General features: G+C 43.2%; 1 protein-coding gene and 1 non-coding gene across 3 annotated transcripts; one reads left to right on the top strand and one right to left on the bottom strand.

The window, feature by feature from the left end:
- The first annotated feature begins 16,219 nt into the window (after positions 1–16,219).
- On the top strand, positions 16,220–16,329 carry LOC132542733 (U6 spliceosomal RNA). Its single transcript, XR_009553707.1, has one exon. It is a non-coding gene; the product is annotated as a U6 spliceosomal RNA (small nuclear RNA).
- Positions 16,330–31,846: 15,517 nt separating this feature from the next.
- Positions 31,847–36,479, bottom strand: LOC103124204 (neuropeptide Y receptor type 4-2-like). Of its 2 annotated transcripts, none has more exons than XM_060191223.1 (2): positions 36,293–36,479; positions 31,847–33,862 (listed from the first exon to the last, which is right to left on the bottom strand). In XM_060191223.1, exon 2 carries the CDS (start codon positions 33,808–33,810, stop codon positions 32,683–32,685), a length of 1,128 nt encoding a protein of 375 aa, XP_060047206.1. In that variant the 5' UTR covers positions 33,811–33,862; positions 36,293–36,479; the 3' UTR covers positions 31,847–32,682. The 2 variants fall into 2 exon arrangements, with proteins under 2 accessions (XP_060047206.1, XP_007534964.1); XM_007534902.2 differs by having other exon boundaries at positions 31,847–33,850.
- Between the last annotated feature and the right edge of the window lie 35,610 nt (positions 36,480–72,089).

The following is a 72,089-nucleotide window of genomic DNA, read 5'->3' as shown; positions in this document are numbered from 1 at the left end:
TCTTATTATTGTTACTGGGGCTTCACCACACCAGCCAACTTTTTCAGATAGGGATGGAGACAGAGGGAAAGATGCCAAGAACCAAAGTTTCTTTCAATGTAGTGGGCTCTAATCTATGCATCACAAAGCAGACAAACTATCCTAGTGAGCTATTTTACCAGCTCAATTCTAGAATTTTAGAGCAAAGTATGAACTCCACAAAAATATACAGAAACTTCTAGACTCTTTGCCTGAACCAAGTCATGTAGCCCTTAGCTAGTAGCCCACTGGTATTTTCTTTTTTTTAATATTCATTTTTAATTTTTTATTATCTTTATTTATTAGATAGAGATAGCAAGAAATCAAGAAGGAAAGAAGAGAGAGATGAAAACAGACAGAGAGACACCTGAAACCCTGCTTTACCACTTGCAAAGATTTCCTCCTGCAGGTGGGGGTCAGGGACTCAAACCTGGGCCATTGAGTATTGTAATATGTGTGCTTAACCAGGTGTGCCACCATCCAGCCCTGCACGTTGGTATTTTCTGAATGAAAACAGCTGATTAAGTCTCTTTGGGAACTGTTACTATGTAATTAAAATTCCCATGTCTGATTTTCTAATAGTTTCTACTTGAACATTTACTGCCAACAAACAATCCATGTAGCCTCAAGTGAATAGTTCTCTGGCAGGAGGAGCTTTGACTCCCAAGAGTTGGTAGAGTGGAGATACTAAAATGTTTCTTTCACTGAAAGCCTGAAATTGCCCTAAGACCCCCCCACACCTCCCCCTCACCCCAATAGGACCGCAGTGGGAGGATCAGAAGTTCACCATGAAAACCTCAGGGAGCCTTCAGCCCAGAAAGATGGATGGCCAGGGACTGAGGAAGGCCAAGTGAGGAATGAGAAATGATGCAGCCCAGGCTCTAATTGGATTCTGGCTTTCCGAGTAGTTTGCTATCACTGCTTACAAATGTGACCCAGCCACAGAATTGAGTTATCAACTAAGCAGATTCCTGAGTCATAGATCATCTTGTCCTCCTCAACGTGATTAAAGACCTAACGCAGTTCAGGAAGATCTCGTGCAGCTGTGGGCTTTAGAGGACTGCTTTTCTCTACTAAAAGCACAAGAAGAAGATTAAAAAGAAGGAAAGAAAGAAAGAAAGAAAGAAAGAAAGAAAGAAAGAAAGAAAGAAAGAAAGAGAGAAAGAAAGAGAGAGAGAAAGAGAGAAAGAAAGAAAGGAAGGAAGGAATAAAGGAAGGAAGGAAGGAAGGAAGGAAGGAAGGAAGGAAGGAAGAAACTGGAAAATATTCTTTCAGACTCAACTGTAGACTTTACCATCACCAAACATTTGAGAAGCAGTTGTGTATGTGTGTGTGAGTGTGTGTGTGTGTGTGTGTGTGTGTGTGTGTGTGTGTGTGTGTGTACCAACATCCAGTATGTGTGTGCTATCTTTACACCTTCTCTCCAGCCAGGTGTTTAAAGAATACATTTTGAGGGTGACAGAGCAGAAAGAAGGACATTCTCAATCAATTAGCAAACTTCATTAGAGTGTCAATCCTATGCATTTCTAGGCTCAGAAGCAGAACTCAGACATCAAGTTTCAAACCAAGAGGTGGAAAGGAAAGGAAAGGAAAGGAAAGGAGAGGAGAGGAGAAGAGAGGAGAGGAGAGGAGAGGAGAGGAGAGGAGAGGAGAGGAGAGGAGAGGAGAGGAGAGGAGAGGAGAGGAGAGGAGAGGAGAGGGGAGGGGAGGGGAGGGGAGGGGAGGGGGAGGGGGGGGCAGGGGAGAAGAAGAGAGAGGAGGGGAGGGGAGGGGAGGGGGGGCAGGGGAGAAGAAGAGAGAGGAGGGGAGGGGAGGGGAGGGAAGGGAAGGGAAGGGAAGGGAAGGGAAGGGAAGGGAAGGGAAGGGAAGGGAAGGGAAGGGAAGGGAAGGGAAGGGAAGGGAAGGGAAGGGAAGGGAAGGGAAGGGAAGGGAAAGGAAAGGAAAGGAAAGGAAAGGAAAGGAAAGGAAAGGAAAGGAAAGGAAAGGAAAGGAAAGGAAAGGAAAGGAAAGGAAAGGAAAGGAAAGGAAAGGAAAGGAAAGGAGCAGTAACCCATAGAGGAACAGAAGTACTATGTGCATATAGCATCTGATAGCTTCAGATTTTGCCATTGGTACACTAGGTCCATGTCAAATACACTCCTTATCCCTGCCTTCCATAAAATTGTACCATCAGTGGGGTGTAAATTCCTTAGGGGGAATAAAACCAGTGTGGACAGACAGACCACCAGGGAACTATTCTAGAGACTACTCCTGATCAGCTGTTTGATGGTAAGCCAACCACTTACCTTCTCTGGATCTGTTTCCCTTTGTATAAAATAAGAGGCTGACATTCTCAATTTCTCCTTTAGAAATCTGGCCTCGATTCAGCCATCATGTTGTAAAGGGTAGGCATCACTGCTGAACTCACAGGAGCCCAGAGCTCTTACCTTCCTAAGGCCCCTGAACTTCCTTATGTCAGGTCACACCATTCACTGTCCTCTTGTCTACACTGGCTCAGACCTGACTCTCAATAACTTGTTATAAAGATCAGGACAAAGCAGAGAGATATAGCTCACTAGCCTTGTCAGGACAGCAGCTCCTGTGTGAGACAGCCCTTCTCTGAGCCTCTCCTTCTTCCTCTTCACTCATATGAGACATATCTCATTCCCCTTTGCTAAAAACTAGCCCACCCCTGTCACCATCACTATCTCTCCCTTCCTTGGGTTTTGTCTTCAGCAGAATCACTGTATTTTGTGCCCATTATCTGTTTATCACAGAGAGGGGATGTCAAGGGGTCAGGCGGTACCACACCTGGTTAAATACATACATTATAGTACCAAGGACACAGGTTCAAGCCCCTGGTCCCCACCAACAGGGAGAAAGTTTCACAAGTGGTAAAGCAAGGTTGCAGGTGTCTCTCTGTCTCTTTCCCTTTCTAACTACCCCTTCCTTCTTAATTTGTCTCTATGCAAGAACAAAAAGACTCTGGTCCATTCTGGCTTTTCGTTGGACTGAGTGCTGGCTGCCTGAGCATCTTCCGAGACTGGTTCCAGTTCTTCTTAGGCTCTCACAACATCCCCCCAGATCTAACTGGGACACCCTGGAACTAATGGGGCAGAAACTTCTGTGCCGACATCTGCTGCCCCAAAGGGGTGCATGAGTAGCTCACTGATACCACCAGCTCACTCCAGGACCCACAGCAGGGTGCCTGGCTTTCTTTTCCATTCACTGGAGGAACAGCTCATTTTCACTCCCTCCCATCAGCATGTGTCCAGCCATCCCAGAGGTTTAAAATATTTAGAGCTGAAATAGGGGCAATACAGGGCCTAGGAATGTCTTCATTCCTAAGAAATGGAATGAGATCATCATTCTTCCTAACCCAGAGCCCTCATGTTCTCTTTCCCTTTGCCAATAAGACCAAGACAATTCCAGTCCTAAGTTCTTCCACCCCCTCTGCACAGTGCATTTGCTCATGGTTTCAGCACAATTGCCCTTACTCAAGAACATGGGGTTTAAAGAAAATGTGCCACAACCAACAAACCAAAGTCTCATGGACAATCTGTTCCAAAGAGAAACAAAACTCCCAGCATTTGAGGATCAGAATAAACAAGCAACTTTACCAAAGTTGCACAGTCAGAAGACAACAAGAGGCAAAACTGCATCCTACTGGGTTCCTGGCCCCTTTCCTGTTGCCTCCCAGGGTCCTGGATCTATGAGATCAGTCATCCCCTGCATCTGCTGGCATGATTGAAATGCTGATCCTTTGGCATGATGCTCCCTCTGCTCCAAGCATGCCAATAGACACCTCCCACTTGAGGACACTGCCCCAAGGATGATTCCGTAAGTATGAATCCAGGATGCAAAGTTTCTGGGCTTTTCCAATGCCTGTAAATATGTTTGAGACAAAAAAAAAAAAAAACCACTGGGAGCCCTAAAACACTCAACTGAAAAAAAAAGAGAGAGAGACATCTCAATGAAATGGCTTACATCATGAAGGCATTTTAATTGCATGCCTCCAGTTAGTTAAATGCCTGTAATATGTAGCATTATGACATCTAGAGAATGCATTTTATAGTAGTTATATGTAACTTATACAGTTATATAGAAACTACATCTAATGACAGTGGGTAGGCTTGTTTTATTGTTTGAAATGTGACAGCCAATATAAGTGGCCATTAGCCTTCTTTTTTATTTATTGTTTTATTTATAAAAAGGAAACATTGACAAAACCATAGGATAAGAGGGGTACAACTCCACACAATTCCCACCACCAGAACTCCATATCCCATCCCATCCCCTGATAGCTTTCCTATTCTTTAACCTTCTGGGAGTATGGACCCAAGGTCATTGTGGAATGCAGAAGGTTGAAGGTCTGGCTTCTGTAATTGCTTCCCTGCTGAACATGGATGTTGACTGGTCGATCCATACTCCCAGCCTGCCTCTCTATTTCCCTAGTAGGGTGGGGCTCTGCCAGTAGCCTTCTTAAAATGACCTTGACCTATACCTATTCCCAGTCCAGCCACCAGGAAGCTGTCTCTTACAAGAAGGACACACCTTTTTTCCTGGGGCATTCCTTGGCACTAGGGGTTAGTCAGAGCTGTTTCCAGAGTCACCAGCAATAGGGGTCATCTGCCCAGTACTCAGTCTTGGACCATGGGGCAAGTGTGAGTTAGCAAGAGTCATTTACAGCGTAAAGGTACAAAACTCAATAATGGAATTAAAATAAATATGAGAAGCTAGAAAGCTTTTGGGAGGAAGAAAGGGACAAATATATGAAGCAATTTCTCATTTTTTTTTAAACTTCTTTGGATACAGACAAAGAGAAATCAAGAGGAGAGTGTGGAGATTGAGAGGAAGAGAGATAGAGAGATACTTGAAGCACAACATCATCATTTATGAAGTTTTACCCCTGCAGGTGAGGACCAGAACTTGAACCCTGGCCCCTGAGCATTGAACATGAGCATTTAACCAGGTGTACCACTACCTGGCCCCTAATAGAGATTTGGTAATGCTACAGTAACATCTCTCTCTCTGTCTCTCTCTCTCTGTCTCTCTCTTTCTCTCTCTCCCTCTCTCTCTCTCTCTCTCTCTCTCTCTCTCTCTCTCTCTCTTTTTCCCAGAGCACTGTTTGGCTCTGGTTTCTGAGTGTGCTGGGGATTGAACCAGGGACTTCTGAGCCTCAGGCATGAGAGTCTTTTTGCATAACCATTATGCTATCTCCTCCACCCCAATTTCTCATTTTCATTATAGTTGACCCCCCCAAAAAAATTCTACAGATGACAAATCAAGAAATAAGAAGGAGCATACAGACCTGGCAAAATAGATCACTATTTTGCCATGCGTACTACCCAGGTTTGAGCCCAGTCCCACCACCACACTGAAGGAAGTTTTGGTACTATGGTCTTTTTCATTCTCTGTGCCTCAACGCTGTCTCTACTTTCAAAAAAATAGTGAGCATACATGGTATTTGGAGTTGTGAAGGAACCCACCAGAAGTGCTAAAAATGAAAATGTTTTTTAAAAGTTGCCCTTGAGAGGGAGATGGTGCCTGGGGAGAGGCAGGGTTTGAAACTTTTCTTTCATCGTGAATGTTTCCCTTCTATTTGATGTTTTCCTTCCTCTCTGTATGCATGACTTTGATAACAAGACATGCTGTGATAGTGAAGGACTTTTAAATATTGGGTGAATGACTGAAGCTTTGAATCAGACCTGTTCATTATCTCATATTGTGACTTATTGAGAATGACATTTTAAGGCCTTGAATGAACGTATATAAGAACAATCTTTTTTTTGTAATTTCTTTATTGGAAGATTAATGTTTTACATTTGACAGTAAATACAATCGTTTGTACATGCATAACATTTCTCAGTTTTCTGCATAACAGTATAATCCCCACTAGGTCCTCTGTCATCATATTTGGACCTATACTCTCCACCACTCACCCACCCCAGAGTCTTTTACTTTGGTGCAATACATCAACTCCAAGAACAATCTTTATTAACATTCAAGTTTTGCTAGATCCTTCTCTCCACCATCACTGGTCACTTCCATCAGCAACATCATCATAAGCCTCCTTGTGGGCCACTCCAGAAAGTTGTCTTCTCTATAAAGTAGCAATCGTAAGGACCACCCCACTCTCCAAAGGATGACTGGGACATCCTACTCTGCCACTCAAGGAAGACTGATCCTGAAATGAGTGCAACCTAGAATGTTTCCATCTATGACTATGAACTTTGAACTCAGATTGACAGGGACTCAGAAGTTACAAAGGCTTCTTTGCTAAATATAAATAAATATATATATATATATATATATATATATATATATATATATATATATATATATATATATATATGAGCCCTGGGTCAGACTGACATGGTGGGAAACAATTTTATTCACAGATTTTCTTCAAGTCTGGGAGTCATTCTCTGCCCTAGTCTTTCAAGCCCTATTCTCAATTCTGACACCATGTTCTCAGACAATATATTTGTCTCACTCCATGTTAGTAAAACTACTGAAGTCATAGGCCCCTAAGAACAAACATAAAATTGACTTCCTCACTTTTTTTTCACCCTAAGATCCCTATTATCTTCTCTAGTCCTACTTTTTACCTCCTGTTCATTAATCATTTTTTAAATTTTTTTATTGAGGGGATTAATGCTTTACAGTCAATAGTAAATACAATAGTTTGTACATGCATAACATTTCTCAGTTTTCCACATAAAAATACAACCCCCACCAGGTCTCTGTCATCCTTTTTAGACCTGTACTCTCCCCCCCCCACACCCACAACAGAGTCTTTTACTTTGGTGCAATATGCCAACTCCAGTTCAGATTCTACTTGTGTTTTCTCTTCTGATCTTGTTTTTCAACTTCTACCTGAGAGTGAGATCATCCCATATTCATCCTTCTGTTTCTGACTTATCTCACTTCACAAGATTTTTTCCAGCTTCCTCCAAGATGGGCTGAAAACAGTAAAGTCACTGTTTAATAACTGAGTAGTATTCCATTGTGTAGATATACCTACCACAGTTTGCTCAGTCACTCATCTGTTGTTGGACACCTGGGTTGCTTCCAGGTTTTGGCTATTACAAACTATGCTGCTATGAACATAGGTATACACAAATCTTTTTGGATGGGTATGTTGGGTTCCTTAGGATATATCCCCAGGAGAGGAATTGCAGGGTCATAGGGTAGATCCATTTCTAGCCTTCTGAGAGTTATCCAGACTGCTTTCCACAGAAGTTAGAACAATTTACACTCCCACCAGCAGTGAGGGAGGGTTCCTTTTACCCCACAACCTCTCCAGCATTTGCTGCTGCTACCTTTTCTGATGTATGACATTCTCACAGGAGTGAAGTGGTATCTCATTGTTGTCTTTATTTGCATTTCTCTGACAATCAGAGACTTGGAGCATTTTTTCATGTATTTCTTGGCCTTTTGGACCCCTTCTGTGGTGAATATTCTGTCCATGTCCTCTCACTATTTTTAGATGGGGTCATTTGTTTTCTTGTTATTGAGTTTGGCAAGCTCTTTATATATTTTGGTTACTAGCCTCTTGTCTGATATATGGCATGTAAAGATCTTCTCCCATTCTGTAGGGGTCTCTTTGTTTGGGTACTGGTTTTTCTTGCTGTGCAGAAGCTTTTTAATTTGATATAGTCCCATAGGTTTATGCTTGCCTTAATCTTCTTGGTAATTGGATTCATTTCATTGAAAATGTCTTTAAAATGTATGTGGAAAAGAGTTCTGCCAAGACTTTCCTCAAAGTATCTGATAGTTTCGGGTATAACATCCAAGTCCTTGATCCACTTGGAATTTACTTTTGTGTTCGGTGAGATATAGTGGTTCAGTTTCATTCTTCGCCATGTTTTAATCTATTTTTTCCAACACCATTTGTTAAAGAAAGTCTACTTTCCCATTTAATAGTCTGGGCATCTTTGTCAAAGATTAGATGTCCATAGGTGTGGGGGCTTACTTCTGGACTCTCAATTCTATTCCACTGGTCAGTGTGTCTATTCATGTCCCAATACCAAGCAGTTTTTATGACAATGGCCCTATAATACAATTTGAGATCTGGGAATGTGATGCCTCCAGTTTTGTTCTTCCTTCTCAAGATTGTTTTGACAATTCTAAGCCTTTTCTAGTTCCAGATAAACATTTGTAGCATTTGTTCTATTCTGAAAAAAAAATGTGGTTTGGATCTTGATGAGTATAGCATTAAATTTGTATATGGCTCTGGGTAGTATACTCATTTTGATGATTTTAATTATTCCAACCTATGAACATGGAATATCTTTCCACTTCTTTGTGCCTTTTCTATTTCCTTGAGTAGTGACTCATAATTTTCAGTATACAAGTCTTTCACTTCTTTGGCTAGGTTTATTCCTAGATATTTTATTGTTTTGTTGCTATAGTAAAAGGAATTGATTTCTGGGTTTCATCTTCTTCTAACTTAGTGTTTACATAGAGGAATGCCACTGACTTTTGCATGTTAATTTTATAGCCTGACACCTTACTGTATTGCCTGATGATTTCCAAAAGCTTCTTGCTGGATTCTTTAGGTTTTTTTTATGTATACTATCATATATACAAATAGGGAGAGTTTGACTTCTCTTCCAATCTGTATGCCTTTAATTCCTTGCTCCAGCCTGATTGCTATGGCAAGAACTTCCAACACTATGTTGAATAGTAATGGTGATAGTGGGCATCCCTGTCTAGTACCTGATCTGATGGGAAATGCTTCCACTTTTTCACCATTGAGTATGATGTTGGCTGTAGGTCTGCTATAAATAGACTCCACTATCTTTTTTTAAATTTATTTATTTATAAAAAAGAAACATTGACTAAACCATAGAATAACAGGGGTACAACTTCATAAAATTCCCACCACTGGAACTCTGTATCCCATCACCTCCCCTGATAGCTTTCCTATTCTTTAACCCTCTGAGAGTATGGACCCAAGTCATTGTGGGATGCAAAGGTGGAACATCTGGCTTCTGTAATTGCTTTCCCGCTGAACATGGGTGTTGATGGCTCGATCCATAGTCCCTGCCTGTCTCTCTCTTTCACTAGTGGGAAAGGACTCTGGGGAAGCAGAGCTCCAGGACACATTGGTGGGGTTGTCTGTACAGGGAAGTCTGGTCGGCATCATGCTAGCATCTGCAACCTGGTGGTTGAAAAGAGAGTTAACAAACAAAGCCAAACAAATTGTTGACCAATCATGGACCTAAAGGCTGGAATAGTGCAGATGAAAAGTTCAGGGGTACTCCATTTTGTAGATAGCTAGTAGGCATATTTTAGTTATATTCCAAAGGGCCTGTGGATATACTAGTTTTTTTTTCTTTTTCTTTTTTTCCCCTGAGCCTGAAATATGATATGCCAGTAGATCCAAGTTATTGTCTGGGGAGATGATGTCATGGTTGGGAAAAGGACCAGAAAGCTGGATCAGGGAAGAGTAGCTCCCTAGTATGGGAAAGGGGTATAAATATTGTTGACTGTAAACCCCATTAATTTGATGTGATCTGGGGTCCATAATCAGCTTAGGAGCCTATGTGACCTCTGCATCCCTCTAGATCTGAGTTCACATTCTGTGGTCATGAGTAGGAACATTCCATGCTGCCCCAATATCGACCCATTTTCTTCAGGTGTAGCATAGAGTATCTTTGTTGTCCATCCTCCCTTTGGAAGTGGCCTGTGGCTATACCAGTTTTTTTTTTCTTTTTCTTTTTTCCCTACCATTTTCCCTACATTCTCTACCATTGTTGATCCAAGTCGAGGGCAAGGTCCTATGGGGGCCCACAAAGGGGTCTATTTTGTTGTTCCTGATAGAAATGACCGGTAACAATAAACAACAAGGGATAAAGATAACCAACAAGGGCAGCAGTCCCAAGGAGCCAGGCTACAGCCCTCGAATGCTAATGCACCACAACTCAGGCCTGTCACTGACCTACTTCTCTAGAGCCCCACTCAACCTGAAAAGCATCTGGACCAGATGTGCAGAGTGGATTCTCCGCCTTCAACTAGGCACAGTCATTTACATGCACTAAAGTGGGACAGTATAAACCAGGGTCAGAATTAACCCTCGCTATCCCTGTACCTGTAACCTTTATGCACCATCCCAAAGACAAGCCCCAGACTCCCCTCCATCCTGCTCTGGGGCTCCTCCTTCAAACTCTTCCCCATAGCTGACCCAAAGTGCTCCTCACAATACTCCTGGGAATGCCAGTCCAGTCCATTGCAAACAATCCCTTCATCATCAGCCTCAATGTAGATCTCACTCACTCTCTCCCTCCCTCTCCAGAATCTCTGAGGACATTGTCCTCTACCCTCAGTTCTGGCTTCTCACTCTCTCACATCGTGCTAGATCAAGACTGAAGTATGGGTGGGAAGCCTATCCCTCTTTCTTTTGCCCTCCTATGGTATGATTGGTTCTCTGTGGGTCAGAAGAGACAACTACAACTATGTAGATCCCACTCACAAGTCCTCTGCAGTCACCTCCTCTTCACCCTGTTGACTGACAGAAAATCCCCTGGGAACAACCCCTCCTATGCCAGACCTCTGTCTCCCAAAGCAAAAGCCCCAAACTTTTTTTTTCCCTCAGCTTCAGTCCCTTTCCTCAAAAATCTTTCATGGGAAATCTCAATTAAAAGATGGATTTAGCATCTGCACCACTTGGGGTCATGGCAGGAAACAGAATCCATCCCAGAAGGCTCTAATGATAAGATTTGAATGAAAACATGCCTTACAGAAGTGTGGACAGAAAACAAAGGATGGGGAGGATCACTAGGGTGCTGCTCTACTCATGGGGCTAAAGAGACAGAGAAGAAATAGTGTTCCCACTGCCAGGAAGAACTGGAAATGAGGGGAAGGAGTTGCTGGCGACAGTGGGGTCTTGAGGGATATGCCATGGGCACATGAGTGAGGATATTGTATGATTTTCCTACCCTTCTCTAGCTGGAGTCTCCCATTGGCTGAATCCAACCTATGACAAGTATGAAAATCCTGGAGAGACAGCTTGAAAGAGGCCAATTTCCCAGGACCAGAAACTATCCAGGGAAAGGGATAGGGGGAGAGGCATAGAAAAGGAATGAAAAGCAGGTATGGACTAAAAGAGCAGCACAGCACAGAAACCAGGGCTAGCGAAACTGCCTCATTTTGCAAATAGGAAAAAATGAGCCTGGGAAAGGTTGTTAATTTTCCTTACCCACACAGAAGAGCTTGTGGCCCAGGCCTCTAGCCACCATGTTCTCTGCTGCTTGTCACCCAGCAGAATCCATGACTCCAACACTTCCTTCTATGTAGTCTCTTGAAGTGTTTATGCACTAAAAATAATTATTTAAACCATTTTAATAGGGTACATTGCTTTGAATTCCTTCCCTGACAGGAAATATGCTGGCTGACTGGTGATGGGAGGCTTGGCAGCTGGCCCTGAACTCTCTTAACCCACCCCTTACACACACACACACACACACACACACACACACACACACACACACACACACACACATACACACACACTTTGAGGTTTTTCGTCCAGTGCTATTGCTAAAGTCCAAACTGAATGGGGAAAGACTAGAATTAAACAATAATTACCCCTTGCATTATTGCTCTATAGCCAGCAACTGGATTAATATTTGGAAAAAGTTGGAGGGACAATTTAATTGAATTCCAAACATAATAAATTGAAGCCAACTCATCCAATTTATGGCAGTGTCTTCTGGCATCTTTTCATTTTGCATCGCATTCATTTGGAGCCAATCAAATTAGGATGCTCATTAGTGGCCAAGGTGGGCCAGGCTAGAGCCAAGCTCCCTGCTGCCAGCAGTACTAATTGGATCTCTGCAGCAGGATCACTTAGGAGTCAACTGAGGGGGGTGGGGAAGTCCTTCAGGTACAGTGGTCACCACCTCATTAGCAAGAAAATTGACTTGGGAGGACAAATGTGGACTCCAGATCCAACTACTAGCTTAAAAAGTGACCTCAGCCTTTACCTATCCACCTCCTCACTGGGATAAGGGCAGCAGCACCTACCTTGAGATCTGTAAATACCAAGTGAGGTCAAGATGTCGTAAAGGTCTCCTCTTCCAGTTCCCCAGAGTCAGGCCTCTGCTGTGTAATCCCACCATGCCCCCATTAAAGGTACTCCTAAGGACCCAATTGTATCTCTTTTTCCTTTCTTTATGGAGGGCAGGGAGGCTAATGATTTACAGTACAGTTGGTGACACATGAGTACAATTTTTCATCCCCATGATAGGTGTCTGAAAAACACCCTCACCTCCAATTTAGGTCCTGATTTTCAACCACCATGCATCAGGACCCTAAAGCCCTTCAGCCCTCTCCTTTCCTTGTTCCTCAGAGTCCTTTGCTTTAATGCAATACACCATACTCACTCCCAAATTTCACTCTGTATACTTTCTTGCTGTCCTGTTTCTTAAGTTCTACCTGTGAGTGTGACCATCTAGTATTTATCTTTCTCATTTTAGCTAATCTCACTTAAAATTTATTATTATTATTTTTACCAGAGCACTGCTTAACTCTGGCTTATGGTGGTGTGAGGGATTGAACCTGAGACCTTGGAGCCTCAGGCAGGAATGTCTCTTTGCATAACCATTATGCTGTCTACCCCACCCAAAACTTTTTTTCAATTTTTATTTTCATTTAGCTAATATCACTTAACATGATTCCTTCAAGCTCCATTCAAGATGAGGCAAAGAAAATAGCTTCATTATTATTAACAGCTGATATATATATATGAACAAAGACCCAGGATCACTATGGGGTGGAGAAGGTGGGAGGTCTGGCTTCTGTAATTGCTTCTCCACTGGATATGGGTATTAGCAAGTCAATCCATACCCCCAGCCTGTTTCTATCTTTCCTTAGTGGGATCATTTGTTAAGTATTTCTAAAATTCCCAGTCTCTCTAAGCCAGATGTCTGCTTATTCCTGAATGTATGAGAAAGTTTATATATTTATACAGAAACATATCATTTGCTAATTGGTGTGTGTGTGTGTGTGTGTGTGCTCTACACACAAGCACATATGCACTGATATATAAGAATGTTATAGATCCCTATGTCAACAACTCTGGCTTGAGGAAAATGGAGGGAAAATGGTCAGGTGATAAAGTACTAAGTCCAAGATAGTGACCTTGCTTGCATCACAGCCATACAATCTTCAGGCAACATTACTGTTTTGTCTTTCTTTTCCTCCCTGCATCCTCTAGACTCCTCCTTTTCTCTCTACTTATCTCCCTATCCTCTCTCTCTCTCTCTCTCTCCCTCCCTTCCTCTCTTAATTTATAATATGTCACTGTCCTACTTTCTTAAATATAATAATGAAGTAAGTAGGTTTCTCTAGGCCCCAAAGCCTAATTTAAATGCTCTGTAGGAGAGCTGTTTTGTGTGCTTGCACCTCAGATTTCTGTAGCCTTTCTGGAGCAGCTACCTTTCATGGAAGGAAGAGGCTGCTGGTCCAGCTCTTTCTGATCTTTTCACTGAAACCCAGCTTACCTCCAAGTTTCAAAGTTCATGTGTCTGTTCTCAGTGGACACCAGCATCAGGTTCTTTCATTGAGCTGTTTACTCTGTTCAGGAGATAAAAACTCAGTGCCTTGGGAGTCGGGCTGTAGTGCAGCGGGTTAAGCGCAGGTGGCGCAAAGCACAAGGACTGGCATAAGGATCCCGGTTCAAACCCCGGCTCCCCACCTGCAGGGGAGTCGCTTCACAGGTGGTGAAGCAGGTCTGCAGGTGTCTGTCTTTCTCTCCCCCTCTGTCTTCCCCTCCTCTCTCCATTTCTCTCTGTCCTATCCAGCAACGACGACAACAACAATAATAACTACAACAATAAAACAAGGGCAACAAAAGGGAATAAATAAATAAAATATTAAAACGCCAGTTCGAGCTCCCGGCTCCCCAGATGCAGGGGAGTCGCTTCACAGGCGGTGAAGCAGGTCTGGAGGTGTCTATCTTTCTCTCCTCCTCTCTGTCTTCCCCTCCTCTCTCCATATCTTTCTGTCCTATCCAACAATGACAACAACAATAATAACTATAACAATAAAACAACAAGGGCAACAAAAGGGAATAAATAAATAAAATAAATATTTTTTAAAAAAATCTTTAAAAAAAAAGTCATAAAAAACTCAGTGTTTTAATTAAAGAGACTATAACCAACTGGAAAGACCAAAAAAAAAAAAAAGGCACCATTTTTTTTGCAGTTCCAAGATGCCCTAGTTGCCCTATAGAGTCAATGCAAAATGCTCAGGACTTGCAATGAGATGAGGGTACTTGGAAAAGTTTCTAGAGAAGATAAAACTTAGAACTTGAAAGTGTGCAAGGATTCATAAAATCAATCTAGGCAAAGTGTGGCATGATTGATAAAAAAAGAAAATGAGTATTTTACAATCTTATAACCCACTGTTAATCACAAGTAAAAAAAAATAGTGATTTAATAATGATTAACATGATTGTAATGTAACAGGGGTACAATTCTACACAGTTCCCACCACCAGAGTTTCATGTCCCATCCCCTCCATTGGAAGCTTCCCTATTCTTTATCCCTCTGGAAGTATGGACCAAAATTCATCAGGTGCAGAAGGTGGAAGGTCTGGCTTCTATAATTGCTTCTCCTTTAGACATGGATGTTGGCAGGTCAATCCATACCCCCAGTGAGTTTCTATCTTTCCCTAGTGGGGTAGAGCTCTGGGGAAGTGAGGTTCCAGGACACTAGTGAAGCCTAGGGAAGTCAGGATGGTGTCATGGTAGTGTCTGCAACCTGGTGGCTTAAAGGTAGTAAGATATAAAGGACAAGTTGTTTAATAAACAGGAACCTTAAGATGAGAATAGAGCAGATGAAACTAGGGATCTTTGTTTGGTAAGTAGCTAAGAAGTCTATTATAGGTGTGTTCCAAGGGGCAAAGTGCTCTGTAATGAGTAACTTTAGTAGTTTTTGCCTGAGTCCAATAACTAACATGCAGGTAGACTAAAGTATTGTCTGGGAAGATGGTATTGGAATAGAAAATAAAACTGAAAAGCTAGATTCAGGCAGAAAGTAGTTCCCAAATATAAGGAAAGCATATAAATACCATTAACTATAAACACCATCAATCTGACTTAGGGCCCATATCTATTCATATGTAGCGCAGAAGCCTGTGTAGCCTCTTAGTCCCTGTTACTCTGAGCTTGCAGTCCACGGTCACAGATCGGAACAATCTAGGCTGCAGTTATTTCAGGACCAGTCTTCCTAGTAGCCTAGAAGGTTGACCCAGCCTCCCTTCAGAGAGTGGGGCAATCCTTACGATTGCTACTTTACAGTGAGGGTATGGTCCTGGAGAGGGTTTATGATGATGTTCCTGATGGAAGTGACCAGTGATGGTGGAGAGAGAGATCTATTAGAGGTCTAGACCTACCATATCTAGGAAATGGATGAAAATGAGGAGCCTAGAACAGTGGTAGGAGAGAAAGTTGAGAACAATAGCTGGGCCACAGATGGTCCAAAGGGCTCTTCTCTGTAGAGTAGAGTGATGTCTAGGTGATGGGAGCCCCAACTGAGGGGGCCAAGGTCAGATTTATGGTTTATCTACAAAATAAACCACTGGGCAATAAGCCTGGAGGTGGAGGAACCAATGAAGGAAGTCCAAGGCAAAGCAACAAGACTGAATCAGGTGTTCCAAATTAGACATTCATGTAGTTGGGGAGAGGAGTAATTGCAATGGAAAATCTCACGGGAGTCCAGGAAAAGTGTCTGCGTTTTGTTTAGACTTGCACGTCAGGTATGTATGAGGCTGGGGAAGGGGGATGTCTGGGTAGTGACACCAACCAGCAAATAAAGGAAGTCAAGAGGAGATACAGGTTAGAATTGTTGATTTATAAGTAGCCAGTGAAGTCATGGAAGCATGTACAGTTACTCATAGGTTATGTGTCTGGTGGTACATAAAAGTCAAGAGGGGACCACAAAAAGGCTGATATCAGAGAAGTATAAAGGATCAGGAGAACAAAGTCAGAGTCGTGTCATGGAAATTAACAGAAGAGGAAATCTGAGTGACACAAGTATGAGAAGGACCCAAACCTTGTGATGATTAGCATATGACTTTATGGACATCAGTTTCAGCAGCTACCTGCCAAAAATGTCTATCAGTTGAGAATCAAAGAGAAGACTAGAACACAGTGGTCATCCTCAGAGAAGCTTCATTTTCAAGGGAAGAAGATCCAAAAAGAAGAGGTTGGGTGCTCGCTTCAGCAACACATATAGTAGAATTGGAACGATACAGAGAAGATTAGCATGGCCCCCACCGCGCAAGAATGACATGCAAATTCATGAAGTGTTCCATATTTTTATTCAGAACTCTGGAGGTGGGAACAGTATGGGATTATACCCCTGTTGACATGTAATTTTGTAAATCAATATGAAATCACTAATAAAAAATTTAAAAAAGAAAGAGGAGGTTGGTGAGTTTTTGGAATGGGTTTCACTCATGTAGATCTTCAACATATTTGTAGGTTGGAATAACAACACAGAGAGAAAAGAGGGTCTGGAGGTGACTTTAAAGGATGCTAAGCTAGGAGACTAGGGAAATGTAATGCCACTCATTAGAGGATAAACTTTGGCATAAGAAGCCTTCGCCATGGGCTTTGGGTTTGTGTCCTTTCCTCAAGTTTGGAGGATGGGGCACTCCCCAGTCCTGCATTCCAGGCTGATTGAGTGGGGCAGGAGCAGAAGCTGCCTGGCAAGCCTCAAGGACTGACATTCTGAATGAGAACAAAATGGAATGTGTTACTGGACACAGGCCGGAGGACTGGCGCCTAGCATGGCAAGTTGGCAACACTGTGACATGAGGCCCTGACACTGCACGTCCCACAATTTTTCTCAACGTTTTAGACATTTATGGCTTGTTATCCAACACCACGTGTCCATCGATTTTCAACAATAATTCACAATAATAAGGCTGCTATCTGGCTTTTAATAGCTAGTCACACAGCCTTGCCATGGCTAATGCTACCTCAAATGACTACACTAGATAGAAGAGACCCTGGCCTGGGTATTCTAGGTCAGAAGAATCAGGACAGTGATGAAAAATGAGCTCAAGATTTTAATAAGAATCAGGCAACCAGGGAAAAGGCAGTGGCACACAAGGTAGAGCACATACATTATCATGCATAAGGACCCAGGTTCAAGACCCTTGTCTCAAGGATGTAGGGAAGTTTCACAAGTGGTAAAGCAGTTCTAGAGATATCTTTTTCTCTCTATCTCCACATTCTCTCTCACTTTCTCTCTGACTCTGTCAACAAAAAGAAAGGGAAAGTGATCATAAGTAGAGTTGGATTAATTATATAGGCATCAAACTCCAGAGATAACCCTGGTGGCAATTAAAGAAAAAGAGTTGGGGGGTGCACAGGCAGTGGTGCACCCAGTTGAGAGTACACATTATCATACTCAAGGACCCAGGTTGGGGTGGGAAGGGGGAGCACTTCATGAATGGTGAGGTGTTGGTATGCTTCTAGTTCTGCTGCTGGGATCCCTTCTGTTACATTGCTTGACGTTGTGGTCTATTTACATGATCATTCTGTTACATTGGTTTGGTCTCAATTCCCCCGCCTCTGGGAGATATGGTTTAACCCTTGCTAGTTTTGCGCTTCTTCCTTCTCCCCGCCCCCTACCCTAGGTACTTCCAGAGTTCCTGATGCTGCCACCAGAGGAGAAAGATGCAGGACAGATTTGTGTGGTGATTAGATTAGATTAGTTTTTTGAACCATTTGCTCATGAATAAAGAAATACTGCTTCTCTGCTCAGCCGTGTGTCCCTAGTCTCTGTCTCCCACCCACGAAGCTAGCCCGGCATACTGGCGCCCCGAACACTGACGACATATGGCACCCAATGTGGAGCATGACCTGCACATCCCCAAGATAAGTGAAGACTTTGGCTACCTATCCACTATGGGCTGCTTTTCTGCTTGTGAAGAGGTTTCCAAAGGCCTCTACCCTTTCTTCATGAGACTGTTTCTCTGTTTCTGGAACATTTCGTTCTGGGCCACACTCTGGTTTCCGCCCGCCACCCGCCTACAGAAGCCTGCTCGCAGTCGCGGGGCAAGGGGTGGGGCTCGGAGATGCACTGCTGCCACTGCCAGCATGGCTGCCACAGCCTCGGGAACCGGGATCAGGGCAGCAGGCATGGTGGACAGGGCTGCAGCACATCCTGGCCGCCACCCCGGGGCACCTCGGCCCACGCCTTCTGCACAGCCGGCCCACCCACCGTCCTGCTATGAAGTCTGGGCAGATCACAGACCACCTGGAGACTGTGGGCTCCCTGCCAGGACTGGACCCCCTGGCTGAGATCCCCAGCTCGGCTCTGATGGCAGAGGAGTTAGAATACACAGAGATCCGTGCAGTGATGGCAACCTACAATTCCTGGAAGTGGAGCCACGCGGGAGGCCACCTCCAGATGGTGCACCTCCCGAACGGCTAAGACAGTATAGATCTAAACTCGTGTTTAAAATGACATGTCTTTGTAACAAAAGTTTTTCTCCTTGTGTATTGAAGACCATGTTTATGTGTGTGTTTAAAGTTTGGTAAACATTAACTTTAAGGTTAGAAATGTAACTTGTGTATTGAAGACCATATTTATGTGTGTGTTTGAAGTTTGGTAAACATTAACTTTAAGGTTAAAAATGTAAATTTAAGGCTATATTCTTACCAGGCAAAGTTAAATAAAAAAGGTTTTCAACATAATTCTTATAAAGGTAAAATTAACTTACATTTAAAGTCTGAGGTAAAAATTAGTTAAAAATCAATATATTTTAACTAACTTGGTCTAAAAAAACCTGCGCACACTTAGGGTGTGTCTCCATCCTGTATGGGTGTAACAAAAGATGAAAAAAAAAGACGTTGTTGATATGTGAAGCTCTCAAATATCTTCTCAATTAGGAAATATAGATTGCACCATGGTTATGCTAATGATTCTCATACCTGAGGCTCTAGCAGTGGTTCTTTGACTTACCACATTTTATTGCGCTTAGATTGGTTAGGAGCCTTAAAATGAAATGAAAAAGACCTTCCAAATTTATAAAGATACTTAAACCAATTATAATCAACGAGTTATCAATTGTGGTAAACTTCTCACCTGCTACAAGTTTTGTTTCATAAGTAAGTGAATTGTAGCTGTCAAGTTCTCTACAGAAAAGCAGAATTTCAGCAGCTGACCTTCCTCATGCAACAATTCACCCCCCGGCAATTCTTCAGTGGACATCTGCTTTGAACTGGCACTTCTATCAGACTTACTGGTACACAACACTACCGTAGCTTCCCTTTATGCTGCTGGGTTTCTCAAAGACTGACTACAGCCAGCTGCCTTGGGACTCTATAGACCATAATCCCCCCCCATGCTAGGTAATGCCCACAGAGGCAGGAAATGCCCGTCGAGGCAAGAAAACCCCACAGAGACAAGAAAATGTCCTTTAGCTTGATAAAGCCTTGCCCACAGAGGCAAGAAATGCCCCCCTCAGGCCTTCCCTTGGCATCACACTGGTTCTTGTTGCTCGCTTACTTGTTCCTCCATGTTTGTGCCAGTTTCTTTTTTGAAAATGCCTGTACGATATAGGCTTCTGTTCACCCCACACTCCTGATACTATGGTCAATTAGTTAAAAAGAAAAGGGGGAATTGTTGGTATGCTTCTAGTTCTGCTGCTGGGATCCCTTCTGTTACATTGCTTGACATTGTGGTCTATTTACATGATCATTCTGTTACATTGGTTTGGTATCACTCCCCCCCCCCACCTCCGGGAGATTTGGTTTAGCCCTTGCTAGTTTTGCGCTTCTTCCTTCTCCCTGCCCCCTACCCTAGGTACTTCCAGGGTTCCTGACACTGCCTCCAGAGGAGAAAGATGCAGGACAGATTTGTGTGGTGATTAGATTAGATTAGTTTTTTGAACCATTTGCTCATGAATAAAAAAATACTGCTTCTCTGCTCAGCCATGTGTCCCTGGTCTCTTGTCTCCTGCCTGCAAAGCTAGCCCGGCATACTGGTGCCCCAAACACTGACGACAGTGAGGCAAGTCTGTAGGTGTCTCTATTTCTCCTCAATCTCCCTCTCCCTCTCCCTCTCCCTCTCCCTCTCCCTCTCTCTCTCTCTCTTTCTCTCTCTCTCTTCCTCCAAGATTATCACTGAGGACAGTGAGGCAAGTCTGTAGGTGTCTCTATTTCTCCTCAATCTCTCTCTCTCTCTCTCTCTCTCTCTCTCCAAGATTATTACTGGGGCTCAGTGCCTGCACTATGAATCCACTGCACCTGGTGGTCATTTTTTTTTTCACTTTTATTGGATAGGACAAAGAGAAATTGAGAAGGGACAGGAGGATAGAAGGATAGAGAGGGAGAGAAAAAGAGAGACACATGCAGACCTGACCCACCACTTGTGAAGTGACCCCCTCTACAGGTGAGGTGTCTATATTTCTCTCTCCTTTTTATCTACTCCCCCCCAATTTCTCTCTTTCCTTCCAAATAAAATATTTTTAAAAGAACAAAATGGCCTGCAAGAACAGGAAGTTCATAGTGTTCGCACCAAGCCCCAGTGACAACCCTAGTACCAACTTAAAAAAAAAAAAAGTCATGCAACCCTTACCACATATTGAGAATTCTACTACTTGGGTTTGATACAGACTCTAACACCAAGGGCCTCTGCTCATTCCATGGAGAAGTCAAGTGGATACAAATTGCTCATTTCTCACAAAAATAGGAAACTTTGGAGCACTTCCAAAAGAGCACAGATTCTTGCAATACTCTTCAAATCTTCCATTTGACTAATATGGAAACTGAGACTTCCAGTTCCTTTTCTAGTTCTAATTATTGACTTCTAGATCTTTCTGTGAGTTGGTGACATGGAATCCATTGACCAAAGAGAAGGCAGCTACCATCATGTGCCAAGGTTTCTATGACAGTCAGTCCTTCTAGACAACAAACTGTACCTCATGTGCGAGGCTCAGAACTAAACATTCAGCCCTCATAATTACCAGGTTTAAGGACAAATATGAGAATGTGCTGTGGAGAGAGGTCTAGGGCAGTAGAGAGGAGGCCTGAAGAGAAGGTGGGTGAGCACAGCAGTCAATGACTCCCTCCTTTATCATGGGCGCTACCATAGACTCACTTTCCAACATTTGACAGAACTCTGCTTGACAGTGAGTTCAGCCTCTCTTTAACAAGAGCCCCAAAGGTTGTGAAAATGACCTTAAGGCCCCAAACTCCTTAAACAAACAAAATAAAATGAGCTGGCATCACACACACTGCCTACTAAAGTGTGTTCAATGGGGGAAGCCCACAGAGATAAGAGCAGGAACAAGCATGTTGACCCATTCCAGGATGGTACTCAGGCTCTAGCTGGACTTGTGTTGGACTCCAGGAGAGAGAGTCTGGGCTTCTATGATTAGCAAATACCAAAAGGGACCAGGTTTCAAGGTCCCATCATAATGTGGTGTAGCAAAGTCTAGCTAATTCTTCTAGCCCTTCACCCAAGACTGAAAAGCAGCAGCCCCAGGAGCTGAGGTTTCAGCCCACGGCATGTTTATATTCCACTAAAATTGTCAAGATTTAAGATTCAGTTGGAACAGCTTTTCTTGGAGCTCTGCCGCTTCTCAGTGAAATCAAGCTACAGAGAATTGCTATTACATTGTTGTCACTATGACCCTAAGCCCACCTCCTAGTCATCACTAAAAGCTGCCCCCAACACTTCATCTGCACTATTCCAGCCTTTAAGTCCATGATTGTTTAACAATTTGTTTGGCTTTGTATGTTAACTCTCTTTTCAGCCACTAGGTTCCAGATGCTAGCAGGATGCCAACCAAACTTCCCCGGACAGACAACCCCACCCACCAATGTGCCTTGGAGCTCTGCTTCCCCAGAGCCCTTCCCCACTAAGGAAAGAGAGAGACAGGCTGGGAGTATGGATTGACCTGCCAATACCCATGTTAAGCAGGGATACAATTACAGAAGCCAGACCTTCCACCTTCGGCATCCCACAATGACCTTGGGTCCATACTCCCAGAGGGATAAAGAATAGGAAAGCTATCAGGTGAGAGGATGGAATACAGAGTTCTGGTGGTGGGAACTGTGTGAAGTTGTACCCCTCTTATGCTATGGTTTTGTCAATGTTTCCTTTTTATAAATAAAAAAATTTTTTAAGCTGCTTTCTTTACATCAGACCTATCCATGGCACCCCATGCAAAGGCTCCGCAGAGCCTTCTCACTAACAAGACAAGGTCAAACTGCCCAGCTGCAATGCAATGCAAAGTCTTCCACACTGGGCACAGCTCTCTATCCGGTGTTTTGATTAATTAGTTAGTTAATTTGGTAAAGACAGAAATCAAGAGGACTGGGGAGATGGAAAGGATTAGAGAGAGACATCTGCAGCACTACTTCTCCACTCGTGAAGCTTCTAGTCCAATGCTAAACTCTGGCACCATCTTCCCCAACAATATTTTTAGTCCACTAGGCTCAGACAAAAATTACTAAAGTCATGGGCCCCTTGGAATATACCTAAAATAGACTTCTTAGCTTCTTGCCACACAAAGACCACTAATTTCATCTGCTCTTCCTAACTTTGGGTTCCTGTTTAGTAAACAATTTGTCCTGCTCTATATCTTACTGCCTTTCAGCCACCAAGTTGTAGATGCTACTATGATGCCATCCTGACTTCCCTGGTTAGACAACCTCACCAATGTCTCCTGCAGTCTTACCTCTTCAGAGCCCTGCCCCACTAGGGAAAGATAGAAATAGGCTAGAGGGGGAGTCGGGCAGTAGCACAGCGTGTTAAGCGCACATGGTGCAAGGACCGGCATAAGGATCCCGGTTCCCAGCTCCCCACCTGCAGGGGAGTCGCTTCACAATCGGCGAAGCAGGTCTGCAGGTGTCTATCTTTCTCTCCCTCTCTCTGTCTTCCCCTCCTCTTTCCATTTCTCTCTGTCCTATCCAACTACGATGACATCAATAACAACAGCAATAATAACTACAACAATAAAACAACAAGGGCAACAAAAGGGAATAAATAAATAAATAAATATTAAAAAAGAAAAAAAAGAAATAGGCTAGAGGTATGGATCAGCCGCCAATGCCCATATCCAGTAGAGTAACTATTACAGAAGCCAGACCTTCCACCTTCTGTACCCCATAAAGAATTTTGGTCCATACTAACAGAGGGATAAAGAATAGGGAAGCTTCCAATGGAGGAGATGGGACATGAAACTCTGGTGGTGGGAACTGTGTGGAATTGTACCCCTTACATTACAATCACTATTTAAATCACTATTATTATATTGATCACTATTAAATAACTAATAAAAAAAGTAAAATATATATACTGATGAGAAACCTCAAGCTACCACACATTGAAATGAGATGGAGGCCCCAACTCCATTTGGCAGGCAGCACACTCTGTGGTACCCAGGAACATGGGGGAAGGCCCATGTTTGCACCATTTCCAGGTTAGAACTAAGTCAGCCCAGCTGCTCCAGATATGTGGGCTGAAGATGTGGTTCTGTACAAACAAAAGATAGAAAGAGAACTCTGTCTTTGAGCAATACTTTATAAATCCACCCCATCATCTTAAAGTCATAAAACCTAGAAGGGACTGCAAATGACATTCACGGGGGGGGGGGGGGGGGCAATTTGCAAAGTAGCAGCTGGCTGTCACAAAGTGCACTATCTGGTGAGAGAGATATGGCTATCACAAGGTTCTCACCATGTTCTTTGTTCTGAATGCATGCCCTATTTTCAGTATGGTTTTCTTGGCAGGCTGAAAAATAACTAATCCACAGCCCTCTTAGTAGCTTTATGAATGAAAAGAAATGTATTTGAAAAGAGCTTTGTGCTGGTACTCAACTGATAAACTGTTTCCAGAGTTGACAGGACTCAGTCAAGTAAATGTGGCATTTAAGTAACTCAAAAGCTCGTGGGCCACGATTACACAGCCACACTCACCAAGTGCCCTCCTGTTCTTTGGTTCATTGGCAAGTTCACCCTGCAGATGCCTGCTTAGCTGCCCAAGGTAGGAAGGACCTGACTGTAGATAAGTAAGAAGACATGTTAATTAGTTGTGCAAATCTTTTTTCATTGTCTTCCTTTGCCCAGCCCCCCATGCTGAGCTATAGCAATGTATTTACAGCAAGTGTGAGTTGTATCAGAACCTCAAAGAAATACTTTAGAGAAAATCCCCAACACTACACTAAACTAGACCAAGTGTCTTGTCACTAAAGAGTATCAGTCCTCATCACTTTATTAAGAGAGAGGGAACAGTTGTGCTCATTCCTCTAACCCAAGTCATCTCTCAGGAGGCTGGCAGAATCAAATATTTCTTCTTTAAGCAACTTTTATGTCTTTTTAACATTTTCTCAACCATTCCATGCTTAGAAAGCAGTGAATTCCAGCAATGACCCCAACTTTGAGTGAAGAAATTTGACCTTGAAGTAGTCCTTGATTCCTTAAAGAAGTTAAGCCACAGAACACATGTGAACAATTTAGTTGGAGTCATCTCAGGAAAAATAGCTGCTGCACCTGGCTTTGTTCTCTTGACCAGGGTCTCTTAATAGCCATTACTCAACCCTGTGTCTCAGGAGGCTAATTTGTTAATTGACTTCAGTGTTCTGTCATCAGATTCATCTTCGTAAAATTAGAATTCTTTTGGTTCATTGCCCTGCTCTAGATCAGCCTTGATCCCACTCCAGTCACATCTTAGTCTTAACAAGACTTAGTTAGACCTTGGCCAAAGGGCCCTCCAGAGCTCCAGACTCAAGTATCTGATCATTCAGCTACATGCCTAAAAATGTCTCAAGCACAGCATATCCAAAAAAGAAAAGAAGGAGAATGAGAAGGAGGAAGAGAAGAAAAAGGAAAAGAAGTAGAAGAAGGAGGAGGAGGAGAAAGAGAATGAGTAAAGCATTATTCTTTCTCACTAAGGCGATCAGACACCACTCATTCATTATCCCACTGAAACCTGGGAATCACCCTTCTCTCTCCCACACCTAAGTCATCCTGCCTATTCAACACCCAAATGTCTTCTCAATCTGTTCTCTCCTTTGTGAGCCTACTTCCTCTGTAGTGTTTCTTTGAAGAACTACCTCTATTCCTTACTATGAAAATTCTACCAAGTTTGTGAAATTTAAGTCAAGCTGGCCCCAATCCAGGGGCTGTCCAGAGATCTGGATCTGGCAAAAAAAAAAAAAAAAAATCCAGAGACTAATAGGTTGATAAAGTGCAGGAGTTGAGGATCAGGTTTGCTATTTGGCACTACATAGGGTGGTTTGGTGTTCTGGGGTTTCCTCTCATTCTACCTCTCTCATAAAAATAAACAAATAAATCATTATTTTATAAACAAGTTACTTCAGAAACTTGGCTGTGGTCATCTGTTTAGGTCTGAGTTATCAGAATCCTCCCTAGCCTCCTGACAGGATAGGATAGGAAGCTGTGCTCCTTCTTTCTGGAGTCAAGGTAAAACAGAAGCTTAGGAGCCTCTTACTGATGTGTATAGAAAGTCTGAAGTCACAGACTGAGTCTTTTTAAAACACTGGCTGAGTCTTTGATATGTTGACCCTCTGAAAAGCCTAGACCAGGGAGAACAGAAGCAACCAGTGGCACAGCTATATACAAATAATGTCAAAAGACATAAATTATGATGATGTTGGATATTATACAGCAAATCCTAACAAAGGGATTTTTCAAAGTTAACCCAATTACCAAATAATGTGATTATAACAATAAGTATCTATTGTCTTCTTGAACCCCAAGACAGCAGGAACCTCACATTTCCACTATAGAGTCTATATTTCCCCCAGTCATAGAACCTTAAGGTGGGGCGCACTTTCCTGCATGCTTCTCTCAACTCACACTAAATAATATTGCATCCGCCAATCCCAACCTAATCAACGCAATGAGTACCACCTCAGCATGCTTCACTTCAGACTGTGTTCAGAGACTTCAGGTGTGGAATGACAACCCTTCAGCTTCATTATTCAGGTGAGACCTTTCCTTTCATAGTATTCTCTAATTCCATTCCAGGTGGTTCATTTCCTAACAAAGTCCCCAAACCTAAATACAGATTAGGTCCCCTGAGATAGAGCATATGTTCACACGTATCCATAAACTAGGGCAAAATATATACCTGAAAGCAAAAGTACGCAATAGTCTTCAGTGAGTACCCCCCAACACTTCATCTGCACTATTCCAGCCTTTAGGTCCATGATTGTTCAACAATTTGTTTGGCTTTGTATGTTAACTCTCTTTTCAGCCACCAGGTTTCAGATGCCATAATGGCGCCGACCAGACTTCCCTGAACAGACAACCCCACCAATGTGCCTCGGAGCTCCACTTCCCCAGAGACCCACCCTGCTAGGGAAAGAGAGAGGCAGGCTGGGAGTATGGATCCACCAGTCTACACCCATGTTCAGCAGGGACGCAATTACAGAAGCCAGACCTTCCACCTTCTGCATCCCACAATGACCTTGAGTCCATACTCCCAAGAGGGATAAAGAATAGGAAAGCTATCAGAGGAGGGTATGGAATATGGAGCTCTGGTGGTGGGAATTGTGTGGAGTTGTACCCCTCTTATCCTATGGTTTTGTTAATGTCTCCTTTTTTAAAATAAATAAAAATTTAAAAAATAATAATAGGACAGCTATCGAGGGAGGGGATGGGATGTAGAGTTCTGGTGGTAGGAATTGTGTGGAGTTATACCCCTCTTATCCTATCGTTTTGTCAGTGTTTCCTTTTTATAAATAAAATAAAATTTAAAAAAAAAAGTCTGAAGTCTTGAGAGAGCAGCTGCCTCAAGGGATTAAAGCGTGAGTGCTAGAGACAAAAAAAAAAAAGTGCATGAAAAGAGAGCCCTGCTGTCCTTGTTTGAATCCCTGAATCTGGCCTAAGGTCAGAGAACTTCCTGTGGATAGCCCTATATGAGTCTGTAAATGTCCTATTTCCACATAATCTGTTTGGGTTTAGGTCTGTCTCCAGGAACTGTGTACCTGACACAGTAAGAGTGTGTGTGTGTGTGTGTGTGTGTGTGTGTGTGTCCAAATTTATTCATTTTATATAAAAATATCAGGTCATATTAGATTTGAGGTCTGCCCTTCTTCAAGATCTTAATTAATTACATCTGCAAATGGCTCTATTTTCTGAAAAGACCTCATCCTGGTGTCTTGGGGACTAAGACGTCTATATATGAATTGAGGGATATAATCTAACCCATAATAATCTCTAACCCTAACTCCAGTTCCAATCCCACATCTGATGTCACTTCCTCCTTTCTTCAAACCTTTCATCCTTGGGTGCCTCTTTCTCTGTCGAGTGGCTGCCATAGTTGTGCAAGGCTCTGACCAACTTTCATTGGATACACATGATGACCCCCTCACAGCACATCTTCTCATCTCTACCTAGAGCTGCTTTTCACATATAGATGTATCCAATGCCCATGAATGCACGATTCAATGGGATTAACCTTCATCAGTGGAAAAAGAAGAAATAATTAATTTTTTTTAATTTTTTCTCCTGTCCTGAGATCATTAAACAAAAGGTCAAATAACTCACTGCATCTTAATAGCAGCTAGCATCATAACACTTCTTTCTATTGGCTTTTTCTTGTCCTCTATCACATTTTTCAGCACCTCACTCTGTGCCCTGGAATTGTATTCTGTAATAAAAGGGAGGACTATATGCTCCAGGCTCAAGTTCTGCATGAAATGGATTCCATCCCAATTCAATCACACTATTCTCTCTGAATGTTGCCTAACTATGCCATTTCTCTGCTTACAATGCTCCAGGGCTTCTCCATTTCCTATAAAGTATAAACTCTCTTACCAAAAGCTGGGAAGAAAATTGTAGGTCACCTGGTAGATTTCTTTCATGTTACAATGGTTCAAGCTACAGGTTTTGGAATTCACATTGAATTTCAAATCCAGATAGTTTTGAAAACGTGAACAGTTTTTCACCCCTCTTAGCCTCAGTTTCTTCATCTACTAACCTCAGAGTAATCAGGAGGTAACATGTAAAATGTATAGCTGAGTGTTTGGGACACTAAATAGATGGTAACCAGTATTATTGCAGGTAAGGAGTCAGAATCCAACATACAAAAACAGATGCCCAGGATCACACAATCAGGTAACAATAGCTGTTAAGCCTGGCCTGAAACAACAATCTCACAAAACCAACGGCCTTCACTGTAATAATGAGAAGTCGATGGTGTCTCACTGATCAAATATCAGTTTTGGCTTTTTTTTTTCCCCTCCAGGGTTATTGCTAGGCTCGGTGCCTGCACCATGAATCCACCGCTCCTGGAGGCCATTTTTCCCCCTTTTGTTGCCCTTGTTGTTGTAGCCTTGTTGTGGTTATTATTATTGCCATTGTTGATGTCGTTCGTTGTTGGACAGGACAGAGAGAAATGGGGAGAGGAGGGGAAGACAGAGGGGGAGAGAAAGATAGACACCTGCAGACCTGCTCCACCGCCTGTGAAGCGACTCCCCTGCAGGTTGGGAGGGGGGTCTCGAACCGGGATCTCTACGCTGGTCCCTGCGCTTTGCGCCACATGCACTTAACCCACTGCGACACCACCGGAACCCCGCAGTTTTGACTTTTAAATGTATTTATTCTACAGGTGTTTCTTCTATACCCTCCTCATATGTAGGTACTCTACTGAGCACTAAACAGTGACTAAAACAAACTAAGCCACCTTCATGGGATTTGTAGTCTAGTAAGGGAGCCAGACACTCAACAGTGAAGCAAATAAACACACAGAGGCTGGGCAAGGTGCTAAATTCACGGGCACAAAGGAGGAATACAGAGTAAGTAAGGGGCAGGAGATATTTTTATAGTGTGGTTGAGGAAGTAATTCTCCAGCTGAGTCTCATTTAAAGTGGGGGGAAAAAAAAAAGCTAGGGAGTGAAAATAGTGCTATCAAGGTTTGCATTCCAAGCAGCAAGAGTAGGAAGTGCAAAGGTCTGAGGGAGGAGCCTTCTCAGAGTGTTCCAGAAACAGCAGACAAGTGGGGGAGGAGATTGTAGCAGAAGGTGATCCAATTCTACTTCTGGGCGGGCTATGAAATATGAGTTCTACTCAGAGTGACAGGAAAGTCAACAGAAGGCTTTGAATAAAAGTGTGGGGAGGTCTGATTTAGGCATCAAAAGATTACTCTGAGACCAGAGAGAAGGTCACTGCAGTCATTTTGGACCAGGTGGCAAAGTCACCTGGGAAGTGACATGTGGCCATTCTGAACACATTTTGAAGAAAAGACTAGCAGAATTTACAGATGAACTGGATGTGGAATGGAAATAGTAGGCTGATGCTAAAGAATATTTTCCAGGTAAGTAAAACAAAGGAGTCAGTCATTTCCTGAAAGAGGAAAAGGGAGGCAAATTAGGAATCTGTTTTTGAACATGCCAGGTTTGAGATGCTGATTGAATGTCCAGAAAACCCAAAACATAGATATACAAATCCAGAATGCAAGGTGAAATGCAGATGAGCGACTCATATTTGTATACTTCAGAGATTTTAACATTGGGAGTGTTTAAAAACATAAGATTAGATAAGTCCCTCAAAGGAATGAGCCTGAGAGTCTCTGTGGCTCCCTGGGGACATATTAATGTCCCATGGTCAGGGAGAGAAAAAGTCACAGAACCAGAGAAAGAGAGCCCATGAGCATTGGACTCTCAAGCATGAGATCCCTAGCTCAAGACCCAGCATCGCACATGCCAGAGTGATGGTCTGATTCTTGACCTCTTCTCTCCTCTTTCTCATTAACAAATAAATAAGTCTTTAAATTTTTAAAATAAAAACTCCACCAGATGTAAATTTACGTTTATTCTGTAAAATGGATACATAATTGTAAATGAAAGTGTAAAACAATGCCCCCAAGTGGGTGATGGAACATGAGTTTTCTTTTTTTTTAGTATTTTTCATCTTCTCAGCAATGAATGTGTTTACTTTTATCATGGAAAAAAATAAAAACGATTCAAAGTCATTTCTTGAAAAAAAAACTTTTTAAAAAGATCTAGAATTGGCAGTTTTTCAGTTATGTTACCACAAAATAAGGTGTGGTACTTACTCAGGGCTCCTTCTGTGTGGGTGAGTTTCCATTCCAGTCATGATGACCTTCTAAGCTGGGTTCTTCCCACTGTATTAGTATCTATTTCCTCTCAGAGATCAAGAGAGATAGTGTTCAGAAGTACCAATTTTCACTACAATATTTCTCAAACTCCTAAAGCCATTGCCAAAAATAGTATTCAGCAAAATGTAAAGTCATTAATGGTACAATTTTAAGTGATACAGGACAGAATGTAACTATGCAGGTTGTGTGTTTGATGGAACAAAAAGATTTCACAAAAAACATGCAACACAGCCAAAGATGAGACAGTCAGAACTGGATCCACCTTTTCAGCAAAGCCAATTTAAGCCCTGTCTCCAGAGCCAGGATTCCTAAGGCTCTCCTCTGAAGTCCACAGTAAGGTCTACAGGTGCCCCTCCACTGGCTCCAAGCTCCAGGATAATCTGTTTCCAAAAGCAGACCTTGTTAAACTTGAATGTATACACCATCAACAGAGATTGGGGGGTCGGGGGGAATGCAAATTCTGATTCAGTAAGTCTTGCTTGAAAAGAGAGATTTTGCATGAATAAGAAGCTCCAGGTAGTTCTGAGGCTGTTTTGAAACCTTGGTGGAGCCAAACTCTGATCATTTCGCTAAACAGTAGGTCTGAACATGCAGAACAAGAGCCAGACACCTCACAAAGGTGACCCAGATCCATCCTGCCATTTCCTTTCTGGTAAGGATAGGCTCTGTGTTTCACATGCAGACAAAACCTTGGATTTTGACCCAGCATCCAGAAGATCAAGCAGTGTGACCTCTCTATGGCAGCTTTTTCTCCATTTTCCCTGGCTGGCTTGAGGAAAATGAACCACTTGGATCCTTTCAACCAGTATCCATTAACCTGACTTTAAGAGCTCCCTGATTCCACCACTGTTAAAGGCCATCAGGATGTGCTGGTCAAATCTGGGTCATTTGGTAGAGCTCATACGTTACCATGTACAAAGACTAAGGTTCAAGCCCCTGGTCTCCACTAGACTCCTTCTCTCTCTCTCTCTCTCTCTCTCTCTCTCTCTCTCTCTCAGGAAAGGAGGGAGGAAGGATGGAGAGAGGTGTGAAGGAAGGAAAAAAGGAAGGAAGGAAGGAAGGAAGGAAGGAAGGAAGGAAGGAAGGAAGAAGGAAGGAAGGAAGGAAGGAAGGAAGGAAGGAAGGAAGGAAGGAAGGAAGGGAGGGAGAAAGGAAGGGAGGAGGATTTAAAAAAGTGGTGGATAGGGAAAAAATGGTTCCTGGAAAGGTGGATTCAGTGTGCAGGCAACAAACCCCAGCAGAAATCCTGGTGGTAATTTAAAATAATAATGATAATAACAATAATAGTCCCCAGGGAATCCAAAGTCCTATGAAGACTTTGGAAGAACTATGACACATCACCTGGGACAAGTCAGTTCTGTGGTCAGAAGGTAGAATGGAGGAGACTGGAGTCACAGCCTTGAGTATTGTAGGCCTCTGCAGAATCTGCACTGGGGAGGTTCACAGGGGGCCTGGTCTGCTGCCTTGCTGAGAAGCAGGAAGAGTGACCAGGGACGTTGCTCAGTGGGAAGAGCACAGGGCTTTTATGTGCAAGGCCCTGGTTCCATCCCTAGCACTGCATATGCCAAATCAGTGTTCTGGCCTCTGTCTGGCTATATCTGTCTATTTCTCTCTGTTGTAAAATAAATATGTACTTTAACAAGAAGAAACAGCAGAAAGGGCTAATAAGACAGCGTGGCCTGACTGAGCCCTTCCTACACTGGACCATCAAACACACACAACACAGCTCTCATCAGGACAACTTTATTTCCCAGCTACCTCAGAAATCTCATCTCTCTGTGTGTCAGGAGGGCCTGTTGTAGACATGAAGGAGTCAGACTCTGTGAAAATACAAATTCACCCTCAAGATGCTCACAATTTCATCAAAGGAAATACATGCAGTCCCATGCAAGGTGGCAGATGCAGTGAAAGAGGAAAAGGACAGAGTAGGATGTGAATCCTGAACTCTTACAGCTTGGGGGTGACTTTTCCACTGCAGGGGAGTGGGCGACGCAAGATCCATTCTTGGCTACTGGGTGTGTTGATGACAGACTAGAAAAAACCCCACTGTCTTGTCTGCACAGAATCTGCTGCCACTTAGAAGGCCCATCCATAAACATCACCTCTCACAGAGGCTCAGGGCTGATCCAAATCCAGAGCTTTAATCGCACACACTCCTACCTTGACCTCACAGAGGTCTCAACAGTTTTGCTGGTAGAGGTAGAACCTCTGGATCCCCAGGCTAGGCATCTATTGTGGAGATTCCAGAAGGAAAAATTAAAAAAAACTTCCCCGCTGTTAACAGACCATCTCCAGCTCTGGTACCTGCTCAAACTGAAAGGTATCCTATAACCCACAGAAGCCAGACTCAGAACTCTCCCGGGAACAAATAGCTGAACCATCTGAATGCCAGGCTTCACAATGCAAATGAAAAAAAAAAAAAAAAAGAGGAGGGTTTCTTGCCAGCCTATCTGGGGTCCAGAAAGCCAATAAACTGGGGTACCATCTTCAGCTAGCAGTGTGCCCACTTAGCTAAGTGAAGGAACCTGGCAATGAAAATGGCAGGGAGAAGCCCTAGACCTGGCTAAATGGGATTAAACCTGCCACTGAGTCTCAGGGACCCTTTGGAGACCTCTGTGTGCACTGTGGACAGGGGCAGATTCTCAGACTCCTCCGCAGGGTGATGCTTCTGACAAGTCAACACCAGGGCTTTGACCTCCCTCTTAAAGTTGGTGTTGAGAAAGCCATAGATGAAAGGGTTGACACAGGTGGAGGCCATGGCAAGCAGATGGCACACCAAGAAGATGAGGTTGCCCTGACAGATGGGAATGGCTTCATGGTACCAGTCCTCCAGGCTATTGAACACATGTAATGGCAGCCAGAGTACCGCAAAGGCAGCCACCATGGCCACAAGGACCCCATTGATGCGCTTCATCTTCCAAGCCCTTGAGCTATACGTGCCCTTGCGGAACACCTGCCTCTGCTTCCGCAGGCGCTGGTAGATGCGCGCGTAGCAGATCAGGATGAAGACCAGCGGGATGCAATACTGGAAGAGCAGCAGGAAGGTGGTATAGATGATGCGGTGGTGGTCTGACGGCCAAGACTCAGTACAGACCACCTTATCTGTCAGAAACTCCAGGGCCTTGGAGTGGTTCTTATGAAAGACATTCTCCAGAACACTGTAGGCCAGGAAGGGCAGAGAGAGGAAGAAGGCAATAATCCAGATGACTGCAATCCCCAGGTAAACCTGAGGAACACTGGGCTTCCAGCCTGTTGGGTTGATGATGAGCTGATGCCTCTCCAGGGCCACAAGGACGAGTGAGAGAATGGAGACCGTCACTGACATACACTGGATGAAAGCTGACATCTTGCAAAGGACCTCGCCAAAGATCCAGTAGTCCATGATGGTGTAGATGGCTGTGAGTGGCTGGCAGATGAGGCACATGACAAAGTCAGAGAAGGCCAGGTTGGAAATAAGTAGGTTGGTAACATTGGTCTTCTCCTTCTGTCTAATGGTCACACACATCAAGCAGAGGTTACCCAGGACCCCCACAATGGTCTCAATGCTGTAAGAGGTGACAATGAAGAACATGAGGTTCATGGAATCCTGGCAGTGGTCAGAGAAGTTGTATGGGAGGGCCTTAATCTTGCTCCTGTTTTCAGCCTGTGGGGATCCTGGGAGCAGCAAAGCCAGGAAGTGTGAGATATTCATGATGGATGTGGGCAGATTCCAGGAGATTCAGGGATGTGGCCTACAAAACAAACTGACAAATGGTACTGGGGATCAGCCTCCTGTGTGGAATCCAGGGAAAAGTGGGGACCTGGTAAGGATATTCACAGCTATTTCCATCCCAAGTCTGGGACCTAGGGAGCCTGAGACTTAAAAGTTGTATATTCTGGAGAACTGTCAGAAGGCTACAAATGGACCTACCCTATGACCCTGCAATTCCTCTCCTGGGGATATATCATACGGAACCCAACACACCCATCCAAAAAGAACTGTGTACACATATTTGCTTAGCAGCACAATTTGTAATAGTCAAAACCTGGAAGCAACCCAGGTGTCCAACAAGAGATGAGTGGCTGATCAAGTTGTGGTATATATACACAAAGGAATACTACTCAGCTATAAAAATTGGTGCCTTCACCGTTTTCAGCTGATCTTGGATGGACCTTGAAAAATTCATGTTAAGTAAAGTAAGCCAGAAACAGAAGGATGAATGTGGGATGATCTCACTCTCAGGCAGAAGTTTAAAAACAAGATTAGAAAAGAAAACACAAGTCGAACCTGAAATGGAATTGGAGTATTACACCAAAGTAAAAGACTCTGGGGTGGGTGGGTGGGTGGGGAGAATACAGGTCCATGAAAAATGATGAATGAAATAGTGGGGATTGTATTGTTAAATGGGAATCTGGGGAATGTTATGCATGTAAAAAAAAAAAAAAAAGAAGTAGAAACGCAAAGCAGAAATTGACTGAGTTTGGAGTATGGCACCAAAGTAAGAAAGCAGAAGTACACTAGAGTTTGCAGTGAGTACCTCCCTAATACTTCCTCTCCACTTTTCCAAGCGTTGGGTCCATGATTGCTCAACAATTTGTTTGGCTTTGTATGTTAACTCTCTTTTCAGTCACCAGGTTCCAGGTGTCATCAGGATGCCGGCCAGACTTCCCTGGATTGAAGACCCCACCAATATGTCCTGGAGCTCAGCTTCCCCAGAGACCCACCCTACTAGGGAAAGAGAGGGGCAGACTGGGAGTATGGACTGACCAGTCAACGCCCATGTTCAGTGGGGAAGCAATTACAGAAGCCAGACCTTCTACCTTCTGCAACCCACAATGACCCTGGGTCCATGCTCCCAGAGGGATAGAGAATGGGAAAGCTATCGGGGATGGGATGGGATATGGAGATTGGGCGGTGGGAATTGTGTGGAGTTGTACCCCTCCTACCCTATGGTTTTGTTAATTAATCCTTTCTTAAATAAAAAAAATAATAATAAAAATAAAAATAAAAAAGAAGTTGAAAAACAAGATCAGAAGAGAAAACACAAGTAGAACCTGAACTGGAATTGGTGTATTGCACCAAAGTTAAAGACTCTGGGGTTTGAGGGAGGGGGGAGAATACAGGTCCAAGAAGGATGACAGAGGACCTAGATGGGGTTGTATTGTTATATGGAAAACTGGGAAATGTTATGCATGTACAAACTATTGTATTTACTGTCAAATGTAAAACATTAATTCCCCAATAAAGAAAAAAATTTTTAAGTTGTATGGTAATGTGCCTACAGTCACACAGCTCATGAGTAATGTGGCCTGGATACAAGTGCAGAACCATCAAATGCCAAAATTTGTTCCATAAATTCCCTCTGATCTCAGAATTTGTTCCAACAAATGCCCTCTGACCTCAAGCTTCAAAGTTTTTGGGGATGATTAGTAAGCTGGATTAGTTGTATATAGAGTTCAGGGACAGAATTGTTTAGGGAATACGGGTAATAAACCCTTTTATTACACTTTATCCAAACAGAGATAGAAAGAAAAAAAAAATCTCAACAAGTACAGTGACTACTAAGTTCCTTCCATGGTACCCCATGTCTTCTAAGAAAGATGTAAAGCCTTTGAGTTAATGTACAATTCACCCTCCTGGTCTACCGATCTTCCTTAGGCAGCACATGACAGAGCTAAAGACTTCTAGGTATAAAAAGATTGGATCATGGGGGAACAAGCTCTCTGTTTCCACCTATCATATGCACAAACACACCTGGCCAAGGTCATGGGATGCCCAGTGTTCTCATTATAGGTCCTTCTATTCATGCCTCTATTCAAGTCAACCGAAGCAGTCTGACGTTTCAAACACAGTAGCCTGCTCCACATCCCCATGTCCTGGTTCATCTTCTCCCTTCCCAATCTGCCTCTGTTTTTTTGTTTTTTTTGTTTTTGTTTTTGTTCCTTTTTGCTTTTTTAATAATCTTTATTTATTTATTGGATAGAAATCAAGAGGGAAGGCGAGTGATAGCGAAGGAGAGAGACAGAGAGCATCTGCAGCCCAGCTTCACCATTCAGAAAGCTTTCTCCCTGCTGGTGGGAAATGGAGGTTTGAACCTGTGTCCTTGTGCCCCCTCCCATGCTCTGCCTCTGTATCACAGGGGAACCTCTACTTTTTCTAAGACTGAGTGCTGGTGACATTTGTTCTAACATACCTTCTCATGAGTTATCTGGTCACCACTAATGCCACAAATAGTTCTCAGCCTTCAGCGTCCAACAGAATTATCCTAGGAGCATGTTAGCCGACAGTCTCCAGTGTAGACTCTAGAGCATTTTGTGAAGAAATGCAATAAGGTGAGTCAGGGATAGTACTCAGTATTTTTAACAAGTATTCAATGTGATTCTGACATATTGACATACATGACCATTGGACCTCATTTTGAAGAACACTTCATAGAGCAATATCCTGTTTGAGATATTCTTTAAATACTGTTTTATTATTTTATTTGATAGGTGAGAGATAAATTGAGAGGGGTGGAAAGACAGAAAAGGAGAGAGATATCTGCAGCACTGCTTCAGCACTCATAAAGATTCCCCCTGTAGGTTGGGACCTGGGGCTTGAACCTGTGGGCTTTTGCATGATAACATGTGTACTCAAACAAGTGCACTACCACCCAACCCCAATATTCCTTAAATTCTACGTAATGGGGGGCTGGGTGGTGGTGTACCTGGTTAAGCGCATGTATTACAATGTGCAAGGACCCAGGTTCGAGCGCTTGGTCCCCACCTGCAGAGGAAAAGCTTTATGAGTGCTGAAGCAGGGCTGCAGATGTCTCTCTGTCTCTCTCCCTCTCTATCACCCCCTACCCTCTTGATTTCTGGCTGTCTCTATCCAATAAATAAAGATAATAATAAAATTTTAAAAAGAAAAGTTTTTTTAAAAAAATATATGTAATGGTTCTGTTTGCAGACATATTTTGTTCTCAATGATCAATATACTAATTGGAGGCAATTCTTTCAAATTATAGCCAAAATTAATCAGAAACCAGGAAAATCTATTTGCCAGCTATCCTAAATGTTACTCACTACGCATTTATCTGGCCTATAAAGATGGGTTGTGTTTAGTTTCATACAGCACAGAGTCATGAATTTGACTGATAGTTTATGGTCTGGTTATTTTGGCTACCAGATCTCAGAGGCAGGAGGCTCTTTCTGGCACCACAAAAGAGATCATGTAGAACTAAATATGACAAAATGAAATACACCAGGGGTAAATGTAAAGTCTAGAATTAAGTCTAAAAACCATCATGATTGCATGGAACTATGGCAAATGCCTGGGCTCAAGAGAAACACTAGATAGAAACACAGGGCTCTGGCTCATCATCAGTCAGGGTCGGGCCAGTGGTGGAGAGCAGCACCAAAAGAATCAACCTCCAACATTCACGCTCAGTGGAGAGGCAATTACAGAAACTAGGCCTTCAAGTAAGGCACCAAAGTAAAAACCCTGTGGTGAGGGGGAGGATGGACATGCAGCTTCCTGGGCAAGCAGGGGTGGAGGGTGGGGGATGGGAGGATGGGATGGGACACAATCTTTTGGTGGTGGGAATGGTGTTTATGTACACATCTATTAAACTGTAGTCATATAAGTCACTATTTAATTAATATGAGAGAGGGGAAATTTGTATGTCTAACAAAGGGACTTTTCAAAGTTAACCCAATTACCAAATAATGTGATATTAACAATAACTATCCATTGTCTTCTTGAACCCTAAGACCGCAGGAACCTCACATTTCCACTATAGAGCCTAAACTTCCCCCAGTCCTGGGACCCTAGGGTAGGACCCGCTTTCCCATATGCTTCTCCCAATTCTTATCAAATAATATTGCATCCGCTAATCGCAACCTAATCAACACAACAAGTGCCACTCCAGCATGCTTCATTTCAGACTGTGTCCAGAGACTTCAGGTATGGAATGACAACCCTTCAGCTTCGTCACTCGGGTGAGACCTTTCCTTTCATAGTATTCTCTAACTCCATTCCAGGTGGTTCACTTCCTAACAAAGTCCCAAAACCTAGATATAGACCAGGTTCCAGGAGATAGAGCATATGTCCACACATATCCATAAACCAGGGCAAATATATACCTGAAAGCAGTAGTACACTAGAGTTTGCAATGAGTACCCCCCAACACTTTATCTCCACTATCCCATCCTTTGGGTCCATGATTCTTCAACAATTTGTTTGGCTTTGTATGTTAACTCTCTTTTCAGCCCCCAGGTTCCAAATGCCATCAGGATGCCGGCCAGACTTCCCTGGATTGAAGACCCCACCAATATGTCCTGGAGCTCAGCTTCCCCAGAGACCCACCCTACTAGGGAAAGAGAGGGGCAGACTGGGAGTATGGACTGACCAGTCAACGCCCATGTTCAGTGGGGAAGCAATTACAGAAGCCAGACCTTCTACCTTCTGCAACCCACAATGACCCTGGGTCCATGCTCCCAGAGGGATAGAGAATGGGAAAGCTATCGGGGATGGGATGGGATATGGAGATTGGGCGGTGGGAATTGTGTGGAGTTGTACCCCTCCTACCCTATGGTTTTGTTAATTAATCCTTTCTTAAATAAAAAAAATAATAAAATAATAATAAAAATAAAAATAAAAAAAGAAGTTGAAAAACAAGATCAGAAGAGAAAACACAAGTAGAACCTGAACTGGAATTGGTGTATTGCACCAAAGTTAAAGACTCTGGGGTTTGAGGGAGGGGGGAGAATACAGGTCCAAGAAGGATGACAGAGGACCTAGATGGGGTTGTATTGTTATATGGAAAACTGGGAAATGTTATGCATGTACAAACTATTGTATTTATGTTAACTCTCTTTTCAGTCACCAGGTTCCAGGTGTCATCAGGATGCCAGCCAGACTTCCCTGGATTGAAGACACCACCAATGTGTCCTGGAGCTCAGCTTCCCCAGAGACCCATCCTACTAGGGAAAGAGAGAGGCAGACTGGGAGTATGGATCGACCAGTCAACGCCCATGTTCAGCTGGGAAGCAATTACAGAAGCCAGACCTTCTACCTTCTGCAACCCACAGCGACCCTGGGTCCATGCTCCCAGAGGGATAGAGAATGAGAAAGCTAGTGGGGAGGGGACAGGATATAAAGATTGGGTGGTGGGAATTGTGTGGAGTTGTAACCCCCCCATCCTATGATTTTGTTAATGTCTCCTTTCTTAAATAAATAAAAAAAAAGAATACCAATGCATAAAAAAAAAAAAAGAAAGAAACTAGGCCTTCCACCTTCTGCATCCCATAGGGAACTTTGGTCCCTACTCCCAGAGGTATAAAGAATAGGGAATCTTCCGATGGAGGGGATAAGATACAGAACTCTGGTGGTGGAAATTACATGGAATTGTACCCCTTTTAACACAAGTCTTGTTAATCATTATTAAAGCACTAATAAAATAATGAAGCAAAATAAGAAAGAATGATGGAGGAAAAAAGTTTGAACTGATCCAAGAGCAGCATGATCAGAGGACAGTTTGTGGATAGAGAGGACTCTGGAAAGTCATCACTGGTACATCTCCTCACTCATTCAGTAAACATGTACCAAGTCCAATCCTAGAGACAAGGATTGCAAAGACAAATTACATAACTGTGTCCCTCCCTGACCAGGGAAACCTTGAAGCCACACTGTGATTGCCCAGAGCAGTATGGACTAAAAGCCTCTAAGCTAGGAGATCTAAGAAGGGACCAGAGAGATGTCATAAGGGATGACACTGACCCAGACCTCCAAGGGTAAAGAGGACTCAACCATCTGAATGGGTAGAATGGAGGAAGGAATTCACAGAGCAGGAGGCAGCATGTACAAAGCAGGGGATCCCAACACTTCCTCAGAGAAATGCAAATAGTTCAGAATAACTGAAGCCCAGAGGATGGATGTGGTAGGCAATACCAGGAATACCTGGTGAGCCACTAAGAGCTGGCCATCTAGCACAAACCCATTCCAGAAAGATTACCTGGGTACAGAGAAGAGATGGAGGGAGAGACCAAGACAGGTAAGGCAGCATCTGCTCACAGAACTCATAAAGTGCTCACCTAAGAGATGGTCCTAGGTGGGTGGGGCTACTGATCAGCAGTTACTGATGACTAGGCAACATGGGTGCTTGAGCCTAAATAAACCTTTCCAAATGTTTCTGAAGATAGGGCAGAGGATGGAAATGCTGTGGTTGGGATAGCAGACCATAAGGAGACCGGTAAAAAAGAACAACATTCAACTAGCCATACATCTTTCTGCAGATCTGGAGAGGATGGGAGGGGTCCACCATGGAACTCTATAAAACCCAGAGAGGACCTCTAATGCACAGGGACTACGAACTTTCAGACACAAACTCCAGAAACAAGGCAACAGTAATTCAAATTCTTAAACCCTGAATCAGCTGACAAACTGGCCTCACATTGTAGAATGTTCTGAGAGCTGAGGGCCTATGGGATAAAGGACCCCTGGGGGTGGGGATACTCTATAGCAAAACCAGATAAGGAAGGAGCTAGGACCCACACAACAACTCCATCAACTGGGACCAAAGAGTTCAGGATTAAGAATGGCTAAGGGGGGACTGAGGATGGGAAACACCTGATTGGGCACACACAATATCATGCATAAGGACCAGGCAGGGCTCCAGCAAGTGAAGCAGTTCTGCTGGTGTCTATTTTTCTCTCTCTCACTCTGTCTCTCCCTCCTCTCTCAATTTTTCTTATCCTATCAAATAAAAAAGAAAGAAAAAGAAAAAAAATGGCCACTGGGAGTAGTGGATTCATAGTGCCATCAGTGAGCCCCAAGAATAACCCTAGTGACAATTTTTTTCAAATAGCATTTTAAGATGAAGTTATTATTTTCCTTTTTTTTTTTTTTCTAAATCACTGCTCAGCTCTGGTTTATGGTGGTGCAGGGGACTGAACTTATGGATCCTCGGGCATTAGGGTCTCTTGGTGTAATCATTATGCTAAAAAAAAATACTACACCCTCAAAAGAATGCTGGTTCATACTCCCAGAGGGGGAGCAATGTTGAGGGAAGATGACCAGAGGGCTCTGAACTCCAATTCCAGAAAAACCTGGAAAGAGAAGAGAGAGAAAAAGAAGAACATTCAGAAGTAGTAACAGATGTAGGTGTGACTTAGAAAGAAATGGAATGCAGGACCATAGGAAAATAAATGGGCAAATATATATATATATATGTGTATGTATACATATATATATTTATAGAAATAATAGTCAACCCACATCTGTGACCTTGGGGAAACTATTGCAGTTTCCCATGGAGGGAATGGAGATATTGAACTCTGGTGGGGAATGCTGTGGAACTTACCTTATAATTTTGTAAATCACTAATAAAAATTAATTTTAAAAATTATGTCCAGGGGACAGGTGGTGGCATGTCTGGTTGAGTGCACATGTTACAATGTGCAAGGACCTGGGTTCAGGCCCCCAGTCTCGACCTGCAGGAGGAAAGCCTCACAAGTGGTAAAGCAGAAAAAAATAAATAAATAAAATAAAAATAAATAAATAAATAAAAGTGGTAAAGCAGGCTGCAGGTGTCTCTGTCTCTCTCCCTCTCTAGCTCTCCCTTCCTTTCAATTTTCTGGCTATCTCTATCCAATAAACAAATACAAGGTTAAAAAAACTTTTCTTAATTTTTTTTAAAAAGTATGTCCAGACTTCTGAGTGTGCCTAGCCTCAGCTCTGAATCAACACCTCAAGGGAAAGCCCTGTGGAGGACCTAGAGTTAGATCAATCACCTGCTTCAACTTTTCCCATAGACAGGAAAGTACAGTAGAACCCAGGCTAGAGCAGGAAGGAAGCTGACATAGGGGTGATAGATTAGCAAGACAAGGTTGGAGATACACACACAAGGCCCCTGACAAAACCCAGCATGGCCCACTCACAGCACTCAGCGGATGGATCAACACTTAGCGTGCTGGGATGTAATCAACCAAGTGCGACAACACCCCCAGTTAAATAACAGCTGCCAAGTGTCCTTTGACCTCTGGCCCCAGAATGATGGCTCAAAACTTCCACCTCCCCAGGTAAATGCAGAACAGTATAGCTTTTCCACACCACCACCATCACCACTACCACCCCCACCCCCACCTTCCCAAGCAGATATGGGCTTGGAGTCCCTAGTAGAATAACTGACATTAGTTGTCCTTCCCAACGTCGTATGGAACCTTGGAAACAAGAGCACAACTTCCCAGAGGGGAGCTCTAGAATCCAGGGTCTACAATTAAGCAAGCACCCATCCTTACACATGCCCAGCCAACCCTCTAGTAATGCAACTCTTCACCTGGGTGGCCAGCATTGGACACAGTCATAACACAAAGGGCTTGAGCAAGGACCACACTGACAGCCAGCTCGATACCCTTCTGGGTGACTCGCTTCACCAAGGGCCTCATCAAGTCTTCCTCTCATGCCCCACTGCATTCCTCAGAGATACTGTTTTCCTAAAGGGTCCCGGATTCTGGATGGAGAAGTCACGTTGTTGTCCCAGGTAAGTGGAGTAATGTTTCTGTATTGAGCTCCCAGACAGTCCTCCAGATGAAGCAGGAGCCCTGAGCCTATCTTTCCCCATCAGTCACAGGAAATCAGCAACAACTGCAAACGCCAATCTCCCAGTGAAGCTAAGAATGGGAAAGGATGTCTGCGCTTGGTTTCCTGACAGTTCAGCAAGCAGCTCCTGTCTCCTTACATGCAGGACCCAGGCACTTTCCAGGCACCCTTTACCTCCTCTCCTCTCCTCTTAGTTCACACATCCCCCCTTCATGTTCAGCAGGAGCCTAACTCCAGCCCTCAGCTCCCAGTTCCCGACTCCCAGCCTCCAACCCTTAGTCAACAGCCAATAACCACCAGCCCACCCAGCGGGTTCCCGTTAGCGAGGTCTGAGACTCAGGCTCTTGGAAGCCGACCTGGCGCCCAGTCCCAGAACCTAGAGGAAGAAAAGGCGCGATTTCTAGGAGTGCCCCCACCCACGCAACCCATCTCACCCTTAGACCCGAGTCTGGGCCCACTTTTCCTTCCAGACCCCATGGCCCGTGCGGCACCAGGCTTACCTGCTGTGGATGCCAGGCGCGCTCTGAGCGCGGAGCGGAACCGCCCAGCTGGTCTGCTGCTCCAGCGCTTGTTACTGCGCGGTCAGCGCCCGCCCGCGCGGGTCCAGTTGGCAGCCCGCAACCGCACCGCACAGAGCCCGCCCAGAGGATGCTCCCACCCCAGGGATCCGGCGCCCGCCTGCCACTGCATTCGCCAGAGCTGCAGCTCTACACGCGGTCTCCCTGAGTCCACACTGGCCCTATGCCTGGGGAGACTGGAACTCTGAGGTTCTCCCTCCCTTTCTCTCCCTCTGTTTCCTTCCCCACGAAATGGACATAAGACCTATCTTTCGGAAGCTCCTTTACAGGTAGTAATTGCAGATCTACTATGAGGCCGGTGCTCTTGCTGGCAAAGGGAACTGAACAAGACAAGGGATCCTGCCCTTATGTCATCCTGGACTTCAGCCATAGGGGAGAAGACAAATCAGAAACCAGTAAAAACAAGTTATTGCAGAGTGAGCTGCTGTGTGGTGTTGGTGGTTCTGGCCCAAGGGCAAAGACCCTGAGGTGGGAGGCATTTGGCCCCAGGATATCCCAGTAGTGCAGAAGTGGCAAGAGAATGTCAGCAAGAGGGCTTGCAGACAAGCAGGTGGGGGCATCAGGGAGGCCCTCTGGAGCTGCTGCAATGAGATTTAAATGAGAAATTCCTTCTGTGTTAAAGCTCAGTTGACTCAAGACTGGGCTGAAAGGGGAAAGCACTTGTTATATGGATTACTCTTTGGTGAATGCACTTATTTTCTCCCTGGAGAAGACAATGTAGTAGAATCTCCTGATAGTAACACATCTGCTTCAAGGGCATCTACTTCCCTAATACTGAGCACACACAACTCCCCTCTAAAGTTTTCCATGACTCAGACTCATCAGAAATAAGGAGGTAATGGTGAAAAATTACAAAATTCCACTTGTAAGAAGAATAAATTCTGGGAATGTAGTGTACCGTATGAGAGTATGGCTAATAATTTTCTGTTATGTACATGATCTTTACTAAGAGAACAGATCTTCAATATTCTCAAGCAAAAGAAAAGATGGTGTAAGTATGTGATAGGATAGAGATGTTAGCTATGATGGTCAGCACTTTACAATACATAAAGCATCCGATCATCAAATCATAACACTAAATGTACACTGTGTTATGTATCAGTTAGGTCTTCATAAAAGAGAGAGGGAGGGGAACTTTGGCATGTTCCATGACCCACAGGACATGGCTCAGACCCTCCCCCTGGACACTCCTCTCACACACCAAGTAACCCCAGCCACTCAATTCCTAATTCCCTTTATAGAAAAACCCCAGAGCTCTGGGCAGTGGGCAGTTCCAAAATTGAGGCTGTCATTTACAACACTGTAAATGGCATTTATTCTACAGATATTATCTTGTTTGGGTTAGTGATCACAACAGCTTTGAAGGGTGACCATATTCATTCCTATTTTACTTTGAGCCTAGTGAGACTCAAAGACTAATCAACTTCCCAGAAACACTCAGCTAAATAAAGCTCACATGGACTTCTCAAGCACCCAAGCCTCTGCTTGCTGTCATCTGGAGTTTGCACCTAAGTTTTTTGCTTTGTGGACTGCTGTCTTTCCAGCTTTGCTGCTCCTCCCTTATATCCCAGCTCCCACCTCCCCTGAACCACAAGGTGTTGAGAAAACAGTAAAAGTAATAAATGTTCCTGTGTCAGACAGAAGCACCCACTATTATACCAATCTCACGCTCACCTGGTTAACTATGATCATAACCTTTTTTTTTCAGTATTTATTTATTATTTGTTGAACACAGAGAGACAGAGAAATTGAGAGGGAAGGAGAAAACAGAAAGGGAGAGAAAGAGAGAGACCTGCAGCACTGCTTCACTGATCATGAATCTTTCCCCCTGCAGGCAGGAACCGGGGGTTTGAACCCCTGTCCTTGAGCACTGTGACATGTGTGCTCAAACAAGTGTGCCACTAACCAGCCCCAATCATTCCCTTTCACAGGTGAAAAAATTGAGGCTTGAAGAAATAGAATTACTTGTCTCAGTCAACCAAATTGTAGATGGTGGGACCTATTTGAACCAAAATTAGAACTTCTTCTCCAGATCTGCAGTGTCCCCTGAGAGGAATAGCTAGTTCATTATAGAAGACATGCCAATAAAATAAAAAAAAAGAAAGGAAAGGAAAGAAAGAAAGGAGAAAAAAAAAAAAAAAACATTGCCCATCAGCCCTTTTTGCCTCTGCTGGGGAAAGAAACAACACCCCCTAGTGGCAGTCGAATCATCACAAACATAGCAGAAGTATTTTAAGCTTTCCCAAGAGAGGGCTTCCTCTACTAGCTGGTGTGTATGGTAGCCGGTGACCAGGAGCCAGGTGTTGGGAGATCCAACCAGCAGTTCAGGCTGCATTCCACAGTATCTGGGGAAAGGGCCCAGTTGGGTTTTCTCTGTAATATAAAAGGGGCTGGCTTAGACATTGGCTTTCCACAGTAGCTTAGCAACAGACCTCATTTCCCACCCCCTTAGTAATGCTCTGGGTGAATCTCCTTGGAGTCAAACAGGAGCACTAAGCTCTCATGTGTTTGGTCCCCAACAGCTCAGAAATTGGCCTTTCAGTCCACTACAAATTCAATATTCTCTTTGGCCTGAGGAGAAAGTTGAATCAGGAATGGGGAATGGACCCTGACCACACCCTGGCTGACAGTGTGCTGAGATTCAAAATCAGATCTGTGAGAGCCAGTGTGAGGAGTGCCCATAGGCTGGGTACAGGAGCTCACTCTCCAAGTCTCAGATTCTCTTCTGTGAAATGGAAATAATACAAGCTTGAGGTCTTATTAGGAAAAATGCAATGTGACTGGAACAGCACCTAACACCATCTTTGGCAGAAAACTCATTTTGAAGATCTTTGAATACTGCTATTATTCTTGGGCCTTGTGACTTTTCCACCTACCTGAGCCACCGCCAGACACCCCCCCCCCCCCAGTTCAACCTACCAAAACTAAAGTAAATCCTATCAGTTCTACTTTGAAATATTTCCAGCCCCACAACATAAACCAACACATTGTGAACTGGGGTTCAGTGCCTGCACTACAAATCCACTGCTTCTGGAGGCCTTTTTCCCCACTTTTGTTGCCCTTGTTGTTGCTGCTGGACAAAACAGAGAGAAATTGAGAGAGGAAGGGAAGACAGAGAGGGGGAGAGAAAGATTGACACCTACAGACCTGTTTCACCACTGCTTGTGAAGCTACCCCCCTGCAGGCGGGGAGCTGGGGGCGGGAACCAGGATCCTTACACCAGTCCTTATACTTTGTACCATTTGAGCTTAATCCACTGCTACCACAGGGCCCCCCTCAGTCAGATTCTCTTTAGCTTAACCCCTTCTAAGGTGTCTTTCTCCAGACTCCTTCTCCATTTCAGCTCTTTAGGGACATGGCATTTTATTTCACATATCTTGCATAGCTGTTGTTTCCACAGTCTCATTTTAAGTTCCTTTTAAAACTCATGCTCATTTTCTGAGACCCAGCTTACATAACCAGCCCTCTATGGGATGTACATAGATTTCCCCTCCCTTGTTGATTCTACAGTGAAACTGAGGAATATGCCCCTACACACACTGACCTCTCTGGCAGCTGCCCTGCTCTTTTTTGGTTTTGTTGTTATTTTCTAGGAGACTTACAGTAGAGGAAAGTCACATGAGCTACCTGTGAAAACCAAATTATTTTCTTTTAACCAGATATATACATTTAATTCTTTATACAACTTGGGGGCAAATGTCTTTTCATTTTCACCAGAAGTTACATTTTTATTAGTGATTTAATATTTAATGTTGATTTCCAAAACCATAAGATAATAGGAGTATAATTCCCCAGAAAATCAACTTTTCTTCATTCTTCTGGAAAAAAAATCATCCCTATATTTAAAAAATCAATAGCACAAAGGAAGTAGGCCAAGTTAATAAAGAAAATAAATTACCTTCAAAGAAAGTAAAATAACTTGGGAACAGAAAAGAACCATAAGAAATCTAGAACTTTCATTTATCAGTAGAAATTAAGAAAATTGCTACATCAGTAAACAAAAGAAAACTGCTAGGAAAGAAGAAAGAAGGACAGCCAGGTAGATAGCACAGTGGCAATGCACAAGCCTTATATTCATTAGGTCCCAGGTTCTATCCATAGCCCTACTAGTAGCCATAACTGAGTGAGGCTCTAGTTGAAACAGACAAACAAAAATAAAGAAGTCAAGAAAGAAGCATTGAAAATTAGATATCTAATGACTGAAATTGAAAAACAGTTTACTGGTAGGAAAAGGAAAACAAGATAAGGAAATATTTCACAATGTAGAGCAAAATCACAACGGAAATTCTTGGAGTAAAAATAAAGACATCGATGATTAATGTAAATGAACCATCATCAATTTAATAAAATATCTAAGAAGTTAGAACTAAGAAAATGAAAAATAGCATATTATAGCCTAATCCAGAGAGCAAAATACATCACATACACACATCATAGTCTAATCCAGAGAGCAAAATAATGCCCAGAGAGTCAAATGAATAACAACAGTGGAAAGATAGCATACAGCATGTGGAATGGGCAGGGTTAAAGGAAGATGCAAGAAATGGTGAGATGTCCATAAGCTCCCAGGAGCAATTAGTACTTTACAGATAAAAAACCAGGGAACAAACTCAGAAATTTGTTATCACTAGAGTCTTTAGAGTATGAAAATAGTGGAGGAAGAGCCACCCAATCAGTTGCCATAGTAATCTGAAAGCAGATCACTATTGTGAGAGACTCAGCACTGAAAGAAGTGGAAATGGGAAAGAAATTTCCAAGATATGTAGAACACATATGTCACCATGCTCAAGTACCCAGGTTCAAGTCCTACGGGGGGAAAGCTTATAGAGATAAAGGAGAGTGCTGAGGGATATCTCCTTCTCTCTCTGCCTCCTTCTTTCTCTATTGCCTTCTCTTTCTTTTGCTCTCTAGCTAAAAGAGGAGAAAAAAAAAAAACAGCGATTGTGCATGTACTACGTATGAGAAATAACCATGGTGACAAAAAAAAAATAGGTCTAAAAGCTAGTGAGGTGATATCATACATATACAATTCCAGGGAGTACTATATTAAAAAAGAATATTAAAAAAATAAAAAGTCTTAACTTTCATGAGGCAAAACAAAAATTGAATACTATTATCCTCTACAAATAGAATTGGGGGAAGAATTTTACAGCAATAGGACATTGCTTTTGCCTATTTCCTTCTCTGATTAAAAAAAAAATACTCTAATTTTATAAAGGGAAGAATAAGTATAAGAAATGAAATGACCTCCCACAGCACTGAAAAATAAAGAAACTTAGTAATAACCATCTTAGTCCTGTTTTATTAATATGACATCAAATTCATGACACACTGGCAAGGGATGCATAGGATTCAAACACAGGGATGCAGGGCCTGGAAGATAGCATAATAATTATGCAAAAGTTTTCATGCTGAGACTCTGAGGTCCAAGGTTCAGTTCCCAGGACCACCATAAGCCAGAACTTAATCAGTGCTCTAGGATAACAATAGCAAAAACAGTTATACATAAATTAAAAAAAAAACATAAAGAAGGGGTCAGACAGTGGCACAACTGGTTAAGTACACACACCACAGTGCACAAGAACACAGGTTCAAGCCCCTGGTCCCCACCTGAAGGGGGAAAGCTTCATGAATGGTGAAGCAGGACTGTAGTTGTCTCTCTGTCTCTTTCTCTCTCTCTCTCTCTCTCTCTCTCTTCCCCTCTCAATTTCCCTCTGTCTCTATCCAATAATTAATTAATTTAATTTAATTTTAAAACATAAAGATGCAATGTGAAAGTATTTTGAAAGTCACATGGAAGGGAGAGGTGGGCAGGGACAGAGGTCAGGCAGCAGGTAAGGGCCCTGTCTTCCAGGAGGCCCTCTAAGGGGTAGGGAAGGCTGCTGAAGGCAGCACAGCAGTTGTAGGAGGGATCATATGTCTTTGTTTGCCTTTTCTGTCTGCTGAAACCATAAAGAGGCTTGGCTGTAGAAAACAATCTACTCTGGCTACCAAAAACAAAACAAGATAAGGAATATCAACTGGAAAACCACACCCCTCAGTACTCCTACAGCAGACAGCTGTCCCTGCCTGTTCCCTGCCCCTGACTTTCTCTAGGTAAAGCTGCTTCCTCCCCACCTCTCCTTACCAATGCCTCACTCCTGCTCCACTCCACTGCAAGAAAGGGCAGTGTAAAATGTGCCCACCTGCCAGTAAGAGAAAGGAAGAAGAGGGTGAAATTGCCACCTGCCACTTAGGCTCCATCCTATGGTTCAGCCTGAGCAACAGTTTCTCTCCTCACCAGAGAATAAAAGTAAGAGAAAAGCAAGGGCAGAAGAACATCATTCTCCTACAGGCCTAATGTCCCTGTTTTTTCTGTGAGCCCAAGGACATAACTGTCCATATGAGATCAGCTTACCCTCTCTCCACCATCACTGGTCACTTCCATCAGGAACGTCATCATAAACCCTCTTGTGGACCTCTCCAGGACCTTGCCCTCACTGAGCAACAATGGCAGGGTCTGCCCCCTCTCCTAAGGAAGGTTGCATCAATTTACTATGTCACTCAAGGAATACTGGTTCTAAAATGAGAGCGATCTAGAACATTCCTAGCTATGACCATGAACTGTGAGCTCAGACTGACAGGGATTTAGAGGTTACAAAGGCTTCTGCTATATATGAATAGATATGGGCCCTGGGTCAAATCGATGGGGTTAACAGTTAATGGTATTTACATTTTTTCCTCATGTTTGGGAGCTTCTCTCTGCCCCAATCTAGCTTCACAGTCCTATTCTCAACTCTGACACCATCTTCCCAGACAATACTTTTAGTCTACCTGCATGTTAGCTATCACACTTAGTCAAAAATTACTGAAGATGATCATGGGGCCCTTGGAACATACCTAAAGTAGACTTCTTAGATTCTTCCCACATGAAAAACCCTAGTTTCATCTACTCTATTCCTACCTTTGGGTTCACATTTATTAAACTTTTTGTCCTGCTTTATATCTTACTGCCTTTCAGCCACTAAGTTACAGATGCTACCATGACGCCATCCTGACTTCCCCGGGCAGGCAACCTCACCAACGGGTCCCAGAATTTCACCTCTCCAGAGCCCTACCCACTAAAGAAAGATAGAAATAAGCTAGGGATATGGATCGGCCTGCCAAAATCCCTGTCCAGTGGAGAAGACTTTTCACTTTTGCACCCCAAAAAGATCTTTGCTCCATATTCCCAGAGGAATAAAAAGTAGGGAAGCTTCCAATGAAGGGGATGGAACACAGAACTCTGGTGGTGGAAACTATGTGGAATTATATCCCTGTTATTTTACTAATCTTACTATCTTAGTAATTTTTATCTTGCAATCTTACTAATTATAATTAAACCACTATTAAATAAATAAATATAAAAATTAAAACAAAAGAGGTCATCTGCCCCTCTGAGGAGGACAGGGAAGAAAGAATATTACTGCAACCAGCCAATACTTTTTGTATCCTCTCCCCCAGTCCCTGCCACCACCTTCTGGAACTGACAGTAATTCAGTCTGCTGCCATTAAAAAATTGAGTTATCCTGTCTTACATCTGTTAGACATTAGAAACAGTTCTGTTCTCCAAGACAAGTGACAAAAAAAAAGTGATACATAAACTACTAAAATGTGTACAAATAAAACACTAAGAAAAATATCTCCCAGCTTTTTATATGACTTGGGCAAAGAACTCATCATATTCTGCCCACAGTCTCAGATGGCTCTCCATAGTTATAATGTATGTCCCCACTGATTTCATGCAATAATATGTAAGTTTCTGTGGCTAAGCAGCAAGTAACCATTAATTCCAAGAACAGCTATCCACAATAGCAGATCAGCCAGGATTAACTGACCTAAGCTGGGCTCAGTGAGAAGTTCTGCTTCAAGGTATGGGTTCAAATAAACATGGCTTCTCACTAATATTTAGGGTTCTCTAACTATATCTAGTCTGAGTCCCAGACTGAATGGGGAAGAAGAAGAAGAAAAAAAAAAAACCCTTTTACTCAGAGAATAAAGAGATGGCACTCATGCTAAAGGACAAAGCCCAGGTAGCCAAGTCCATTTTCAGCCCTATTTCATTGAAATCAAGCTGTGACTGGTAGGTGAAAGTATGATTTCTAACAAAAGTATTTAAAAATGTTGGGATTTGTATGAACTCAGATAACCTTACATTAGAATGACAAGGCAATACATCTTCAAGAGAATTTATTGTCTATTAGCCAAAGCAAGATGCATGACCAAGCCCTAAGGGGTAAAGGAATTGTACCCCACCCACCCTGAGACTAAAACAAGTCACTGAGTCACACCCAGCATTAATAGAACCAGGAACTTCTGATGAGGTGGCAGGGTGGGGGGGAAAATATGTTTTAACAATAATCTAATCAATCACAGACAAGAGTACAATTCTAAAAATAAGCAAAACAATATTTATTCCTATCCCATTAAATTTGACAATAAAATTTCCTCTACTGTTGTTCACTACTAATCACAAATTTTAAAAGGGCTCACAAAAATGAATTAAATAAGTTAGAAAAAATAAAAATGTTATCTTTGGGAAGTGGGAGGGTGGAGACACAGAACTTTGGTAGTGGGTGTGGTATGGAATTATCCCCCTATAAAATTGCAAAGCATTTTTTTTTTATTTCCAGGTTTTTTCTTTTTTATTCATTTATTTATTTATTTATAAAAAGGAAACACTGACAAAACCATAGGATAAGAGGGGTACAACTCCACACTATTTCCACCACCAAAACTCCATAGCCCATCCCCTCCCTTGATAGCTTTACTATCCTTTAACCCTCTGGGAATATGGACCCAAAGTCATTGTGGGATGCAGAAGGTGGAAGGTCTGGCTTCTGTAATTGCTTCCTTGCTGAACATGGGTGTTGACAGGTTGATCCATACTTCCAGCCTGCTTCTCTCTCTCCCTAGTGGGGCTCCTGGGGAATCGGAGCTCCAGGACACATTGATGGGGTTGTCTGTGCAGGGACATCAATTTGGCATCATGCTAGCATCTGGAACCTGTTGGCTGAAAAGAGAGTTAACATATAAAGCCAAACAACAAACATTAGTCATGATTAGTCATGAACCTAAAGACTGGAGAAGTGCAGATGAAGAGTTGCGGGGGGTGGGGGGGTCTTCGTTTCATAGATAGCTAGTAGGCATATTTTAGTTATATTCCAAAGGGCCTGTGGCTATACTAGTTTTTTTTTTTTTTTTTTTCCCTGTTCCTGAAATCTTGTATGCAGTTGGATCCTAATTATTGTCTGGGGAGATGATGTCATGACTGGAAAAATGACCAGAAAGCTGGATCAGGGAAGAGAGTAGCTCTCAAATATGGGAAAGGTGTATAAATATTGTTGATTGTAAACCCAATCGATTTGATGTGTTCTGAGGCCCATATTCAGCTCAGGAGCCTATGTGACCTCTGCATCCCTGTAGATCTGAGCTCACATTCTGTGGTCATGAGTAGGAACATTCCAAGCTGCCCCAATATCAGGACCCATCTTCCTCAGGTGTAGCATAGAATGTGTTGTTCAGCCTCCCTTTGGAAGATGGAACATTCTCTACCGTTGTTGATTCAAGTTGAGGGCAAGTTCCTATGGGGGCCCACAAAGGGGTCTGCTTTATTGTTCCTGATAGAGATGACTGGTAACAATGGAAAGAGGGATTATTCGAGGTCTAGGCCCATCATGTCTGTTTGGGAGTCTCAGGACTCCCCCAATAGGGCCCCTGCCAATGGGGTGGCCTGATAGTGACTAAAGAGTCATCATTAAAGTATGCCAGTCTCTTGCCCTTATTCAGCTTTTGCAGTCCTTGCTTTGGTTTGCTAAGGTTAGCTCTGGAGTGAATGAGAGAACTGTAACAGGAAGTAGGTGAGGAGGTTATCTAAGTCTAATTAGATACTATTTCATTAGGAACTTTATACTGACTCACTACAGACTATTGTGTACTTTTGTTTTCAGGTATATATTTTGCCTTAATTTATGGATACATGTGAACATATATGCCTTATCTCATGGTCTATATCTAGGTTTTGGGACTGTATTAGGAAGTGAACCGCCTGGAATAGAATTAGAGAATCCTATGAAAGGAAAGGTCTTACCCGAGTAATGAGGCTGAAGGGTTGACACTCCATGCTTGACTTCCCTGGACACAGTCTGAAGTGAAATAACGAGGTGGTACTCATTGTGTTGATTAGGTTGGGGTAAACCATTTTTAAATCACAAACAAAAAACTGGGGGTTTGGAGGGGTTATATTTATTTACTTCTTATTTGATAAGACAGAGAAAAATTGAGGGGGAAGGAGAATAGACAGAGAAAGAGAAAGACAGAGACACCTGCAAGCCCTGCTTTGCCACTCATGAAGCTTTCCAACTGGGTGGAGGTGAGGGGCTTGAACCCAGATCCTTGTGCATGCTAACATGTGCACTTACTCAGATGCATCACCACCTGGCCCTACAAGTAAAAACATTAAAAAAAAAAAAAAAGAAAGAAAGAAAGAAGAAAGAAAGGAAGAAAGAGGTGACCACTCGGTAGCACACCAGGTTAAGCACACACAATATGAGGCACAAGGACCCACGGAAGAACCCCCAGTTCCCCATTTCAGGGGAGTCACTTCATGAGTGATGAAGCAGGTCTGCAGGTGTCTATCTTCCTCTCTCCCTCTGTCTTCCCCTCCCCTCTTAATTTCTCTGTCCTATCCAACAGCAACATCAAAAATGGCTTCCAGGGGCAGAGGATTCCTAGCAGAGGCACCGAGCCCCAGCAATAACCCTGGGGCAAAAAAGGGGGGGAGCAGGAAGGATTTCCCTCTTTAAACTAGTTTCAGTTCACGCAGAAGGAAGGAAGGAAGGAAGGAAGGAAGGAAGGAAGGAAGGAAGGAAGGAAGGGAGGGAGGGAGGGAGGGAGGAAGGAAGGAAGACAGGGAGGGAGTGAGGGAGAATTTCAGGCTCTGGGTGGAATCATTATTTAGTGCTCTTGTTAACTAGTGTTTTACACACACACACACACACACACACACACACACACACACACACACACAGATGTTTGATGTGTCTTGTTTGAAAGGCCACCCAAAGTTTAAGTTTCTCTCTGAGTCTGCAGGAAGTGCTATTTTCTTACCACTGCTATTTTCTAGCCAGTGAAGGTCAGAAAAGTACGGAGGCTAAAGACTACATATTCCAAGACTGGTCTCACATATTGAATTTGCAAACTGCATATAGAAAAGAAAAGTCAAATGAGAAAGACTAGACTTGAAAATGAGGGCAGGGGTAGATAGCATAATGCTTATGCAAACAGGCTCTTATGCCTGAGGCTCCAAAGTCCCAGGTTCAATCCCCTGCACCACCACAAGCCAGAGCTGAACAGTGCTCTGGTTAAAAAAATAAATAAATAAGAAGAAAAAAAGAGAATGGTTGAGGCAGTCCACCCTAGGCTGGCTAGTAAATTAGATTGATGGGTTTAAATCCTATTTATTTCAGGGAATGTTCAGTTCTGGCATCTTCTGATACCTGGTCTATTTTTATAATTATTATTTTTTCCTTTGCCTTTCTGTTGTTTCCTCTTTAAAAAATGTGGCCAGAAATAAGAATCTAATTGTAAAAGAACATAATTACTTTAATTATTACTCTTCAGTTAAGAAGATATTGCTTATATTTAACAGCCTTGCTTACAATAAGACAAGATGTCTAATTTTAAAAATTGGCAAAACCCTATAATCAAACTGAATGAAAACATTATACTAGTTGTGTTATAGGGCTACATCCTTAGGCAATGACTATAAAGTAAAGCAAATATGTGATTACTATAAATAAAGATAGTAGTTGCTCTGAGGGAAGAGGGAAGAAGATGAAATTAAGATGAGACACAGGGAAGGGTTTCAAGCAAAATTCTATTTCTTGGTCAGGATGGTGGTTACAAGGTATTCCACTTATAAAAATTTAGTTTGGGGTGGAGAGTAGATAGCATAATGGTTATGCAAACAGACGCTCATGCCTGAGGCTCCAAAGTCCCAGGTTCAAACCCCTGTACCACCATAAGCCAGAGCTGAACAGTGCTCTAGTTAAAAAAATAATAAATAAATAAAAATAAACTTAAAAATTTAGTCTTATGTGATTTCCTGTTGCTTTATTTGAAAACAATGCCCTTGTCTAGATATTTTAGCTCACACATATAAAGTGATGCCCAAGTACTTTTTTTTTAAGATCTTATTTATATTTAATAAGAAAGATAGGAGTAGAAAGAGAAAGAACCAGACACCACTCTGGTACATGTGCGGCCAAGGACTGAACTCAGGACCCCATGCTTGAGAGTCCAGCACCCTAGCCACTGCTCCGCCTCCCAGACCACAAGCCCAAGTATTTTTTTTAAAACACCCTAGGTGGAGAGTTGGGTGGTAGCGCAGCAGGTTAAGCGCATGTGGCGCGAAGCACATAGGACTGGTATAAGGATTCCGGTTGGAGCCCTCAGCTCCCCACCTGCAGGGGAGTCCTTTCACAGGTGGTGAATCAGGTCTGCAGGTGTCTATCTTTCTCTCCCCATTTTTGTCTTCCCCTCCTCTCTCCATTTCTCTCTGTCCTAACAACGATGACAACAATAAAAACAACAAAGGCAACAAAAGGGAAAATAAATAATTTTTAAAAAAACACCCTAGGTGATTGTAATGTGCAGACAAGGTTGAAGGTAGTCAAAAAGAACCTTGATAAATCTTAAATAATTCTTAGGGAAAACAATACAAGAGCCAGTGCCCAAAACTTTTTCAGTAAATAAAAGGCACATATTCACAAAGTACCTCTGAGTATTTTTTCAGTCATACATAGGGCAGACACTTTATACCAGATACACTAAAGTAGGTTCTTTTTTAAAAAAAATTTTATATTTATTCTCTTTTGTTGTCCTTGTTTTATTGTTGTAGTTATTATTGATGTCGTCGTTGTTGGATAGGACAGAGAGAACTGGAGAGAGGAGGGGAAGACAGAGAGGGGGATAGAAAGAGAGACACCTGCAGACCTGCTTCACCACCTGTGAAGCGACTCCCCTGCAGGTGGGGAGCCTGGGGCTCAAACCGGGATCTTTACGCGGGTCCTCGCGGGGGTCCTTGCGCTTTGCGCCATGTGCGCTTAACCCGCTGCACTACCGCCCGACTCCCACTGAAGTAGGTTCTTATAAAAAGAGAGAAGAATGAGAAGAGAAGGTCAAGAGGGAAAAATCAATAATAAAAAAATATTTAAAGGCCTTATCATAACCAATGATATGGTGTGCCACAAATTGAGAATTCTGATTAAAAGATATTACTAATTCCATGTTGCCAATGCAGATTGAAAAAAAAAAATCTCAAAAGGGTAATTGGCTTACTCAGAATTAAAGAACAAAAAAAATGTTAAAGAACTACAAAGAGCACAGCAGGTTAAGTGCATATGGTGTAAAGTGCAAAGAACTGCGTAAAGATTCTGGTTCGAGCCCCTTGTTCGAGCCCCGGCTCCCCACCTGCAGGGGGGAGTCGCTTCACAAGTGGTGAAGCAGGTCTGCAGGTGTCTGTCTTTCTCTCCCCTTCTCTGTCTCTGTCCTAACAACGATGACATCAATAACAACAACAATAATAACTATAACAATAAAAAACAAAGACAACAAAAGGGAAAATAAATAAATATTTAAAAATATAACTCAAAACACACTCCAGACTCAGATGTGCAACATCCTACAACAAGACCACAATGTGATTAATATCAATGTTTCTGAGCTTGCTGGCTTTGCTGTTCACATATCCTATCCAGCTATGGTACCTCCTCTGAAAGGTCAGGCAGAGAAAGTTTGATGACAGCTCCCATTTGTGCATATGTGTATGTGCCAAGTGCTATGTACTGTGTTTCTCCTTGAATCCTTACCTCTCCCCAAAGAGGAGGAAGGAAGTGAATGCTTTATCAGGTCAGAAAACAGACTTAGCAAGAAATGATATGCCCAAGTGCACCAATAAGCAGCATCAATTGGGGTAAGGCACTTAGGGTTGGCCCAGGGAATCAATCATATGAAGATCTCTGCTCTCAATATCCCTGCAAATAACAAGACCTTCCTTCTTTCTCCAGTCAAAGCTATCCAAAGTGGGAGGAGGTAGAGTACTCTTTACAGCACTCAACAGCACTACAGCATGTTCTGTCCAGGTCCTGTTCCCTATACTGAGAAATCAGAGGTCTTCTCTCAGCGATTCAGTGATGAGCAGTCAATTATAGAAAGGGTAAAATGCATGGACCAAGCAGGTAGTATCACTCAGTCTACAGCTCCCAAGACACATCTGTACAGAGAAAAATTTCCTTGTGTAACTTGGAGAGGGGAGGTGCTGTTTGAAAATTATGATAGAAAGAAAATTACGATAGAAAATCAGTTAACATAGATCTATGGAACAAGACTTTCTGATTTTCAGACAAGCAAATGGAAGGTATTTATCCTCATCCATAGCTCTTTCAATCATAGACTAGTCAAGAATATTCTTATCTGGATACACCCCAGAAGTTATGCTGTGTACTGCCATGTTATCACTGTAACAGCTGGGATCTGGGCCACTAGTCAAGGGGTTCTCCTGTCTCTTCACCCACCCACTTCAGCTAACATTTTCCTCCTGACTTCACAAACATTTCTTGTCTTCAATTACCCTAATTTCAGACACTAAGAGGTATTGTCTTTGCTAGCAAAACTTCACTAATTCAGATGAGCTGGGGGAAGTTCAGTCTGAATTTGAGAATCTGTGTACAGAATTCAAAATACAGCACCTCACTCAGAAACCCCACTTTTGGGAAGGTTCCCAGAGTGGGTTACTTCAATAAATGGATATTGGAGAGTCAGACCCAAGAACTTTTCTTTTTTTTAACATTTTATTTATTTATTAATGAGAAAGATAAGTGGAGAGAAAGAACTAGACCTCACTCTGGTACATGTGCTGTCGGGGACTGAACTCAGGATCTCATGCTTGAGAGTCCAATGCTTTATCCACTGTGCCACCTCCCTGCACCACACCCAAGAATTTTCTATCCTGTGTGATTTCTTGGCTTGGCAGTCAGCTCTTTGAGGGTGGGGTCTTCTCTTAGCCAATTCCAAGAGGCCAGGCACACGATGTTTGTGGAATGAGTACTTTACGATTAGGTCAATTGTTTATTTTATAATTGCACATTTTGGAAACACAAACTGTCATCAGCTTCCACACAGTCCACTTTCAGATAGTCTGCCCTTTAGTATATCTTGTATATGGTCTTGCATATGCCTGGCTTATAGTTGGAGAAGGTTTGAGTTCAGCTTAGCCCAGCCCACCTAGACAGAAAGATTCCATTGCCTGTACAGCATTATCTGTCTATTATTCAAATGCTTTCTTTTACTGGTCCCTCGTTGTATGAAAAGCTGAATGTGGGGGCAAGAAGACAGCTTCATTCCTTAGACAGACGAGTCCACTAATATGTCCTGGAACTTCACCTCTCCAGAGTCCTACCCCACTAGGGAAAGATAGAGTCTGGGGATTTGGATCAACCTGCCAACATCCATGTTTAGCGAAGAAATTACAGAAGCCAGACCTTCTACTTTCTGCACCCCATAAAGAGTTTGGTGCTGGGGGCTGGGTGGTGGTGCATCTGGTTGAGCACAAATGTCACAGTGCACAAGGACTCAGGTTCAAGCCCCCAGTTACCACCTGCAGGGGGAAAGCTTCATGAGTGATGGAGCAGGGCTGCAGGTATTTCTTTGTCTCTCTCCCTCTCAACCACCCCCTTCCCTCTCGATTTCTGGCTGTCTCTATAAATACATATAATAAAAAAATTAAGCATTTTGGTCCATAAAATTAGTGCTAGTGATGCATGATGCACTTTTCACTTTATTTTTTTCCTTGACATATGAACACAGTTGAGTAGCTTAAGATCTCAGTACACACAGTAGAAGATAAAGGCCTCTGCTTGGCACAGGTGAAGACCAGTACTTTTTTTGTCTTTTAATATTTATTTATAAAATGGAAACACTGACAAGACCATAGGGTAAGAGAGGGGTACAATTCACACCACCAGAACTCCGTATCCCATCCCCTCCCCTGACAGCTTTCCTACTCTTTAACCCTCTGGGAGTATGGACCCAGAAGACCAGTACTTTCATATCAGTTGGATTTTGTTTTGCTCTTGAGTCCTGAGTGCCATATCTTTTTATTTTTATTATTTTAAAATTTTATTTATTAGAAGCAACCAATAGCACAGCTATATACAAGATACTGGGTACTGTACAGCAAACCCAATTACCAAATAATGTGATGATAACATTAACTATCAATTGTCTTTTTGAACCCTAAGACAGCAGGAACCTCACATCTCCTCTATAGAGCCTCTACTTCCCCCAGTCCTGGAACCCTTGGATAGGGTCCACTTTCCCGTATGCCTCTCCCAATCCATATCAAATAATATTGCATCTGCCGATCACAACCTAACCAACACAACGATTGCCACCTCATGATGCTTCACTTCAGACTGTGTCCAGAGACTTCACATGTGGAATGACAACCCTTCAGCTTCATTACTCAGGTGAGATCTTTCCTTTCATAGTATTCTCTAATTCCATCCCAGGTGGTTCACTTTCTAACAAAGACCCAAAACCTAGATATAGACCGGGTTCTGTGAGAGAGAGCATATGTTCACACGTATCCATAAACTACTGCAAAATATATACCTGAAAGCAGAAGTACACTAGAGTTTGCAGTGAATACCCCCCTAACACTTCCTCTCCACTATTCCAAGCTTTGGGTCCATGATTGCTCAACAATTTGTTTGGCTTTGTATGTTAACTCTCTTTTCAGTCACCAGGTTCCAGATGTCATCAGGATGCCGGCCAGGCTTCCCTGGACTGAAGACCCCACCCATGTGTCCTGGAGCTCTGCTTCCCCAGAGACCCACCCTACTAGGGAAAGAGAGAGGCAGACTGGGAGTATGGACCGACCAGTCAACGCCCATGTTCAGCAGGGAAGCAATTACAGAAGCCAGACCTTCTACCTTCTGCAACCCACAATGACCCTGGGTCCATGCTCCCAGAGGGATAGAGAACGGGAAAGCTATGGGGGGGCGGGGGGGATATGGAGATTGGGTAGTGGGAATTGTGTGGAGTTGTACCCCTCCTACGCTATGGTTTTGTTAATTAATCCCTTCTTAAATAAAAAAGAAAAAAAATTATTTATTTTGGGGGCCAGGCAGTGGTGCACCTGGTTAAGTGGACACATTACAATGCATAAGAACACAGGTTCAAGCCCCTGGCCCCCACCTGCAGGGGGAAAGCTTCACGAGTGGTGAAGAGGGATACATTATATGGAAGCTTCCAAAGGAGGTGATGAGATGTAGAACTCTGATGGGGGGAATTGTACCCCTGTTATCCTACAATCATGTTCATCATTATTAAATCACTAATTTAAAAAAGATAGCTTCGGGAGTCGGGCGGTGGCACAGTGGGTTAAGCGCACGTGGCACAAAGCTCAGGGACCGGCGTAAGGATCCAGGTTCTAGCCCCGGCTCCCCACCTGCAGGGGAGTCGCTTCACGGGCGGTGAAGCAGGTCTGCAGGTGTCTATCTTTCTCTCCCCTCTCTCTCTGTCTTCTCCTCCTCTCTCCATTTCTCTCTGTCCTATCCAACAACAAAGCAACGTCAACAATGGCAATAATAATAACCTCAATGAGGCTGCAACAATTAGGGCAACAAAAAAGGGGGGGAAATGGCCTCCAGGAGCGGTGGATTCATGGTGCAGGCACCGAGCCCAGCAATAACCCTGGAGGAAAAAAAAAAAAAGATAGCTTCATATTGGAGCATAAAAAAAAAGAAATTTTTAGGGGCAGAGTGGTGGTGCAACTGATAAAGTATACAAAGTTACCAACTGCCAGGCCCCAGATTGGAGTTCCTGGACTCCATATGTAGGCAGGTAGCTTCATAAATAGTGCAACAGGCTGCTGGTATCTCTCTGCCTCTCACCCTCTCTCTCCCTCTCTCTCACCCTACTTCACTCTTTCATAATAAAAATATTTTAAGAGATTAAAAAATGGCCACTAGGGGCAGTGATTTGTCATACAGGCACTGAGACCCAGTGATAACTCTGGTGGCAAGGAAAAGAAGATAAAGAAGAAGGAGGAGAAGGAGAAAGAGAAGGAGGAGAAGGGGGAGGGGAAGGAGGAGGAGAAGAGAAATCTTCAAAAAAAATTTAGTGGAAAACAGTAAGTGAAATTTCTTGGGGTGGAGAGCAGGTGATGGCACAGATGGTTGATTCACACACATTACCATGAGCCAGGACCCAGGTTCAAGGCCCTGTTCCCCATCTGTAGAAGAGAAGCTTCACAAGTAGCAAAGCAATACTGTAATGTCACTCTCTCTCTCTCCTTCTATATCTCCCACCCCTCTCAGTTCCTTGGTCTCTATCAAAATAAATAAAATTTTTATATTTATTATTTTTATTTATTTATCATTCGAGAGAAGTTGAGGGTGGAGATAGAGAAGGAAGGAGACAGAGAGAAACACCTGCAGCACTGCTTTACCACTCGTGAAGCTTCCCCCTGCAGGTGGGGGCCAGGGGCTTGAACCTGTGTTCTTATGCACTGTTATGTGTCCACTTAACCAGGTGCACCAACTGCCCGGCCCCCAAAATAAATAAAATTTTAAAATAATAAAAATAAAAAGATATGGCACTCAGGACTCAAGAGCAAAACAAAATCCAACTGATATGAAAGTACTGGTCTTCTGGGTCCATACTCCCAGAGGGTTAAAGAGTAGGAAAGCTGTCAGGGGAGGGGATGGGATACGGAGTTCTGGTGGTGTGAATTGTACCCCTCTCTTACCCTATGGTCTTGTCAGTGTTTCCATTTTATAAATAAAAATTAAAAGACAAAAAAAGTACTGGTCTTCACCTGTGCCAAGCAGAGGCCTTTATCTTCTACTGTGTGTACCGAGATCTTAAGCTACTCAACTGTGTTCATATGTCAAGGAAAAAAATAAAATGAAAAGTGCATTATGCATCGCTAGCACTAGAGCCTGGAGAGACGCTAAATTCTCACTTAGAGGAAGGCGCATGAATTGTACATTTCTCACATCCTCCTTATCTCACTGAAAAAGGACCCCTGTACCACCAGCAGCTGACAAGTCAGTCCTTGCTCATTCTCCACTTAGCATGATCTCTGGGGTTGGGGGGGGGGGGATGGGAAAGCCCTGCTCTGTGTTTGAAATTGGCTTGTTCCTGGGGTGTGTCAAATATGGCCAGCTGAGCAGCACTGGATACATTCTTTCATTACTGATGGTTTCTGGAGAGCAAAGCAAAGATCACTGGCAGCCATCTCTGCTTGGAGAGAGAAGAGAAGACAAGAGCCCAGGAAAGCACAGGGGGTGATCAGAGTCTTGCTTCTACCCCCTTAGGACAGCAGGGATTTCAGGAAATTTGTTCCAATTCCCAAACCTACTTCGTTGTTTTTTTTTTAAAGTATTTTTTTTTCTGATATTTAACTCTTTTTTTAATATTTATTTTATTTCCTTTTGTTGCCCTTGTTGTTTTATTGTTGTAGTTATTATTGTTGTTGTCGTTGTTGGATAGGACAGAGAGAAATGGAGAGAGGAGGGGAAGACAGAGAGGAGGAGAGAAAGATAGACACCTGCAGACCTGCTTCACCACCTGTGAAGCGACTCCCCTGCAGGTGGGGAGCCGGGGTTCGAACCATCCTTATGCCGGTCCTTGTGCTTTGCGCCACCTGCGCTTAACCCGCTGCGCTACAGCCCGACTCCCCCTACTTCGTTTTTTGTTTGTTTGTTTGTCTGTTTGTTTTGTTTTTCAGTCTACAAAATGGGTACAAAAAGGGGACAGAGGCAAGGAGGAGGGGCCTGGCACACTTGGCCGAGCACACGTTACAATGTGCAAAGACCCGAGTTCAAGCCCCCACCTGTAGGGGGAAAGCTTTGTGAGTGGTGAAGCAGGGCTGCAGGTGTCTCTCTGCCTCTGCCTCTGTACCTCCCCATCCCTCTTGATTTCTGGCTGTGTCTATCCAATAAATAAAAATAATTTTTTTAAAAAATTAAAAAATGGATACAAAAAAAACCCTACCCTGGATGCTAGACGAATTAGACAATAAATATAAAAGAGTTTTAGAACCTATAATTATTTCAATATCAGTTGATGATACTATTGTTGGAGTTATTCTGTCTACATATTTATAGAGAATGAATTTATGCCTCTATTGTCCAACCATGGAAGCCAAAAAGCTTCCAGGGAGAAGCTGCTCCACAAATTCCCTTTCCTTGTCAGAGATGAACTGACAAGAGTATCTTTTGGATGAACCTAAGCTCTCTCACAGCCCCCACTGCTAACATTGGCCCCCAGAGCAACCCTGAACATGGGCAGCAGGCGGGTCCAGTCCTAACAGTGTGGGCTTTGTCCATGGCTTTTTCCCAGACTCCACTGTAGTCCTTCTCACACTCTAGGGCATAGTCACTGGTTTCTCCCAGAGCTGAGTTGCTCCTCTATCAAGTCACTGAATTGTTTCTTGCCATGTGTTTATTAAGTACCTTCCAGGCAACCAACACCAGAACACCTGCTTTATGTGTAATCCAGGCAGACACAGAGCCAGTTTCAGCTCTTAAAAATTATGCCCATTGTCCTGATTTCTATAAAAGAGCAGTGAGCGATGGAAGGGAACTGCTCAAGTTTGAGCATCCTCCTTCAATTTCCTTTTGTGGAAGCTTATTAGCATCTGATGCAGCTTTTTGCTCTCAAGTCATACCTTTGCAAAATCAGCACGAATTGTGTCATTACCTTTTTTTCCCCTGCATCGTCTGTGTCATTCCCTCTCAGTGCTGTTCCTATGTTCTTTTACATCTCTTCATCTCCCTACACCTTTGATTCGCGTTGGGTCTTTCTTTGAGTCATTGAGTCTGTCTTTAAGTCTCTCAATACTGATGTAATTGGCATAGTTTATACCAAAATTGTTAGTCAATTCTTTTCCAAAGCTGGGTTTTTTTCTAGACCCACATCTTTCTGACTTTGTTTTATAATTTCTTTTTTTAAAAAAATATTTTAATTACACGTATTTATTCATTTATTTGGATAGAGACAGCCAGAAATTGAGAAGGAAGGGGGTGATAGAGAGAGAGACACCTGCAGCCCTGCTTCACCACTCGTGAAGTTTCCCCCTGTAGGTGGGGGCCAGAGGCTCGAACCTAGATCCTTGCACACTGTAACATGTGTGCTCAAACCAGTTGTGCCACCACCTGGCCCCTATAGTTTCTTGTGTGTGCATGTGTTTACTATTCTTTACTCTTAAAGCTCTTAAGTGTTTTTAGAATTTTTCCCCCATATTTCTCTTTTTCTAGCAGTGAATGCATGTCCTTGCAGTGGCTTTTATTTCTCACTCTTTCTATGATTCATTTTCAGTTTGCATCCAGAACTCTGTGTTGTCCTTCTCACTGCCATCACCTCCCTCGCTCACTGTGCCTCCCACCTTCCAGGCACTTTCATAATTGTTCCATCTGGTCTTCCAGATACTCAGTCAGTCCTGTGACAAGTCTTGTAGGAACAGATTAGAGATCCTGAGATGCCAACATGGAGGAAGCTACTGATTCAGTAACTGGCCTAGAAACTGAGCCAGAAAGCTGCCTTCAAGCTTTCTCTGCACCCATTTGCTCTCTTGGGAATACGAGTTGTTCAGGTTTTAACCCTGAGCAGCAATTTCAGTTTTGTCCTGGGAAACTTTCACAGGTGGGTGAACCTGCTCCAATTCTCATTTCCCAAAGTCCCTGCCACAAGTGAGGTATCTTTGGCTCCGAGGTCCTATGCATGGCAGGGAACAGCACCAGTAGACCCATGGCCTCACTGCTCTGTGCCATAAACCAATCACACCTGTGGCAAGGAGGAAAAACCATCCTCGCAGTTTAGAGATGTTTTGAGATAGAGCATTGCCACAGGTGTGGGATGCATTGGATCGACCTTCTCGTGGTGCATCCTGTGAGTACCCATTCATTGGGGAAACTGACGATCCTTCCTAGCCGACTGAATCCACATGGATCCCAGTCACTTTCAAAGCCAGCAACAAGCAGCTCCTGACACCTTTCAACCTGATGCTGTTGACTGGCTACGGAAGAAGGGCAAACGCTAGAAGAAGAAGAGCATTGCCGAGACTGAAGCCTGATAAAGACTCTGTCCTTGACCAGACTCTAATTAGACTCCTCCAGACCTCTAGACCCTGACTTTGCCATTTTTTTCCTTTTTCTGCCAGAATGACCCATCTATAGACTCTAGGTATGTAAGTTTAGAGACAGGACCCTGACCTTGATATCTAATTTAATCCTTCTTCCTCACTCCTGATATCTGCTCAGTCTATCATGCCTTCAGCAGCAGCAAAAATCCTATCAAATTTGTTTAACCAGAATTCTCTTATCCCTCAAGATTCCTCTTAGTGTTTTCCCTTGTGGTGACCCCCATCTTGTCACTCACTACAAATCCCCACTTGTCCACGCTGTCTTCAGGATGGATGATAGTTCTATCCTAAGGTCTCTTCTCCTGTTGCAATGGTTTCTGGATAAAATCTGGTTTTGGAGCCAGAGAGTAGTGTACCCACTAGAGCGCACGCATTGCAGTGCACAAAGACCAGGATTTGAGCCCCTCGTGCCCACCTGAGGATTCAGGCAAGGGTAACTTAGCCCTTCCTGGTATCCTGCCTCTGCAGAAAGACCTGGACAGCTGGACCCAACTTTCTATCTGTCCAGCTGCATATCCCCACAGAATTACCCTGTTAGAGACCTCCTTCTCACAGTAAGCTTCCTCTCAATATCCTGGTCTCTCCCACGTGCTCCACAATCCCCATTGGCATCCTTTTCCTTACCACCACCCCAATGACACTTTGTACTCTCACTGGCCTTCAAGATTTTGCACATTCTAGGTCCTTTCTTTAGAACACTCCTTCTTCACTAGCCTATCTGTTGTATAAGCCTCTGTCTCCTAAAAAGCCTTCCTTTCATCAGTAGGCTCAAAGCCTAGCTTCCACATAGCAAGAGCCTCCCTGAGGTTGCCAGTGGAGACCCATTTCTGTGTTTGTCAGGTGAACCTTATCTACCTCTCTGAAGGTTACCCAGAGCTCCAAACACCAGCAGACTTTCCTCACCCCCAAGTGCCATGTCTGTAGCTAGGGCACCATGGATAGTTCATAAATCATGTTTACACAAAGATCCCCTCTCTGCAACCTTATTATTCTACACATCCTGCTGGTAAGAAGCAAGACATCTCTCTTAGTCCTATAGCCACAGTTCTCACATTTGACTCACCTTGTAATTGCACCTTGACTTAGAGGTTTCTTTAGGGGAAGTGTTAGCTGTTGCTGTCCCAGGTATCTGCCATTCGCTTTGAAATGAGATTCCCCACCCCACTCCATCCCCATCATCTTGTCTCTCCCCATATCTATGTGATTAACCTAATAACCAACTACCAGCAAGTTCAATCAGGCTGGCCATTGCCATTGACTGGAGCACTTATTCTGAGTATGGAGAACCCCTTTTGAGGGGTAAGGGGCAGCTACACTTGAAAAGGGAAGAGTGAGAAAATGGTAAAGGGATTGGGACTAGAAGACTCAGAGGGTGGATGGATCATGAATAGATGGTGATGAATAGTAGATGAAATATAGAATGATAGATGAATTATTTTATAGATGATCTGTTACTTGATGAAAGTGAAGCAATATATGTTTGGCCTATGGTAGATGAAGGATGGATAGGGAAGATGGATGGATGGATGGATGGATGGATGGATGGATGGATGGATGGATGGATAGATGGATGGACAGATGTTGGGTGAATGGTTAATAATGGATAACATGTATGTAATTGAATTTATGAGGTGATTCATGGATGATTTAAGTGGTAGGGAGAGAAAATAACAATAAGGAAGAGGAAGAGAGAAACAAAAGTTTAGTACATCAAAAGCCTTTTATTCAAAGTAAAAGACTCTGGGGTGGAAGGAAGGGTTCAGGTCCTGGATCATGATAGCAGAGGAGGACCTAGTGGGGGTTGAATAGTTATGTGGAAAACGGGGAAATGTTATGCATGTACAAACTGTTGTATTTTACTGTCAACTGTAAACCATTAATGCCCCAATAAATAGATTTTTTTTTAAAAAAAAAACTGCTTATTGCCCAAGAATGGCAATTTAGATGGGGGAAAGCCACTTTAGAACTCCCCTCAGTTTATCTGTGTAACTTAGATAGAGGCCCCTGCTGTTTAGGCCTGGATTACTTAAGTAGGAGAATGGAAATACACTACATAATGCTCACTGAAACTTTACTGAGGTTCCAAATTTACTTTCTAGTAAAGACAGTGAAGTCTTTGAAATGGACAAGCCCTCAAAATGAAAATCACTCTTTTTAGTCACATTAGTGTCCAACCTCAAAAAAATTTGGTTATTGATGGAGTAGATAAATGGGTCCATTAACTCAGTGAGCTAATTAATTAATTAGATCATGGCCACCTAAATGGACAGTTGTGTCCACATATCAAGTCACTGGTTAATGGCCATGTCTCGACAGGTCAAGCTATTCCTGCCCCATGGTTTAATCAAAACCACCTCCCTTGCCCTACCAACGGGCTTCCCCTCCTAGCTCTGCTCAGCTATCTGCAGAGCAAACCAGCAACAGCATGGACAGCTGCAAAAGCATTCTCAAGAGATGTCACACTCTGCCACTGGAGAAAGAGTCCTGCAATGAGTGCAGCCTAGAATGTTCCTAGCTATGAACACAGAATGCGAGCTCAGACCTACAGGGATGCAAAAGTTACACAGACTCCTGTGCTGAATATGGGCCCAGAACAAATCAGTGAGGTATATAGTTAACAATAGTTATATACTTTTCCCATATTTGGGAGCTAGTCTCTGCTTGGATCCAGGTTCCTAGTCCCATTTCCAACTCTGACACCATTTCCTCAGACAATACCTTTAGCCCACCTTCATGTTAGCTGTCAGATTCAGGCAAAAATTAGTAAAGTCATGAGCACCTTGGGATATACCTAAAACAGCTTTTACTAAAATGGAGACCCCCAAATCTCATCTGCTCTATTCTTACCTTTAGGCTCCTGATTATTAAACAATTTGTTCTGCTTCATATCATATTCATACCAGTTGGAGGTATGGATTGACCTGACAATGCCTATGTCCAATGGAGAAACAATTACAGAAGCCAGACCTTCCACTTCCTGTATCCCATAATGATCCGGGGTCCATGCTCCCAAAAGGATAAAGAATAGGAAAGCTTCTAATGGAAGGGACAGGATGTGGAACTCATCTCTCTGGTGAGAATTGTGTGGAATTTTACCCCTCTTATCCTATGGTCTTATTAAAACAATGAGAAGGGGGAGAGAGAGAGAGGATATTCTGTCTGTCGTTAGGTTAGTGTGACACTAAAAGCCTGGAGAGAGAGAGGATGTATCCTTAGCCCTTCTCACGTTTTAGCACAAAAATGTTAGAATTATGAGGCCAGAGTAAGTCAAATAAAGTCAGGAGTGCAGACAAAGAAAAGCTTAATATAGCAGCCAAAGGGGAGGGGGTGAGCCCCAGTCAGGAGGAGGTGAGCCCAATCTGGGGGGAGCTAAAAGCCCAAAATAGAACTGATGGTTAGTTCTTATATAGGGTCCTGTTACTTGGTCTGACATGGGAAGGGTTGTGGGCTGGGTCATAGGATTTGATCCTATGGATCCATATGATCAATTTCTGCCTGGAGATGTCCAGTGCAGGCAGGGGTTAACCTTCCTGTGTGGGTGAGGTGTCTGCTTTTTCTCGGCACATTGACTCCAGTCTGTTTCAGCAATTTAAGTCCTTCCTGTGAGGGCAGGAAGGCAGGCCTCAACATAATTCCTTCACTATCTCCATTAGATTCTTCTCTTTACTGGAGGAATACACTTGCCATTTTTCTAAACCACGTCAAATCCTTTTCCAAGGTCACTATGAAATTAGAGTGACCAAAAAATAATTTCAATAGAGAGCTAAGTGTGACCCTGTCCCTGAGGGAGTCTGTTGCTGAGGAAGCCCATAGCTTTCTTGTGAGGACACTGGCTCAGAAGCAGCTTGGGAGACTCCTAGATAGGTTTTGGTCCTTCTTCTTCTTCTTTTTTTTTTTAATATTTATTTTCCCTTTTGTTGCCCTTGTTGTTTTTTATTGTTGTAGTTATTATTGTTGTTGTTAGATAGGACAGAGAGAAATGGAGAGAGGAGGGGAAGACAGAGGAGGAGAGAAAGACACCTGCAGACCTGCTTCACTGCCTGTGAAGAGACTCCCCTGCAGGTGGGGAGCCAGGGCGTACCAGGATCCTTACGCCAGTCCTTGCACTTCGTGCCACATGCGCTTAACCTACTGCGCTACCGCCCGACTCCCTTGGTCCTTCTTTTTATTGTTGCTGTTCTCGTTACTAGAGCACTGCTCAGCTCTGGCATACGGTGATGTTTGGGGTTGAACCTGGGGAGTCTCAGTCATGAAAGTGTCTGGATAACCATTTAGCTACCTCCCCAGCTGTGGCTTGGGACCCTCAATCTCCCTTCCTCCCTAACACCCCAGCCAAGTCTCCTTGACCAAGCAGCTCTTGCACTTATCCCAGGACTTCAAGCAAGTTGCACTATACCACAAATCTACCACCACCATCAAACGGCAAATGTCTGGGCTTGGTATTACAGAGGACATTTTTTTTCCTGGCAGACCCCATGAAAATAACAGAGGTGCTAACTTTTGAGAATTTCAAGTATGGAGAGAGGCAGGCTTTCATGGTACACCTAACACTGTTTGGAATTTTTATTTTAAACATAGACAATGTTTAAAAAGAAAAAAATCCAAATCTGTACTATTTGAAATACTTGTGATACATATGTATTTCTTACATTTGGGGGAAAACAAAAGCTAGTTCAGTGTCCCCCAGACTGGAATTTGAATTGCCACCTCTTTCTTCACTTCCTGGTCATGAAACCAAAACAAGGTACTTGGCTTGCATGAACCTCAGTTGTCGTTGTGAAGTAGGCTCACAGTGAGATGCAAAGAAGACAATATGTGCAGAGCCTTATCACACCTTCTGCTGTTTGTTGAGTGTCAGAATGTGGCAGCCAATATGACCACTGCCTTCATTCACTGGCAGACTCTGAGGTTTTCAGGCAGTTGTCTATACCACAAAACTTTTGTGTCGGGTGTTAGACTTCTTCCTTCCTATCAGAGCGTAATTGATTTCAAGCTGAAAGAGTTCCAGACTTGTAAGCATGAGTTCAAGTCCCAGTATCACATATGCCAGAGTGATGCTCTGGCCTCTTTGTCTTATAAATAAATAAGTAAAGCTTTGTGGGGGAAGGGAACCCCGGGGTTGGTGTGGTGATGCAACCAGTAGAGCAAGGACTTTGGTTGAAGATCCCTGGTTTCCCATCTGCAGGGGGAAAGCTTTGTGAGTGGTGAAGCGGATTTGCAGGTATCTCACTTTCTCCCTCCTCCTCTTCCTCCTCTTCTTCCTCCTCCATTCCTTCTCCTCCTCCTCGTCTCTCTCTTTCACACACACACACACACACACACACACACACACTTTCTTTATTTTTCTTTATTGTTGAGATTAATGGTTTACAGTAGACAGTAAAATACAGTAATTGGTACATATGTAACATTTCTTTGTTCTCCACATAACACTCCAAGCCCCACCTAGGTCCCCCTCTAACATTATGTTCCAGGATCTGAACATTATCCCTCACCTCAGAGTCTTTCACTTTGGTGCAATACACCAAATTCAGTCCAAGTTCTGCTTTGTGTTTCCTCTTCTGTTCTTATTTCTCAACTTCTCTTTATGAGTGGGATCATCCCATATTGTTTCTTCTTTTTCTGGATTATCTCACTTAATATGATTCCTTTGAGCTCCATCCAAAATGAGGTGAAGAAGGTGAATTCACCATTTTAATAGCTGAGTAGTATTCCATTGACATACACACTTTCTATCCAAAAAAGGGGGGGGGTGGGGGGAGACTGCTAGGGATGGTGGAGTCCTGTAGGATCAAATCCTAATGATAACTCTTATTGCAAAATAAAATTTTTAATGGTAGTTTTGTTGTTGCTGCTGCTGCTTCTGTTAAATCATGAAGCAAGATACCTGGGGAGAGGAGTTTATAATAATCATCTTGTGGCCATAGGCTATCCCTCACAAATACTATGAAGATGAAGAATTCTATACAGACCCTTCCTCCTGATGTCTCCATTGAACCACTGAGCCTACACTACAATAGTGGCCTCCTAAATTCTTAGTTGGAACTTAAGACATCCTATTTTTGAAGACAACTTTTAGTTTAGAACTTTTAGTTCTGCTCCCACCTGATCAGCAACTTGCAACTGAAAAAATGTCCCACAGGAGATATCAATTTAGAGAGGCCTCCTGGCCTTATAATAAGAAAGGAGTCTGACCTGAACACTGTTTCTCTCTCTTTCTCTCTCTCTCTCAAGCCAGTCTTGTGCAGGGTCTACTTTCTCTAGCTGTGAGATTCTCTCCAGTCCTCCCACCTGATCTGCTCTAAGAAACAGGCTCTTGCTTCAACCTCCCTTGGCTACCATCACCTGGGCTCACCCAGGGGACCCAAGATAGCCATACCAGGCAAGAAATGGCAGAGGAACATAGTGCACCAATCACCTTACCCCAGTGAACATTCGGCCCCTGACCATCCTGAAGAGCCAGCTCCAGCTCAGACCTAGCTCCCTACACACATCCCATCCTCCACTGCCTCCCAAATTCCCTTCTTTTTAAAAATTTATATTTATTTATTTATTTATTTGATAAATATAGCCAGAGGGAAGGGGTTGATAGAGAGGGAGAG

This window comes from Erinaceus europaeus, chromosome 1 (assembly GCF_950295315.1).
Source record: "Erinaceus europaeus chromosome 1, mEriEur2.1, whole genome shotgun sequence".
Classification (NCBI taxonomy): Eukaryota; Metazoa; Chordata; class Mammalia; order Eulipotyphla; family Erinaceidae; genus Erinaceus; species Erinaceus europaeus.
This window is presented reverse-complemented; position numbering and strand designations above follow the sequence as displayed.

What these genes read in the sequence shown, in the direction of transcription:
- LOC103124204 (XM_060191223.1), bottom strand. Translation starts at nt 33,810, where the DNA reads ATGAATATCTCACACTTCCTGGCTTTGCTGCTCCCAGGATCCCCACAG.